Genomic DNA, 72,089 nt, shown 5'->3' with positions numbered 1-72,089 from the left:
TAACAAATCCCTGGCTTTGAAGGAATTTATATATTAAGGAAAGATAGCCATATAATCAAACAATTTCAACATAGAGCAATAAGGCAAGTACTGGTGTTTTGGGAACATGGAAAAGGTCACCAGCCATCCTGGAGGAGTCAGGAAGCTTTTCAAGAATGTGTGATTCCTGAGTTGAAAATTAAAATTCCATATTAATGACCAGCTGGATGTTCCAGGCAAAGAATGGAGGGGAGAACACTCCAAACAGAAAAGCCCAAGTGAGAAAGTCTGGGTATAAGATGGCAGAAGCAAGATATGAGAGGAGGATGAGGAGGTAGGTAGGAAATAGTTCATAAAGAGCGTTTTACATAATCCAAAAAGTTTAAATCTTACCCTATAGACACTAAAAGAGTCATTGGAAGGTCACAAGGAAGTGAACACTCAGTTTTCTGCTTTAAAAAACTGTTTAGAAAATAGTATGGAAATGGATCAAAGAGAATGAAGACATAAAAATCTGGCTAGAAGTCTTTTGTAGGAACCCAGGTGAGAAGTGATAAGCTTGACCCCAGGAGGCAGAAATAGGTAGAGAAAGAGTCAGATAGGAGATATAAGAGTAGCAAAGAAGCAAAACTTAGAAACCATGTTGGCTGTGGGGGAGAGAGTGTGGAAGGTGTTGAGGATGATTCTGTCTTGGGTAATTGGAGATGCCACTGACTGAATCAAAAGGAGCATCAGATCCAGGAGAGAGGGAGTATTAACAGTGAGTTTGATTTGCACGTGTTGGGCTTGAGGTGTCTGCAACACACCCAGGTAAAGCTGTGCCATAGGTCCAGGAGAGAGACCTGGGCCCAAGGCACACATCTGAGAGTCACTGATGTGCAGGTGGTAGTTAAAGATATGTGAGTGACTCCTGGTGAATCCAAACTGTCCTTTGTATAGGCAATCTTGGACCACATGATGAGCAGTATTGCCAAAAAATTATTTCACAGATGATATAAAATCATTGATTGCTCTTGTATTCCTAGATTTACCTTTCTTTTCTTTTAAATTTAGTTTTATTGTATTTTTTCCTTTACCATTTATCCTCCTTACACCTCTCTCCCCCCTTGTACCTCTTTCCCCTCAGCAATCACCACACTGTTGTTTATGTCCATGAGTCCTTTTTCCTTTTTGTTTAATCTCTCCACCCCAACCCCCTTGCCCTGGAGCTGTCAGCCTGCTCTCTATCTACGAGTCTGTCTCTATTTTGCTTGTTAGTTTGGTTTGTTCATTTTAATAAAAGGTGACAGCAAAATGTTTAATCATAGTTATGTGGAGATATTTCTTTTTAGAACTAAAATAATCTACTTTAGATATGTAGTTTTCTAGTCATCTAAAAGTATGAATCATTAGTACCCCCTCAAATGCCTCCAAAAAATTCCAAGATGTTCTAATTCAGTTAGCCTGGAGGAAGGACCCAAGCTTATTATATATCTATATATCTATTTGTAATCTAAATAGACATATAGATTATATATAGATATAGACATTTTCCACCAAATGTAACATTACCATGCAGCTAGAAATAAACAATTGGCATGATGTCTCTAGATAATTCCTCCTGAATACCAGTTGCCTCAGATAGCTTTAGGAGAAAAGTTCTAAAGCAAACTACTCAAGACTAGGTGAGTCATACATTTTAGGATCTAAGCATCTTGTTAGTAAAGATGATGTTTTTGTATAAAAATTAAATTTAGCCAGATAAGAAGTGTCCTTCATCTGCATAGAAGTTATGGAGTGAAGAGAGAAGGACCAAGACATTTCTTAAGAAGCAGCTTTAGACATACTGAAATGCTCATATAGTGGAACTGATACTTCAGAGCTGTGACACAAAAACAAATGAGAGAAGACTTTGACAGGAATGTTTTGAAGGCAAATTCTAACATATACTATTTATAGATTACCTGTGAAATGAATTAAACATCATTAAATATATTAAACACTAAAATTATCCTGATTTTAATTTAATCTCTGATGATTCAGAAGACACACTGGGATCAGGATGTCACAAGATTGATATTACAAACATCAGTAATTAATTAAAACTGCATGAGAATGCTAGTTAAAAATATCTATTGACAAAGTTTGCCATATAAAATACCAAAGAAACTTTTCCTTCTAGCAATAAGGAACTGACTTGCAGGAGATCAACAGTTCCACCAAGAAGAAGTAAAAATCTGGACAAAATACAAACAACAACAACAAAAACACTACAGCAAAAAAACAAAAACAAAACAAAACAAAAAAAACCAAAACACCAAAAAGGAAAAACTATTTGAAAGTCATCAGAAAGGTACCAAGGTAACCGGAACTTAAGGTTCAAGACTGGAGAAAAGGGAAACTCAAAGTGAATTCAACATTCTACATTGTTTTCCCCTTCAGGAATTTACTGACTCTTAAGTGGCATTGGTAGAGAGAATGAAAGGATAAACAGAAAGTAGCTGCTTGGGGAACAATAATATGAGAGCTGTCAGCAGTTTTATAGGACGAAGAAGATAAAGATTAGAGTTCAAGACTAGACAGGGAAAAGAAGCCCTGGAAAACAGTTGATGCTGAAGGAGAACAACATATGAGTGTGATCAAACTAGAAATAGACTGAGTCTTATCAAAAGTAAAACCTAGTCTCAATTAGCTTTGTCTCTCATTGCATTAAGGTGGTTTTCTCCTACTCTGACTACCAGAAGCTAAGAGAAAATTCTCTGCAGATGTAAGTAACATCATTTAGGTTTTCAATGTCAACATAAGGTAAATACAAAGAAAACCACACTTAAGCACATAACAATAAAATTGCTGAAAATCAAAGATGGAGACAATATTAAAAACAACTAGATAAAAAAAAGACTGATTGCCTTGAAAACAAAAAATATATAACTTACTGTTAACTCTCCAACAGGAAGGATGAAAACTAGAAGGTAATGCAAAGATATCGGTTAAGTGAAGGAAGAAAATAACCGCCAACCAGAATTTCTTAAGCCATAGGTGAGTTCAGTGGAGGAAAGAATGGTCTTTTCAATAAATGGCACTGGGCCAACTGGACGTCTAAATAGAAACAAATTCTGAGCCCTTCCTCATACCATGCATAAAATTTCCCTTCAAGTAGGTCATCGATCTAAATAGGAATGAGAAATAGTTTCATAACTCTTGAATATGTGAGTGTTTTTGAAACAAGACACAAAACGTACCTACCATAAGGGAAATTATTGGTTAATTTTACTAAACTAAAATTGACTTTTGTTCATCAAAACCACCATTAAGAAAGTGAAAAGATAAGTCACAAAGTACGTAAAGATATTTGTGATCACATGAAGTCCCTAAAAGGGACTTATATCCAGAAAATACATAACATTTTTTCAAATCCACGTGAACAGCCTGATACAAAAATAAGCAAATGATTTGAATTTTACTTCACAATAGTGTATATCCAATGGCTAATACTCATATGAAAAGGTTCTCTACTTCCTTAGCCATTAGGGAAATACAAAATAAAGGCTCAGTAACGTATCAACAACCACTAAGTAGAATAAAGTGAAGGAAGTGGGAGACATGGAACACTTTGTGTAAATTATTTGGTAGCATAGAATACACTGCTGGTACCCTGCCTGTATCTTTTTAGCATTCTCTATTCCCACGCACACTAACCTGATAGCAAATACTTGCAGACTTCAGGTCAAAAAGCTGGGGAGTAAAAATCCCCTGGAGGAAAACAGAAAATAATGCCTGGTCGAGGAGGCATTGGTAAACACAGCTCACCTCCTCGCGCAACCACATCAAAAGTACAGCTAAACCACAGAACAAACATCACGCAGAGCTGTCTGAAATGGAGTGGAATGGAGACCTAGCTATGGAATGAAAGAAACTACATCAATCCAGACTGGAAGGAGACATGGAGGCAGGGAACAGGCAGGTCCATACTAATGTTGTGTGGTGGATAAAAATTTGGGAGGAATATTTTGGGAGTGAGGGGTCCCAGCCCCACATGAGGCCCCTCAACCCAGGGTATCAGAGCCAGAAAGAGAAGCACCCATTACTTCTGCCTGCAAAAAACAGCAGGATTGGAGTTGGTGAAAAAAAATACTGAATTCCCTGGCAGTTCCTCCCTGGCAATTCCCCAAAAGGGCCCATGCCAAGCTTGTACAGACTCACTCCCTTTGAGCACCAGCATCACCAGGGTAGCAGCCTGAAAGGCACCAGTGGCTTATAGGGAGGAACTACAGTACCTGGCATTAGGGCAAGAGCTGGGGGACAGCTCTCTCCCAGGTGGAAAGCAGGCAGAGACCATTGTGCCCTTTTTGCGCCCTCCCTCCCCTGGACCACAGAACCCACAGGCTGCAGCCATAAGTGAGACTCCATCAGTCTGGCTTACACTGTTTGCCCTGCTCTGGCATTTACCTGAGGCTCTGCCCCACCCAGCTTACCAGCTGCCCTCAGCCTCCTACATCTGGCTAAATGGCCCCAGGCTTGGCACAAGGAGAAGCCAGCTTTGGATCACAGTTTGGCTCCACCTGGAAACTTCCAAGCCCAGCACAAGTAGCAGCCATCTCAGATTGCTTTGCAGCTCATGCTGGGTGGCCTCGGATGGAACACAGGTGATGACTGACCCTGACCCACACCACCGGGGAGGACAGAGCCTGCATACCCAGTGGACAGTTACAGACCACATCAGAATACCATGATCCTGCCCCTGCACAGCTGATCTTCATGGAAGACAAAGGTTTGTGGTCAGCAGTCATAGCCACTTCTTGCCTGGGTAAATCCACACCATTAATCTTCCAACAGCAAAATACCCTCAACTACAACAAGAGAGTGCACTCAGCCCACACAGAGGGCACACCTTGAATATCCAGCTTAGGTCATGAGGAAGGCTGTGCCACTGGACCCTACAGGGCAACTACTTGGAGGACACCTCCTGACCTATTATATTAGGCCATGCTACCAAAACAGGGAATCATAACAGCTCTACCTAATACATAGAAACAGACGCAAAGAGGATGCCAAAATGAGGAGACCAAGAAACATGACTCAAATGAAACAACAGATCAAAATTCCAGAAAAAGAACTAAGGGATGAGGAGATAGACAACCTACCTGATGCAGAATTCAAATTACTGGGAATTAGGATGCTCACAGAATTGATTGAGCTTGGCTGCAAAATGAAGGAATAAATGAAAGCTACACAAAGTGAATTAAAGGAAAATATATAGGAAACCAATGGTGAAGGGAAAGAAACCAGGACTTAAATCAGCAATATGGAACAAAAGGAAAAAATAAATATCCAACAGGAATAGAATAAAGAAACAAGAATTCAAAAAAAAAAAAAGAGGAAAGGCTTTGGAACTTCTGGGATAACTTTAAGCACTCCAACATTCAAATCATAAAGGTGCCAGAAGGATAAGAGGAAGAGCAAGAAATTGCAAACTTATTTGAAAAAATAATGAAGGAAAACTTCCTCAATTTGGCGAAGGAAATAGTCTTCCAAGATGTCCAGGAAGCCCAGAGACTCCCAAAGACATTGGACCCAAGGAGGAACACACCAGGGCACAACATAATTAAGTTACCCAAGATTAAAGGTAAGGAGAAAATTTTTAAAATAACAGGAGAGAGAGAGAGAGAGTTACCTACAAAGGAGCTCCAATAAAACTATCAGCTGATTTCCCCAAAAAAACCTTACAGGCAAGAAGAGGCTGGAAAGAAATATTTGAAGTCACGAAAGGCAAGGACCTACATTCAAGATTACTCTATTCAACAAAGCTGTCATTTAGAATAGAAGGGCAGATAAAGTGCATCCCAGATAAGGTCAAGTTTGTGATCACCAAGCCCTTATTATATGCAATGTTAAAGAGATTTAACGAGATAGAAGATCAAAAACTATGAAAAGTGAAATGACAACAAACTTATAACTATCAACAACTGAACTAAAAAACAAAAACAAAGGAAATGATTAGAACAGGAACAGAATCACAGAAATGAAGATCACATGGAGGGTTATTAATGGGGAGGGGGAGGAGGAGAATGGGGGAGGGAAGTGCAGGGAATAAGAAGCATAATTGGTAGGCATAAAATAGGTAAGGGTAGGTTAAGAATAGTATAGGAAATAGAGAAGCCAAACAACTTATATGTATGACCCAGGGACATGAACTAAGGCTGGAGAGAATACTGGAGGGTGGGGTCGTGCCAGGCTGAGGAGGGGGCTAAAGGGGAGAAAAAAATTGGGACAACTGTAATAGAATAATTAATAAAATATACTTTAAAAAATAAATAAAGTACCAAAGATTAAAAATAAAGAAAGAATCTTAAAAGAAACAAGAGAAGAGCATTTAGTTACCTATAGGGGAGTTCTCAAAAGGCTGTCAGATGATTTCTCGAAAGAAACTTTGCAGGCTAGAAGGGATTGGCAAGGAATATTCTAAATCATGAAAAGCAGNTTAATAAAATATACTTTAAAAATAAATAAAGTACCAAAGATTAAAAATAAAGAAAGAATCTTAAAAGAAACAAGAGAAGAGCATTTAGTTACCTATAGGGGAGTTCTCAAAAGGCTGTCAGATGATTTCTCGAAAGAAACTTTGCAGGCTAGAAGGGATTGGCAAGGAATATTCTAAATCATGAAAAGCAGGAACCTATAGTCAAGATTGCTCTATCTAGCAAACATATCACTTAGAATGGAAGGACAGATAAGCTAAAGGAGTTCGTCCCCAAACCATTACTATATGGAAAGTTAAAAGGTATTATTTAAGAAAAAGAAGAAGATTAAAACTTTGAATAATAAAATGGCAATAAACATATACCTATCAACAAATGAATCTAAGAAACAAACTAAGCAAACAAGAAGATCAGAGGCTGAATCATGAACATGGAGAGCGTTTTGATGGTTGCCAGATGGGAGGGTAGTGTAGGGGAATGGGTGAAGAAGTAAAGAGATTGAGAAGTATAAATTGGTAGTCCCAGAACAGCCATGGAGATGAAAAGTACTACATAGAAATGGAGTAGCTGAAGAACTTATATGAATGACACATGGACATCAACTAAGATGGGGGGAGGGGTTGTCTGAGGGGAGCTGAGGGTGCTGGGTGGGGGGAGCAAAGGGAAAAAGTTAGAATGCCTGTAATAACACAATCAACAAAATAGTTTAAAAAAACAGAGAAAAAATAAAATCAAATCTTCTGGAGATGACCTCAATAAATGACTGATGAAAGTTGACATACAAGTATCCCTACCCCTCACCCCTCAGTTGAGATAATTAAGGTTTGTCCTGCATTGCCTTCCAGAGTTTCACAGTGGGATTGAGCCTCTGTTGTCTGCAGCAGGAATCAGCTTGGCATTTCTAATGTAATTGAAACTCATTTATGCCAGGGGCAGAAGAAGTTTCACTGATCCTGGACCAGTTTCTGATGTAAATTTTTGGCTTAATATTCCTGCACCATGGAGATAGTATTAATCCACACCTTACAACTACATGTGGCATGGTCCTAGGATTTTCATTTCTCATGGACAAGTTGTTTCCCTCCTCAGCTAAAGCCCTGAACAAATAGCAGGTTTCTTACTGTTGCTCTGTGCTAGTAGACACAGATTTTTAGAGCTTGTTTTATGAGCAAGGCAGTGTGCCAGGCTTAGAGCTCTGTGGAAGTTATTTCTTTCTAGCCTCATACAGGCCCACATTCACAGCTTTTGTACCCAGCCCCTAGACTTTAGAGCTCCTATCAGATCTGTAACTCATTTGGGTGGTGGTATCTACTTCTGATTACTGCTTTGGCTTTGACTTCTCTCTTTGTTTTGCCACATAGTGATTTTACTTTCTTTTTCTGAGCTCAGCTGTTACAGTAGATACTGTTGGCCCATATCTTTTTTAGCACTAGTTCAACACACATAAGGCTGCCCATTGCCTTCACCTCTGACTCTCTGCCTGGGAGCTTTATATTGACTGTGAGGACACTCAGCTTGCAGGCAGAGCAAGCTAAAAATGCCAGAGAATTAATGCTCTCTTATTGCACCTCTTGGCCACTGACAGATGGGGATTTGGTAGATAAATACCCTTATTTTGTCACTCCTCAGTTAGGCTAACTCAGATATGTTCTGCTAAGTTCCAGATGCTCACAGTGATAACTTGATTAAGAACACATTCTTCAAGTGTTTTATTTTATTTCTTATGTCTCTATTTTTACTACCAGAGCTTTCTAGAGTTACTGCTTAAATAAATTATTGGTATTCAAACCTTTATCTTGGAGACTGATTCTGAGGCATGGGCACCATCAACTAAAAGTAATTATATTTATGGATAACCTGTGATCCAACACTCCCCTTCTGAGTTTATATACAGGTGGGGCAAAAGTAGGTTTACAGTTGTCTATATGGAAAAAAGTACAATAACTAGTACAGTAAAATAATGCAATCATTAACAATTTTAATCGTGTACTCACAACTGTAAACCTACTTTTGTCCTACCCTGTACAAGGAAAATGCATACAAACGTATGCCAAATAGTATGTACAATAACACCTCTAGATACAGATACAGATATAGATACCCAAGCTGAAAACAGCTGTCCTTCAACTGTAAGGTGGGTAAATAGATGGTAGTACATTCACAAAATGGAATACTACACATCGAAGTGAGTGAATGAATTGTCACTAAACATGACAACATGGGTGAATCTAGAAAACATAATATGAGGCTTAAGAACAGAGACATGACAATATACACTCTGTTTAATTCATTGGATCCTTACATCATAGTATTGGTGCTATAACATACAACTCAGCATATAAACTATATAATAAATTGAAAATGAAATATCTTGTACTATGCTTTGGAAAAATAAGGAACAAGTAATTAATTGAGTTTTTACCTCCTTAAAATGATCTAAATTGTTATCACATATATAAAGTTTAAAAATCCAAAAATGTTCCCTTATTTATTAATGTGCATTATAATGCTAATATCTTAATGGACTTCTTTGCCCTCAGCTTCTGATTAATTACATGCATTCAATGACATCCTGCTATGTATGTGATTCTCATTGTAATTGATGCAATTAAAAGTAATATGGCACCAATTTTTCAAGTTTAACAAGCAGAAATTAATAAATGAATGGTTCACATTTTAAGTCATCAACATATAAAAAAGCAACCAGAGCAACTGCAGGTAACTTTTGGTTGAGATAATTGGTTTGAGCTCCAAATCTAATCCTCTGGGGTCAACAATTTCTTCAGTAACCATATTAGCATATTTTAATACCTGTTGAATCTGGAGACTCACTAATATGCTTAGTAAATGGAACAGCTATTTATAGTTATTAGCATATTCAATCTTCATTCTGGCTATAAGATTTTGAAGGCATTATAAAATCCCATTGCAGTAACAGGATCTCCGGGAGTGCTTAAAAAAATCATTCTGCTTTAGAGCAAGGAAGAAAATATGATACCTCCTTTTAGAGAGAACCTTTTCTATTTTGTCCTGGGCTCATATGTGGACTTCTTGAGAGGCAGTTCAGTGTGGACTCTAGAATCACACTGATTGGCTTTGAATTCTGATTCCATTACTTAGTAATAAGGTGACTTTGGGTTAATTACTAACCTCCTTGTGCCTCAGTTTCCTCATCTGTAAACTCAGAATAATAACAAGTTATAATAATAATAATAATATCATTATTATTATATTATATTATTATTAATATAATAATAATAATAATAAGTTATTAAGAGATATAAATAAATGCAATGCTCCTTAAATTGTACCTAGCATAAAGTTATATACTTTAATTTATTCAACAAATATTTATTGAGCACCCAGTATGTGCCAAGCAATATGTAGGCACTTGGCTACATCAGTAATTAAAATGAAGATTCCCACTGTAATGAAGTTTTTTTATATTCTAGCCAAGATGACAAACAGTAAACATAATAAATAAATTATGTATATAGTGCGTTCGAAGATAACAGGAACTATAGAAAAAGCACATAAAGAGGAAGTAGATAAGGGAGATCAGGCAGGTTGCAACAAAGGAAGTGGTCACAGTGGGTCCACTGAGAAGGTGAAATATAAAGCACGGGCGTTTAACTAGTGGTTATCTGGGGGAAGAGAGCTTTAGGAAGGGGAAACAACTGGGCCAAATGTGCGTGGTGTAGTCAAAGAACAGCAAGGAGGCCAGTGTGGCTGGCCATGGCTCCTTTCAAGGTTTCAGGACTCGCCAAAATTGCCAAGGATAAAAGTCATGAGTTGTTTGCCCAATCCAGGTAGTGTTAGATCCATCCTGTGTGTATGTCCCGCAGAATGATCAGCAGTGGTACTGAAGAGTAGAGGTAGTGGTGGCAGATGTTGGCTGAATTTTTCTCTGCTCAGAATCGTTTCTCTATTGGTGTGAGTAGGCATCACCAGCCCTGTGGCTAGCAATCATTCAAGGAGGAAAGTCCTCTAGACGCGTCCACACTTCACCAGAACACTTCCTTAAGCCATATTACAGTCAGGATAGGAAGGCCTCTTTAATTCGGAAGAAGAAATATAGTGTGAGAAAAAGGAAGAAAATTCTTTGTTCTGTTTTCTGTCTGTGTTCCAAATCCCTGCTGCATTTTTCCAATGCATATTTCTAGCATACAGATGGTATGCCGGGATTGCATATGGTGCGCAGTTTGGTGTATGTCTGTGTACCTGTGTGAGTTTTAAGCAATGCCCACTGTTGGGGCTATGATGTCTTTTGTCAGTTAATAAGTGAAATAATTAACAGTGGTTTCAGCAAATTACAAGCATAAGTTACCCAAAAAGTTCACAGGACACTCTGGAGGCCATAGAAAAATGCAATTGCCTCTCCTTGCCTGTGCCTGATTTCTGGAGAATAACCTCAGTTGCTTTCCAAAGCATGCCTCACTTTATGATTCTCCAGGTCAGCAGCCAGTTTCCACTGCTGAACAGATTTTCTTTCTGATTTTCTGTGCATATGAAGCAGGATGTGATGACTCATTGTCTCCCAAGTTCTTTGAGGTTCATAACCACGATAGATTCTTTAGCTTGAATCAATTTCACTCCACTCCCTGTCTCTCCATGCTCATGGCTATATTGTCTTTCTGGGCATTGGGGGACATACATCTGGAAAATTGTAACCTTCCTCTCAGAACTGCCCTACCTGCATCTTATCCTCCATCAGGAGGTCGTGGAAAGTTTGGAAAATGTGTATAAACAAAAGCACCACAACGTTTTTGTTGTTTCAACATTTACGAATAATTTAATAGCTCCAAATTATTTAAAAGCAATCTCACCAGAATTCTCAGAAACTCCAATCACACTTTAGTACTTGCTGCCATGACTGTCTTTGGGAATATTTTTCCATTCTTCTGGGCTTGCCATTGGCTTTTTCCTGTTATCTCTTACATCCAATTTTTGTTTGCCCACTCTCACTTTCGTGGAAAACATGATCTTTGTTTTCTTCTGGCTTTCTTGTTCCAGCCAGCAGAATTTCACTAAAGAACTGAAGAAATTTTTCTTTTGCAGGTCCTTTGTCTTTCTTTTTTTGGTTCCCTGCTCCCCCTCCCCAGTAGTTACTGAGCATCCACTACATGCCAGGTGTTCTTCCTTACAACCCTCAGAACAACATATCAAGGAGATTAAACATTATTAAGCCTTTGTCACAAATAAGGAAACTGAAGTGTGAAGCAGGCAAGTTATTGGCTCAAAGCCACTCAACTACCAAGTCAAAGAGCTAGGATTTAAATCTATTCTTCTGCTCCATAACTCTATTCCTTTTCTTGTCTTTTCCATCAGATGACTCCTTATTATCAGAACATTCTCTATCATGTATCCATTTGCGTTGTCTGGATCTCTGGACTTGATTCTTCCACAGGCTATTCTAGCCTGTCCCAATCATATTTGGGAGTGGAATAAAGGAAAAGAGTGCTGAGGGGAGGGAATTTCAGGGGAAATAGGGGAGGGATTTAGAGGAACATATATAAAGGATACATGGACAACAACTGAGAAGGGTGGAAATGGGACGGAGGGGGAGCACGGGGGTGGGATAGAATGGAAGTAATAGACAGAAAACTGTACTTGAAAAATAATTAAATAAAAAAATTGAAAAAGAGGAAAAGAGTGCTTAGACAGTCTTACAGATGCAAAACATATCAACTCCCCTCTAGTGAAAATTCTGATATATCGTGTGTAGCTACACAGTGTTTATTAGAGAAGGTACTTAGCCCATTCAGACCTCAGGGACTGGATCTTCTTCACATCAGAACAGAATTAGCTTCACACTCTCTGAAGTATAGGAGGGCAACAAATATTTCTTTATTTCTTAAGCCAAGGTCTCAGGACTTTAGCAGGGCTGAAGGACCAGAGAGAAAGAGGGTGGCATTTATACCAGATGGAGGCTGACAGCAGTGTCTTTAAATGGAGGACTCTCAGGGAGCCAGAAATCTAATTTCTCATCTTCTATACCAAGCTGTCAAAGCACTCCCCATTTTAGAATTACTTAGGTTTTAGTGGGAGCTGGACTCTTTGGGGGCATATATGTTTGTATATATATATGCATGTGTATGTAGTGGTAGCTCTCTCCCCAAGACAGTGAAATCTGCAATTTCAACAAAAACTGGGCAAACACACACCAGATTTGCAGTACTAATCTCTCCACCCATGTTCTTTATTGTCTGTTGACTCACAGAATTGAGATCTTTGTTTTCAAGGTACCCTCCTTTCCTCCATGCTCTGGGTGATCTTGCCTCATACTTGAATGACCCACCACCCTTTCAATCTCCAATAGGGAAGCACTGTCTTCCCTCTCCTTTGTATATGTTTTCCCTACCCCGAGCTTTCCCTGCCTTGAAAGTGCCTTTATTTGTGTATCTATCACACTCTCTCACCACAACATTTTCTCACACTATATTCATAGCTAAACTTAAAAATAAAACTGTATACAACTCACAACACCCATCTTTTTTCTCTCCCCAGATCAATTGAAATTATTCTCTTAAAGATTATCATAATCTCTTTGTCACCCTCCTGATGGTTTCTGTTTATTCTTCTTGGACTTTCCATCAGTTTCACTACACTGATAATTGTTTTTCATTATTCTTGCCCTTGTCTTGAGTGTGTCTTCCTTCTCACCTTCTAACTCCCCTTCCCCATCTCAGATCCATCCATCTCCGTCTCCCATTCTCTGAAACTCTGGCTCTGTGTGAATCTCTCTGAGAGAATCATCCCTCTACAAGAACTCAGATAGGATTACTAGGCAAAGGGCTCTGAGATTTACATGCCCAGTTTTATCCTTTCTCTTGACTCCAGCCCTGCAATGTATAACTATTAAATATTTCCACCTAGATGTCCCATGATCACCCTAAAGATGAAATGTCATAACAAAGACATCATTTTCTTCAGAGTAAGTCCCTCCTGGTGTCCTCATATTTGGTAATAGCACCATAACCTGTAAGTCACTGTAGTGTGAAACCCAGTCCTCTGGTATTTTTCCTTGTTCTATTGATGATGTATGTTTTCTGTGACATCTTTTCTACAAATATTTTTCTGTCTCTTCTCACTCATGTCTCTTAGTTCTTCTTTGATTTGTTGCTAATCTATTTTACTTTTAGGGCTATATTCCCTGCATTCTGGGTACAATTTCTATCCACTTTGTTTGCACGTTGCTATCAGACTGATGTCCCTGAAAAACTTCCACTCACCTCATGTAAACCTTTTCTGGCTCCTCATTGCCAGCATAGCACAGCCTTCACCACTTAGCCTTGCATCCAGAGTGTCCTCACCATGTGGACTTCCTCCCTCACCTTTCCAGCCTTATCTTCTACATCTTTCCCTCAGAAACCTATGCACCTAAGGTTTCTATGGTTTTCACTTTCCAAAATTTCCTTGCATCTTCCTTGCCTGTCTTCTTTTCTTCTTGAAGTGCCTTCTCTTCATCTTTATTTTTTCCTTTAGAAATACTACCACCCTTTTTCATCTTACTTCCTCCAGGAAACATTCTGATTTCCCAACTGTGGCCTCAGCTCCCATGGATACTCTAGGGTATTTGGTGTCTCTAACTCTTATGTGTTATTACACCCATGCCTTAATACTTCCCTACACAATTATGTAGTTCTGTACATTGGTTATTTCTTTCCAACTATGTTTACATTTTCTGTGACACTTATGATAGAACCCCTCACTTATTAATTGAACAAGACCAGTCTTCTCCATGTGTGTGTAAATTTGGATGGAGAGGTTATGCAGACAATTCCTTGAGATATGGGAAGAAAACATTAACTTCAATCTGTAGACATTTTTTATATCTATATTAAATTTCTATTTTGCAGATGTTTTATAGTGAAATATTTGAATAAAATATGTATATATTCAACATTTATATGCAGTATGCATTATAACAATATATCCAAGGCTCATCTTAGATTAGATTCACTTGAAACAGACTCTGAGGTGAAGAGTTGTATTTATAAGTTTGAATGAGATGGTTCTTGGGAGACAGACCTGCCAGGAAGAGAGGGAGGGGGCAGGACAAGGCAGAAGGACAAGGTGACCTGTGATATGTTTGTGGCTGAGGCCTCGGTAGATCCTATTGCCAACTCTGGGGCTAGCAATACCCCTTGAAGTTATCCTGAATTAAGGTAAGGACACTGGCCAGTCATTAGCCATGGGCCACCCCCTGGGAGGAACATACCTTGAATGAGTTGGTTCCCTCTAGCTGAAAGCAATTTCCAGTGAAGGATGCAACCGTTACATCAGCAACCCATATTTCCAACAGCAGGGCATTATGTGCATAGCCCTGAGGAGGGAATTTGAGGGGTGCACCACAGTATCCAGTAGCCACTCCAACGGCCAATGGCACATTCCCAAATTTTTCATTCTCTCTCTTTCACTCTATCAAAAAAATCTTTGGAGACTCCTGGATCAGAAGACTTATGAGAAAAAGCAAGGTAGGAAGGCTAACATCACTTAAGGCCTCTCTTTCAGGCACTTTCCAAATACTTAACATACTCTTCTGCTCCACTTCAAAGCATAAAGGGCAAAGAATAAAAAGTGATTAACATCCTTCATGCATGTTTCATGCTGCCAGGAAAGTGAACTATGCATTGAATTTAGTTTCTAAAGATGGAGCTATATGATTCACATGGGGATGACTCAAGAAAGAATCGTGTTTAAAGAAAGATGCTCCCTATTTCTATCAATGGCCACCACCCAATTTGTGAGGAGACAGTTCTACTCAACTATATTCCCTCTTACGTTAAGTAAAGGTGTTTCATTCAACAAGGCTTTTTATTTCCACAACGTGGAGGAATAAATGTTGAACTGGAAGTTAGTTTCTCTATGAGTTTGCTTTGAACAATTTTGGGACCCTTTGTTATTGATGAATAATACCTCACTTTATCTGCAATCTCTTCTAAAACTCTTAAAGACAAGACATTTACCTTCTAATACATTTCCCTCTGGTCCCTTTTAACTATGTAGCTCTTCAATCCCTTCTCCATTCTATTTGGAGGAGATAGTGCGGCCTCATGGTGGGAGTGGACTCCAGTGTTAGATTCAGGTTTGTTTGTCTAGCTGTACATCCTGGGGCAAGTGACTGACTTTCTTTCAGCATCAGCTTCCTAATCAGCAAAAAGGACAGGAGATCAGTACCTGTCTTCCAGGTACTTCATTATTAAAGATCTACTCTCATGAGGCTGTGATGAGAAATCAAGAATAAAATTCATATGAAGTTCTTAGCCAAGTGTCTGGCTTATAGAATGTACAAGTTAAATATTATTTTCAAACTTATGACTTTTATTTTTTTGCTTTTCTCATACTTTTAAATATTTTTTCTCCTTATTCCCCAGGAGATTGAAATATTATCAAATTTCAGTCCGATAAGAATGAGAGGGTTACCAAGTTGTATGGCTCATCTCCGTCTTTAATTGCCTTTCAATATCCTTTATACTTTGCTCTCTGACTCCCCTTCCCAACTCCATTCTTAATAGCCTCCTCCTGCACATTTTCAGTTTGAGCATCAGATGGTACTAGGGATACATTTCTGTTTTTGATGCCCAGGTGACACCCAAAGGCCAGCCCACTGTGCAGTGCCATGCCCTGGGCATAGCTGCCTGTGAAAGTCCAGCCTGCTCACTCTGCTGGCTGGTGTGGATTAAAGCCCACTGGTGTCTGACTGCTGTGCCTGGAACGAGGCCAAGTGTTAATCCAAAATGAAGCAATTCATGATAATTGTGAGTGCATTTTCTAATGCAAAAATAGCACAGGCTCAGGCCAGCCAAAAGGGAGTCGTTTTACACAAATGCAAAGAGAAAGGGTTAGGGGACAGTCACATGACCAATAAGTTCATGTTGCCTTGTGACCCTGAAGCTATCAGTATGAAATTATTTAGCCTTTTAAAAATCTTGGTTATCGATTCCTTGTCTTGGTTGCTGACAACTGCTGAACTCATGGCTCTACAAATACCCTGACTGGCTCTCCCTCAACATTCAACTTTATGCTTTACTTTCTTGGTTTCCATTTTATTTTCTTAGAGAAATGAATAAGTCAAATATCCTCTCATGTTGTCCTTAGGCCAAATTTCCAAGGAGGCAAGTTCCTGCCAAAACCCCACAGCTCACACACACACATACTCACACACACACACACACAGAACAATCCCCAACTCATACCTTTTTTCAAGTGCAAAAAGCCTTTCTGTCTACTTGCTCCGGGAAACTCTCTACCAGCCTGTGTTTATATTCTGCACCCCATTCACCTAGCTCCTCTTGCTGCCTTATTTTTGGAGTATACTCTTAGAGCCCGTCCCAGGAGGTCTTGGTGTCTTTCCAAGTCCAGATTCTTTGCAAGGTCGTTCAAGGCTCAGGTTCTAGGAGTCTATAGGAGTTTCCCTTTTGAGTCTCCCCAAGTGACCAGCAGCCCAGTGAACACAGCCCAATTCAGAAGACACTGGAAGGATTTCCTGTCCTCCTGGTACATTTATCAGAATCCCTGTCAGTTTTATTCCGGTACTGTGCAGGAGGCAGAAAAATTCCACTGTGAAGAACAGCTGTTAACCAGTTCTCTCTGACCTCTTCTGGCCCTAAGTGACCCCAGAACACAGTCCATAGAGATTCGTTGTGCATGTGCATTTGTCATTCTTCCAGAGATTTCCAGACCCTTTGGACAAAGAAGCAACCATCTGTATTCTTTTTTTTTCTTTATATGGTAGCTTTCTCGTACATGCATTCCTGCAAAGCATGGGTATGTTTTTTTCATTTGTGGTCATTTTAGCCATAATCAGAACTATAATAATGTGTAATCTCACAGCACCCTTCATCCAGGAGTCTCACTGCACTTTATAAACAGTAACTAATTGGAGAGGGACTGCTGTGTATTTATTTAATAATACAGTTGTAGCTTCTGTTTTAACAAAATGTTCGGTTCTCTAATGTTTATTGTCAGTGTAATTTCCCTCACATAATACAAATTAATGAGGAGAGAAAAAAGCAAATTTGTTTTTCATTAGTCACTAATTTAAGTATTTCCAAGCTGATTAATCAGAGTTCTTGCCTTGCTCCCATGCACTCAACTGATCAACCACTTTTCTTCCTAAGAATATAAAGTTTTCAGTTAAACATTTGTTTTGATTCTTTAACCTGTAGTAATTTTCCATTATAAATCTACATTTTTCACAGTACTCCTTTTCTTTTCCTCCCTCTCCCACAAAACCCTTGTGCTCATGATACAAACAGGTTGCCCCCTTTCTTTCTCATTTCTCCAGCAACTTCCGCTTCCTTTTGATCTAGTCTTTCAAAATTATGCCTTTCTCTCTCTCTCTCTCTCTTTCTCTCTCTCTCTCTCTCTTTCTCTCTTTCTCTCTTTCTTTCTTTCCTTCTTTCTTTCTTTCTTTCCTTTCCATTCTCTCTTTTACTACTTTTGAACTTAACTCAGTGACCTCAAGGCTGATATCTTCCAATTCGGCGTTATCTCCAAATACACACAGGGCAAAGATAGACGATAGCTTTCTGCTGCTGGGGAGATTATTAACTGCTCATATGATTTTATCACAGGCTTTTTTGTGTCTGACAATTGCTTTTAAAATTTATATTTTTTCCTTTAGTTCTCCAACATCTTTTCCATCATTATCACGTCTTCTATACTGGGCCCACAGGGAAAACCCAATTAATAACTGTGAAATAAACAGCTCTCCAGCAAGAGAGACCTTTTCTCTTTTCATAGCAACTTCCTAGCAGAGCTGTTTCCATGGACACATGACCTGTGAAGTTGTACAGGGTCCCATGCTTAGAAGGGCCCCATTCTTGGTATAATGCTTTGTTGTCATGGCTTTAAAATTGTTCATAACATTTTATCAAGGGGAATTGCATCTTCATTTTGTGCAAGGCACTGCAGTTAAGTAGTCAATCCTGCTTCCTTAGTAGTATCTGCTTCTTTCTTCTATTTAGAGGTACTGGGACCCCAAGTAAAGTAAAAGGGGTCAGACTGGCCCCTTGGTATGCATTATTATCATGGAAGGGGACACAGTAGGCCTCTTTCACTCGTAGGAACTTTCCATCATCCTGTTTACCTTCACTGAGAGATTCTCTCCTAGATTATCTGGTTATTTTTACTCCAATACATTCTTTTCTCTGGTCTTAGATCTCAGTTTTCCTCCTCCTAGGGCTCTTCATCTGAACTCCACTTTCAGGTCACTCATCTTGATTAGGTGATTGCAGGTGGTGACACAACTTGGTGATTCAATGGCAGAGTGACTGATTCTGATGTTCAAGATCTTCTGGATCCAAAGTCTGAGCTCAAATATTCAGCATAGCCTGAAAACAACTTTCCTGATAGTGACTAAAGTGATGTCTAGAAGCAACAACTAAGGGGTGTGCTGAGGGGAAAAGAAGGAAACAAACACTTGGAAAGAAATGGATTAAAGAATGGTAAGAGAATCTATAGGAATTAAAAAATAACAGGTCTAAGGAAGAGCAACACATCCATCTCTTATGAAGATATATGCAAACAAGTATGCAATATTATGAGAAAGGAGGCAAGGAAGGTTTCTCTGTGAGTATAAAGCTGATTGCAATGTCAACTACCATTTGTTACTTCAGATATCATCATGAAATAAAAGCTGAGGCTACTGGGAAACAAACCTGAGAAGAACTGGACCATGTCTTTCTGTTTTAAATGTGCAAACACACACATACATTACATTCATACAGACAATGGCAGTCATGACAATATTCTATTCTACCCAAATTATGTTGTTAGCTGCTTTTAGGGATAAGGGTCTTCATCTTTTTTTCTTAACACTGCCATTTGTCACAGTATCTAGGACTTGGTGTGTATTTTCAAAATACTAGCTCCTTCTTTTTAGTACCTATATGTTCTGCATGACATTGACATCCGATGCAGATTTAGTAAGAGTAGAAGAGTAATGAGCATGGGGTATACTGATTGGCCTCAAATTCCTATTTTGCTGTTGCCAGTTCTGCAGCCTTGGACACATGTCAAATTTCTCCATGCATCAGTTCCTTTATCTGTAGACAGGTTGTTGTGAGGATTTGATGAGTTAATATACTTAAAGCACTTACGATGCTTGGTTCTACACTCAATAAGTGTCAGCTGTTTTTATTTTTGTTAATTTTCCTCTCCACCTTGTGAGAAAACAGAGGTGGACTCTGCAAAGTCCATAGAGAGGCCCTGCTTTGGGGGTTTTCAGAGGCACATTTCTTGCTTTGGGGAAGGGCTATAATTTTTTCAGGGTTTCATGGCATCCTTACCTCTTACAGAAGGAGCAAGGCTTGATATGAATGTACAATTCAGGGCATTTTTCCTTTGTTTCTATTCCAGGTAAAACTGCTTATTTCCTGAGGAGAAGAATGTTTCTGACCATTCACACCTAGAGCAGACTACAGAAATATGAATGTACTCTGTGGGTAGTGTTATTTCCAGATACTGATAGAGCTGGTGCAGTGGTGAATGGGACAGGTAGATGAGGATGGTATACCCAATGCATAAATAAGGATAAAGCATAGTACACTTGGGGAAAATCTCTCTGGGAAATCAGTGCAACTGAGTAGTGAAAACACTGGCATTACTGGTAGGGCTACAGCTTCTGAAGAAAGTTAGGTGCCTTTCTCTCCACATCTCTGCAGCCCCTAAAAAGCAATAAAATCAAACCAATTATACAATAAATATTTAGAACACATTATTTAGTTTAACCTGCAGCTAACACAATGATGGACCTTGGCATTTTCCATTGCTTATAGTTTCTTTGTGGAAAGAGTTCACCCCATTAAGTGAGAGCTGTCCTTGATACTAAAATAACATTAAATCTCTCTTCTTGTTTTCAGGTGCAAAATGGGGCATTTGTGACTTGCTTTTATAGTACCAAAAGCACTTAGGTTTTTAATTGATTATTTTTTTAGAACAGCTAAGCTTGCCATTGGAGAATTGTTTGGATTTTCAAACAAAGCTCAATGCCACAGGAACCCTGCAGAGTCCCAGAATAAAGCAACATTATATCTCGAAGAAAGCATTTGATTTCAGCAACAGCCGTGCTAACATTCATCAACAATATCCTTCACTGCCCCCGGTGGATGCACATAAGTGGACTCCTGCTGGATGAGATTGTCATGTTCTGTGACCTTCCAGATTGTCATGTTCTGTGACATTTTCTCTCCACACAAGTATTAGGTCCTCAGACTGCACTTACTGACCAGACTCAGAGAGTCCCCAAAGAAGTCAAATTATAGAAGACAAGAGCTCTCTATAGAAGCTGAGGAGAAGAAAAATAACCTCCGTGTTTCAAGCTGACTTCCTTAACCCTTTCTATATGAAGGAGATATGTGAGAACATTTGTGAAATTATGACAGCAGAATCATCGAAGTCATATTTGCTCCCTGAACATTGCATTGTCAACAGTTACATTGCCAATTGCTTAATTTAATTGTTTTGAATGTTTTTCACTAGTAAAATAATAATAATAGTAGTAGTAGTAGTAGTAGTAGTAGTAGTAATAATAATAATAATAATAATAATGGGCTAAAAGAATAGCTTCCTATCCTAACATTTCTTCAGATCACAGCTGAGTGACTTAGGTTTTTTCTTTCTTTCTTTCTTTTTTTTTTGCAGCCCATCAGCAGGAAGAGACAATAGAGCTATAACATGCTACAAATATTTAACCCACTTGTTTGTTTTGTTGATTAGGTTTTATTTATAGGACCAGAGATATGGAAATAAAGAACAAATTGATGGTAACTAGAGGAGGGGGGAGGGGTATAACGGGGCACAGAAGGGGAAGGGTCATCAAGGAACATGTATGGAGGACCCACGGACAAAGACAACATGGTCGGGGGAGCATTGACTGTGGTAGGTGGTGGAAGGTGGCAGGAGAGAGTAATGGGGGGAAATGGGGAAAACTATAAACGAACAACAATTAAAAAGCTACCAGAAATATTTAATCCAATGTACTGTGACACTAATGTAATGCATCTGAGACATGATAATATGAAACTATTTGCTTTAACTCTCCTGGATTGCTGGCAACCACACTGTGACAAGTGCCATCTTTAACAAGAAGATAACCTTTAACATTTAATTTTAGCACAAACATCTTTTACTAACATAAGAAATCCCAGAAAAAACAAGTGTTTCGAAATAGATTTTCCTTGTGTACACTGACCTAAGGTAAGGAGATGACAAAGGCTGACTAATTAACAAGATGCTTTGAAGCTAATGCACAGGAGTACCTATTCTGATTTCTATTTGTAAATACTTTCTTTTTTCTCTGCTTGTAATAAAATTTGAAGCTAGTAAGACTTTTGATTGTCTTTAGGAGTTGTTTCTGGTGAATGAAGGTGGGCACAGAATATCCCTCAATCTAGTGTGTCGATATGCCATTTGCTCTTAGTGTGTTCAGAATGTGTAATAAAATGTTTGGTATAGGATTTATGTCTACTCTTGCACTATCCTATTAGTATTTCATTGGTGTTCAAAAGTTAAGAAGATTCATCTTCCTCACTGTATAGAAGATGGGAGTGGGGCCCTTTGAGTTTCAGCTCACAGAGTGCTTCTTGTACTCTCTTGAGGTTTTCAAGGTCACAGACATTTCCAGAACATGTTTCCAAAGAAATTGTAGTCAGTATCAAGGAGAATGGGTGGAGGCAACTCACTAAATCCAAACAAGTTCTAAAAAAAGCCCAAGATGCAAAGTCAAATACGTCAGGAACCAAGAGGATTCAGTGAGAGAAAAGACTTGAAGTAGAGGGAGGTAGGTGAGCTAAGTGAATGCTCTGATTTAGGATTCTGAGCCTCACTCTGGCTTTTTAAGTGTACCTATGGCCCCTGGACTGGGTGTGTTGAAAGGGGCCAATTCCAAGTGACTAGCATGACTGTCTTCCATATGTAGGGTTGTTATTTTTACATGGAACTCAGACATTTCAGAACACACTGTGTTTAGAGATAGTTTTCATGCAACAGAGAGCCCAGAATATAATAGTATGGGACAAAACGACAAAAAATGTACACAATTTCTGTGGTGAGCTTGTAATTTTTCAGTAGAACCACAGGCCTTTAAATCATTCTCTTGCAGTTTAAATTTGACCTGTATTCCTGATTATCTCTATTCATTGGGTTGATAAATGATGTGTAAGTGAAAAAGATGAAGTCAAAGCAGAATGTATAGGACATGCAGGGTGAGGATGAACATCTTCACTGTAATTAGACGAAGGAAAATGATTCCAAGTGGAAAAATGTGGCTTTGGGTAATTTCATGGGGTTTGGAAGACGGGTTAAAAAATACCTGGGTGGAATAGATTGCTTAATGCATTTGAGAATACTAGATGTTAAAAAAAGAGATGGAGATGTAAGAGAGAGAGGAGGGGAGCAAGGTAAGATCCAAGGGAATAAACCTAGGTTTGGACACCACAAAAGGGTAAGTTGATGGTACTTTTTATGACTACCTGCCAAAAAGCCACCTTTACTTTCCCGAGGTATTGATTGAGTCCTTGGGCCTCAGTCTGCACAACATTAGGCTAAAACTAGAAACCCCAAGTTTTTCAAACTAGTGAAGCAACTTATTATCCATGAACACTGAGGCAAGTGTCTCGAATTATTTTAATCTACAGAAGTTACCTAGTGTAAGAGGACCTGACTAATGTTTCTTGAGAATTATTAGGTAGATCATTTAAGAAACCATGTGAAAATATTCTTAAAATCTAAAATGGGACTTTCAGCAACATGGAATACTAAGAATACAAGGGTGCAAATTCAGGTGCTGAAAAAACATTTCTCCACCAATCATTTAGTACATAGCTTAGCCAAAAAATGAAAAGGAAATCCTTAAGTGACAGAAATTAAGAGGGAAACCAAAACTAGAGTAGTGAGTAGGAGCTGATACCACTTTTCTAAGTGGGTTTCAGATCCGGTATGTACCTCGAGTCCAGACGTTGAGTACCAGAGACATGGCCTCAGATCTGTGTGAGGTTGGGGGGCTAAAGAACTCTGAGCACAAATTATGGCATTTTAAAAAGCTATACCATTTGTCTAAAGAGATCTACAAAACCTGTTCCTACCAGCTCAGAAAAATAAATAAAGCTCACTATTTGCCCAAGGCCTTGGGGGAAGGGGAGAGATTTGCTGAAGAGAAATTTAAAGCCACATCTGGTTGTGCCAAATGTAGGTATAGAGCCTGAATTTATTCTACTGGAGTGGTATGGAAAACTTAAACCGTGAAATTAGCACTAGAAGCTGACCTGGGACTATTGAATGACTTCCAATCGCTAGTGAAAACACATCTGAAAGGACTCAAAAGTATTTTATTTTTTCTCCACATTTAGAGCAATCAGGATCTCCAGGGAAAAGTAAGATTTGCAGACGATGAGTTTACAAATTAAAAAATTACAAACCACATGAGGAAATGAATCACCATGAAGGAGAGTCGAGACATAAAAACAAATGAAAACTAGCTACTGAAGTATTCAACATAATAAATTTGAGACCACATAGATTTTGAAAGAATTAAAAAGAACTCCTGGAAATAAAAACAATAGAGATTGAACTTTTAAATGCTATAAAAAGTATTTGTATGATGAGAGGTTATATACCAGAAAGAGATGTTCTTATTTTACACAGTAATGGGAAGTATGAGAAGGGAATTTTATGTAATATTTATTAATTTACACTATCAAAATCTATATTAAGTTCTGAAGACACCAAAGCCAGTTAAGGTGCAGTCTATGACCTCGTAGAGCTCATATTCCAGAGCACACCACGATAGTGCAGTAAAAGCAATAAAATGTTACAGATGAACAGAGTACAATGAGGGTATAATGGGGTGACTAGTCAAGTCTATTTACTGGGGTTAGGTGGAGAGCAGTCAAAAAGCTTTTCAGGGTTGGAGATGTGTGAGTTGAATCTTGAAAGATGGGTGGATGTTTTCCAGACCCATTAACAGAGAAAGCATTCTAAGTAAAAAGGGCATGATAAAACCACATGGGCAGTTCTATGTCACAGCTTGTTGAGAGACAGACAGGGGGGTGTGCTCTTGGTCCATATCTAGGACTGCCAACCTCAAAGGAAAATCAAGCTGTTCACCTCACTGGAAGTTTAAGCAATAAACACAGCATCTTTAAGGTTGAATATAGTCTAAAGGCAATTTTCATGCCTTGAAATTTTTTTGTAAGTTGATTGTTTAGCATGTGGAGAAAGTTTTCCTACCCATATCTTGTTACCTACAGTCATTAGGTAACCATGCCATGCCTGTAGAATAGCATTAATAGTGTGGCTTTTAACTAGACATAATCACTATTTATAAAGGACAAGGAGAAATGTGGTTGGAATATAGCCCTCCTTAATGATAGGGTCATTAAAAGCAACATTTGGCAACTCAATGCTGGGCTGAGGGAAGGGTAGAGAACATACATTTCTTCAATAAGGGTGTAGTGTTTTTTTATACTTCTGCACATCTATAATGGAAGAAAATAGTTGTGAGCAAATATAAGAAGACTTCTCAGTGTTCTGCACTGAGCACCACAGACATTTTTTTGAGTGGGCAAAGGTGGTGGGGGAATTAGGCTCCTGGTCATCTTAAAGCCAAGAAATAGGGGTAAGACTGGCCTTTTGGCGACATTTAAATGTGTTCCTAAGAGTCAATTCCCAGTTGGAGATACTGACCTTTTTCTGAGATAAAAACCAAGAAAGTGACTCACATTTGGAAAAATTTTGTGTGTGTGACCAAAGTATTAGAGCCAATATAGGATCCCTAATATTCTAATACAAGTGCAGTAGAATACCTGGAAATTTTCTTTTAGAACCAAAACCATGATACAAGTGCTACCGATGATATTTTGCCATGAGCAGTGGAGGATTCCAAAGTTCCAAGTTTCTCTTTGGTATTTACTCAAGGTCAGACAGTGGTGGAAACAACAAACGTAGGGGTTGGTGGTCACAGAAACCCCCCCTGACACAGGTGGAAGATATCCAGGTAGAAGGCAACTTTGCCAACAGATTTTTCAGGGTAGGAAACAGATTATTTCAGGAACTGCTATTGAAGACAATATGGAAAGCTGGGAAGGATTAGTTTCTAAGTTTTTAATGGTTGACCCACTGCCCTCTATGCATAGTTTCTTATGAACTCTCAGAATGGTACAAACGGAGAAGCCTGGAGTAAAAAGAGGCTAAGTGCTTACACAGGGTGACAAAGTGGGAAACTGGGGTTTGAGCCCAGACACTCTAACGCCATAACTTATACTCTTTTAAGAATTAATTAATGAGTTCTTTTTCAAGTATAGTTAATATATAATATTGCATTAGTTTCAGGTGTCCAATGTAGTGATTAGACAGTTATATAACTTACAAAGTGATCACCCCAACAACTATGTATGGTGTCAGTACCCATCTGACACCATACATAATTATTACAATATTGTTGACTATATTCCCTATGTTGTACTTTATAACCCTGTTTTTACTATTTTTATAACTGACAATTTGTACATCTTAATTCCTCCTTTTCACACATCACCCAACTTCCTCCCATCCAGCAACTGTGTATGCTCTCTGTATCCATCAGTTTGTTTCTGTTTTGTTTGTTCATTTATTATGTGTGTTAGATTTGACATATAAGTGAAATCATATGGGATTTGTTTTTCTCTATCTAACTTATTTCACTTAGCATAATGCCTACTAGGTCCATCCATTTTGTTGCAAATGGCAAGATTTCATTTTTATGGCTGAGTAATATTCCATTGTAGGATGTACCACAACTTCTTTATCCATTTATCTATTGATGAGCACTTAAAGGAGCTTTACTCTTAATCAGCTAAATGTCCAATCTCTGGATACATGGACAATAGGATGTGCCAGACTTTTGTAGTCTAACCTGCTAAAAGCGGAACATCCTCTATATTCCAAATTCTGCACTTAACCTCAGTTATTCTGCAAGTTCAGATATACGTTCAGTGAGATTGAGGGCATTTTCAATGCATTGGTTTAGTTTGAAAGAATTCGGGGGACTGCTGGAAGATGGCGGCGGAGTAGGNCAATAACAAAGGGTGGGGGGTGGGAAGGGGAGGGAGGCGGGGAGCATGGGGTGGGGGCGGGCAGGGTTGGGATTATAAGACAGAAACCTGTACTTGAACAAGAATTAAATAAAAATTATATTAGAAATGAAAAAAAAAAAGAATTCCATTGGACTATTTCTCTTCCCTCTAGTCTTCACTTACTTTTCCCAACTATATGTATATCCTTTAAAGAGGATACCACAGTGGCTAAAAAACTTCATTTCCTAGATCTGTTATGTATTTGTATATGTCCTTAAAATTCTCAGGCAACTCTAATATCTGTATCTGTAAATGGCAGTATTTACATCTGTAAATAGTAGGTAATGGCAATTGCCTGATGGGTTTTTAAAAAGTAATTTGTTTGTAAATGATTTCTGGCTTCTTGGGTCAAAGAATTAAATCAATTAAAACAGAAATGAAAGATTATAACATAACAACAATTATTGCTTGAAAATAGAAGAATGTACCTAAAATTAGAACCATGGAGATCGAAGGGCAAACGCATTCAATTGAGTGAAACTAATAAATTATTAGAAAACACTTTTCAAGTACAATAAAATGTCATATATATAGACAACAGCATTACTAACTTTAAAAGAATACAGACCTTCTCACATTGCATCCCATCAACATCACCTTTCAGCCATTTTTATTCAGAAATAATGACCTACTACAATTTTTATTCATAAACTGAAATTCCCAGTACAAAATAAGCACTTATTTCATTGATGAAACTCTGGAAGTTTAAGAGACTTTAGACTGAACTGATGAAAGCAGCCAATAGGAGATCAAGACATCCCAGGAGAATTACCAGAAGAGTCGGTGGTTGATCTTAAGGAGAAGTTGACAATAGATCAAAACTACATAGTAGACATGTATTTAAAAGGCAGGCTTTATATAGTATCATAAATGGTAGATTCTTCTCCCTAAGTACCAGAACCATATGGTTTTTAAATTTGATGAGTAACACCCTAACAATAGATGAAGAAAAGTCCTCTAGTTTCATATTCAGTTCATATTCAGGCAGATTAAAAGGATCCAAGACTTCTTGCTACCCCCTGGTTGTTCAAAGCCTTCCAACTCTCCAGCCTTCTGGAGATTCTGTGCCACACTGGAGGAAGAAGAATTGTCTTGGGCAACACATTAAATATGTTGCAAAATGTCACCACAAAAATCTCATAATCTTTTAAGCAAATTTACAATTTTGTGTTGGGTCCCATTTACAGCCACCCTGGGCTGCATATGGCCTCTGGGTTGTAGGTTGGACACCCTTGCAATACTTCATGCTCCAACATTCCTTATCTTATAGAATCACCAAATTAATCCTCAGCTTCTTAAGTCAGACCCTGCAACCGATGTGCCAGAAATAGGTTACAGGTGTTTGGAGTAGTTTCTTTTTTTCAGTCCTTTGGGTGGCTGGGTGGGGTCCAAGGGCAGTGGTTTCCAGCCATGAAAAGTCTCAGAAGTTTATTCTAATATTATGTTCTACAAAATGTGTGCTGTGACATTTTTTTAAAAGTTGAGGGAAAATTCTCCTGAGTACTGCAGCTGCATACTCTTATTATGAGATCAGCTAAATGCCAACCCAGGAAGCACTTATAATAGTGCCAAGCACATAGTAAGTGAAGTAAAAGTGCTTACTGAAAAATATACATTATTGCCTTGGGTGGTATGGCTCAGTGGACTCAGTGCCAGCCTGTGAACCAAAGGGTTGCTGGTTCAATTCCTAGTCAGGGCACATGCCTGGTTTCCCAGGTTTCCTACGAACCAGGTTTCCCAGTTGGGGGAATGTGAGAGGCATCCACGCACTGATATTTTTCTCCCTTTTCTCTCCCCCTCCTTTCCCCTCTCTCTAAATGTAAATAAATGAAATCTTTAAAAAATACACATAATTGAAGCTATTATTTTAAAACTTTTATGTTAAGATATAAATGATTGGTAAGTTCAATATGTCATTAATATGAAATGATTTCTAATTGAGGAAATCTATGTTTCTCTTCCCCTGCCTTGCAAACTAGTCCCACATGGTATAAAATGCACAGTATCAATACTGTTCTTTATGAGGAAGACTCATGTCATTTATACTTCTCTATCCTAACACCATTACAAGCGAATTCATATCTCATGGGACTTGGTAAAAATAGTCATTTTTGGAGGGAGAAGTGGATGTTGGCAAGAATATAGAAAATATTCAAAACCAAAGAATTATAGAGCCATGATTGCAGAGGATCACTTACAATATGAAGGGGCACCTAAAAACACAGAATCTATTTTTAAAATTGTATATTTATTCTACATGTTTAAACTTCAGTCACCCTCAAAGTGCTTTCCATTTGATGCAACACACCTACTGAGATGTTTCTTCCACTGCTCAAAAGATTTTTGAACTTGTCGATTTTGATGCCTTCTAGTGCTTCTGCCGATTTTTCCGCCTCATCCACATAGGCAAAATGTTTCCTTTTGAGGACGTTTTTCATCTGGAAAACAACAAGAAATGTTTCCTGGGGGGAAATTCAGTGACTAGGGAGGGTGGGGCACAGGGGTCATGCCATTTTTGCTCAAAAACTGCTGAACACTCAGCATGGTATGGGCAGGTGCACTCAAAATGGGCAAAACACATTGAAGGAGTCTTCAAAAAATTCACTGAAGCCAAATGCAGCCTCTCACAATGACGCCAGATGATACACTGGTGCAGAAGGGTTCATAGAACACTCACCTAGTGGGGGAAGCCCGTACTGAGAAGAGCCTGCCTTCCAGAAGATAATTTCTGTTTAGGGAATCCTCCCTTGTATTCTGTGGATCATCCCAGAATCATATAACTGCCAAAGGGTTTCTCAGGACAGGCCATACATTAGCACAGGAGTTTGTTGATTGAGTAACATATTAATCAACAAATAAATCAAATTCTGGTTGATTCATGCCAACTCTCATCAAGGAAGGAACAGAGTAAAATAATTTTGTATTTGTATAGTGCTTTTAGTCTGGCTAAAAAGCCAAGGACAATATAGCCCTAGGCAATTTTATCAAAACATCATAATGCAAAATTTGAGAGCTGGGAATCACAGTACAATCCTGTTTTTGAAAGTCAAATGTACAAGTTAAATTTTCAATCTATATTCCCAAAATTGATGCCCAAAATTAGGTCTCAAATTGCTACTGAAACAGTGATACCAGTTACATGGAGCAGTTTTAAGTATACTTCAAAATCCACTACTTTTTTATTTTCAGTACCCTCAATTTTAGCATATATATGACCTTTGGAAAAGAATAATATCTATTGCAGAATTTGACTTTATATACGAATTCTGTGCACAGAGATTGACTGCTACTGAGTCACCCAGGAGGCTCTGGGAAGAGCTAGGTTGCACTGAATTTGATCATAGAAGACAGGATCATATTTTTAAAAGAATTCTCCCAGCAATTCAGCCATATAGCAAAGGTCTGCCACTTTTTTTTTCAGTGTTCGTTGCAAACACCACACTCCCCTTCAGGCTGTCAGAGCTCTTGGAGGAAGGTAGGGAAGGTGGAAGGGGTGAGCCCTCTTGAAAGTTCATGAGAAGACACAGTCCATCTGACATCACTTGAACAGTTATCTAATTTTCTAAACCCTCCTGAAAAAAAACCCTACATTAATATAAAGCTGTGCAGACTTAAGGTGTGGCCACAGAAGTGGTCCCATTTAATTACAATTCTAGACTGTTAGCACTGCAAAGCAGCCAGAAGAAGGGGTGTTGGGGCCTCACATGTGGGGCAGGGGAGAAGTACAGTCAAGATCAAACTCAGCTCTGAGTCTGGCCTTGACCTGGGTCTGGCATCCTTTCCGTGGCCGCGCAGCAGCCTCACAGAGTCTCCGTGGCTTCAGCAGGGAGCCACTGTGAGAGACAGCCTGATGCTGAGGGCTGTTCTCATGAGCTTGGGGAGAGAATCCAGGGAACCATGCAGGCCGAGGTGCTTTGTCTTGTCGACACCCAGTAGACATGGTGAAATCATCGCTAAACGGAAGTAAAGTCCCCTCTGGCTTGCTGCTGTCTTGTTTATAGTCTTCTCCTTGTTATTTAGGAGCTAATTATGCAGTCTGCTGAGTGTCTATTCCCAAGCCTTGTACTGCCTGCTCTCTTACCGTTTGCCTGCCTGTTGTCTCTGTCAGCAGAGAGAGGTCTGTGAGAAAAGGCATCAGATGTTAATCAGCTGTCTCCTCCACTTGTTCACATTAGTGAAAAAACCTTTACAGAGTGTTTCATATTCAGCTATCAAGGATTTGGACATCTGGGGATTTTTTTTATGGATTTCACTACTCACACTATTCCATTCACTATTCCTGTGAATAGCTTAGGTTTGCCTACATCCCTAACACAATTTCAAATTTGCAGAGGGGTCCTTTGCCCTGAAAAACTGAACGTGTTAGTTCGTCGCATCTATCCATAGCAAACAATGCCAGGTTACAGAATACCCGTGGACGTGAGAAACACTTGTACATAATTAAAGGGTAAAATGGGTAGGAAAGTTTTAAACTATAGGAACATCTCACTTTGAACAATAGAGCTATTCCTGAAAAGTTTTTATAAATTGGACTTATGAACATTTAGTTACATTTGAAATCCACCAAAGGAGCTGACAACTCAAGGCTCACCCTATGATGAACTCTTGCAGGTGCAAAATACCACTGTGAGGAAATAATACCTTCCTAATTTGTCTTTTTTATGAATTTGGTTTGGTTTTGAATATATCTAGTTGTCTTAAAACACCCATAGAGCTAACTCTGCCAAGATGCTCTTCATTGACTACTTGGTAGATGAGCAGACTCATTCTCCCATGGGAACATTAGAAGCTGTTGGGCTGTTTCTACTTTCAAAACTGAGTAGTGCTTATCATAAATTGGACATAAGGTTTATAATGAGCCACACCTGATTAGATTCCTACAATATTTTTAAGGTTCATTCTCTGTGTGTAGGAGAAAAGCAAATGAATCCGTTCACATGGCCAGGTTTGGAAGCGTCTGCATTATGTAATGCTAAATCTATTGCTTATTGTGTTAGGTATATTTGGGTAAGAAAGAACTGTTTGTTTTTATTTTAAATTTCTAAATGTAGTATCTTTGCTAATACTTTAAGCTTCTGCCAACAGAATTTTCATTTGGACCAAAAAAAGTTGGGATAAACTCATTTTCATTTACAAATTTCATACTCTTTTTTGCTGTTTATGCCTCATCGTTGCTCTTCTACCCCTAGACGAAAGCTAGTGTTTTCAGCTCTCATTTTTCAGATGATTGCTCTGTCTTTGCTGTCATTTGTGCAGATGGCTCCAGAACTCCAGTACAAACATATAGTGCCATGAACAAAGAGCCAAAAATATTTTAAGTCTTTAAAGCACAGTAAAGCTGATTTTGCCTACAGCGTTAGCTTCTTCTGGGCCACTGTCTGACATCCATTAGCTGTACTCTGAATACCGTGGCCCCTGACACAAAAGAAAGAGCTTGCTTTTAGACTGGTTTGTACTATTTACTGTCAGAGACGATAGCAGTGAGAAGAACAGCACTAAGCCTTGTTGCCAAATCCCTTGGTTCACAACTATTTCCTGGATTTGATTTTCATTCTCATCTTTGCATCTAAGATGAGATGTCATATCTTGTTTACATGCTAATTATTTTTAAAAGCAGATCTGGAAGAGCTTTCAGTTGTCCTTCAACCTTAAGGAAGTCTAGGTATGTCCGTTTTAGAAAAGGAGAGCCTTGGAAGCTGCTTCCATTGGTGGGCACTGCATTTTCACCATGGTGGTGTTGATCTCTAGCTTCAGAACTACTAAGGTGGTCTGTTAATATGCACACAAAGCCTTGAGAAGCTTCCTGTTCTACTGCAGGCATCTCCTGAGGTCACCTTGTTAAAAATTTATTTTCATAATCAATTTCTAAGAATCAATAATTCTTTTTCTATTTCCCTTGGCTTGGATGTAATATGATTAGCACAAAGAGCTCTCAGGCTTTGGGACTATCAGAATTGTTGCTAAAGAAAACACTGTCCAGCCATGCTCCATCACATAGCAGCTCTCCTTTCTTCTTCCACTTGGACATCATAAAGACTGTGAGAGCAGGGAGCTCAACCAAGCAGGCTTGTAACTGGGGCACTGGGGGAAACTAATGTGCCCCAGAAACAAATGTACCCACATCACCTTGGAAAGGCCCCAAGAAAGGGCAGCTTGTGCCAAGATCTTTGATACTTTTAACAGCCATGGGCACTATCACACTTGCCTCTCCCTGAAGGCTGTCCCCAGGAAATAGTAGCAATTTTGCAGTAAGTATGACCTATTCTGGGTAATTCAAAGGGCTATTTGGATTTATATAATTTTGGGAATAATGGTGAAATATGTAGGGTTTTCCTTCTTTTAGGAAATGGACGGCATTGTCTAAGGCTTCCCATCTCTAATTCCTCAATCAGTGGGAAGAGATTAATACTTGAAAATGTTTGCACTGAATGACCAAGTAAGAAGACAAATTGTTCACAGACAGCCAGGTTAGAAAGACTAGGATTTAACAAGCAAGCAATCAGAGGCTGAATTGAATAGCTAAAGGGTTTCTGTCCTTTTCTAGAATAATCACAGATTTGATTTAGGCACAAAGCAGAAAAAAACATTGTTCAGTTTATAAATGCAAGTAATAAAATCTGTAAGAAAAATGTACAGCCAAGCTCCTCTTCCTTTAAAAAGACACAAAACTTGTTTGCATATATTTTGTGAATATATGTATGGTAAAGTCTTTACAACAATATGAATATGCAATTAATTTGGGAAAAGATTAATGCCAGAATATTTTAAGGCTTTACTCACCCCTACCTACAGGGTAACTCAAAGATGCTTTTGGTGTTTTTCCTTCCCTTAAAAAACTCAAACTCCTAAATGAAAAACAATCTGTGTTATTCAATATGGATGAAATAATTACATTTGGGTTAGGTATAGGGTTGGGTTTCTTTGGACAGTTTTTAAAGAATCTTTTCCTTAGCTCTCATCTTTCTGTTCCCTGAAGAATTTCTAGGTCTCTTCAGGCAAACCAGGCAGTCGTAGCAGCAATAACCTTATTTACAAAGAGGGCAGGAGGGCAGAGGGCTGAAGCCCTAAGGACTGGCATTCAATACTGTCCCTGTCATCCTGAGATCAGAGGGTTTGCCCTAGCCCAGGTGAATAATGACCAGGAACACTTTGTGACCGATGACTGCTCTGTTTGGGGAGCTAATTGAAGTCCCTCAGTTCCTAGTGAATAATGCTCTTTCTAGCTGTGACAGTAATGTTATCATGAGGGAAAACATGTGGCCAGCTAATGAGGCAACAGAACACGGAGCCCCCACCCCCAACCCTGGGTGCTCTACTGAGCCAAGCAGGAAGTAATACTTTTACATATACATATGATACTCTGTAAAAATTTGATTGAATTAGCAGAACTAGGGGAAAGGCTATATAAACTTTTATCTTTTTGACTAATATTATGAATCTGCTCAGGCCTCTGCAGATCAGTGAGGTGCACCAAGAACAATCAACCTTCTGAGCATCTATGGCCTGTGGTGATCAGGGTCCTTGCCTTCATCCTCATTACTCTCCTGTAGGCACCATGTCTCAGCTACATGAGAATTTGTGTCATTTTATGGACACATCATGCTCTCTTCAGTCTTTCACCTATATCCCCACCCCTTCAGTATTTCCCTCCCCATACAGCTCTTTATCTCCATTTCCCCCTTCTCTCTTTTCCTTGCTGGCTCCTACTTGGTCTTCAATACTCAGCTCAGTAGCCCCTTTTCTTCCTAAGTCAGCTACTCGTGCCCTCTTGGTTTCCCCTAGCCTCATCTATTTTAGCATTAATTTCATTGCATTGAAATGATCTGTTTAAATATTCATCTTCTTTCGCTAGATCTTAAGTTGATGACGCATGGTGGAGGCTCCATAAATGTTGCTTGAATTGAACAGAATAAATTCACTGTACAGTTTTCTAAATAGAAATTGGATCATGTCTATCCAGTCAATAATGTAGTGGTTAAGAGCAAATCTCGACTCTACCACTTACTAGTTGTATGACCTTGGGTGGGCTACTGTCTGTCAAATGGCAATAATACTACTTCACAGGCTGGCTAAGAAATTTAAATGAGATGATGAATTCATAGAAATGAGATAAATGTTAACTATTATCATCAGTGCCAAGTACAAGGTAGGTTCTCAGTAAATACTTGCTTAATTGTATTTTATAATTTTAACAAGTTATATCTCATTGACTAGTATTGTTTCCTAGATGCCTTGTTCTCCATGCAAGTTAAAAATAAAAAGCAGGCTTTTTTCTAATTAAAAGAGTTAAAATGAAAACTCTGCTGTAGAAAGTGTCCAAACAGCTAGAAAAATAGATACTGTAGGTGGAATCGGGAATATATTTGTAGCACTCAGCTCTGGGGGTAAAACACATCAAACTTCCCCCCAACCACTGTTTTAGCCACCCAAGGTGGGTGATGAGTCACACTAAACAAGTAATAAAGAACACAATTTTAATTTATTTTGACATCAGAATAGATTTGATAAAGTTTTCAAATTGCCATCTCCCGGGGAGTGAAGGAAGTAAAATGCAAGTACGTGTTAGAGCCTGGCACTTCATCACACCCTCTGCTCCCTTGTCCTGTGGTGTGATAGAAAGACCCAGAGTTCAGAGCCAAAAACCCACACTTAAGCTTTAGAGATTCAATTGAGCAAGATACCTGACCTCTTGGGCCTACATATGTGGAAATGTATGGAAAAATACTACAACTTTGGGCATTATTTTTACTAGGCATCCTGGTAAATAAAATTCTTCATCTTTGCATTTTCTAGCACAAGGGAACTTTTTGATGAATACCTGTGGAATATATGGCTTTAAATGAATCATGAATGGATAACTAGAGGCACTGTGATATAACATAAACAACATGAGCTTTGAATCAAGAAGGCCTGAATTCTAACCTTAGCTACGTGGTCTTTACCTCACTGAGCTTTTGTTTTGCTTATATGAAATTAATAATAAACATACATCATGAGATTGCTCAAGGATTAAATAATATACACAAATATAGAGTGCCAATATAAAGTACTGGTACAATGCCTGCCACTCAGTAGACACAACAAAATATATCTTCTCTGTTTTTGATTATTAGCTAAAGGCTTGGTGGAGACATTAACTGAATAACTAAGATAAAATGAATTATTTTAACATGAGTTAATTCTAATTTACTTTGGAATATCCCTTTACAGTGTTCAGAGCTCTTCAAAACACTTTATATTCTCTGATACTACTGATATTTGGGAAGCTAGCATTTTTACTGATGAGAAAACCAAACCCAATATTGTAGCTTGTCCAAGGTCAAACTGCTAGAAAGTGACTAATCCAGAACTGTATTCTTGGCCTGATAAGTTCTTCTCCAGTGTCCCTGCTGCCTCTGTCAGTCAAAGCTGGGTATCATTGACATTTGTCATTATTTTGATGTTAGCCAAAAGACTGTGCAGTGGATAAAGGACATTGGAACATTTTCAAATAGATCACACTTAAAAAGATGGTTGAATTCTATTACAATTGTTATTGTTATTATTATTATTAACTGAAGTGCTGCATTAATCATATGTTTTAGCATTAAGAAAAATTATTAATTTGCTTTACAGATATTTTGGCACCTGTGATCAAAGCAATGAACATGCTGTAATTAACACTGGAGTCCCAGAATCTCATTTTTCTCTTAATCCAAGACTGTATAACTATATATTTTAATTGCTCATCCCATTTGTCACTCCTTCCTACCATTTTTCTTCTCCTTTGGGTATGTCACAGGGAACTACATATGCTATAATCCTGTATATTCATTACTTACCGATACCCAGAAACTTCTGAAGTGGTTAAGATGGTAGTAGACCAATGACTTGCACTTCTGAGATGTTTAGAAACATACCCATTCCATATTTCATTACCCCTAACCTAATTAGATATGTACACTCCAAATTTTCCTTACCAGAATTCCAGGGACAGGAAAGTTGGTAATGACGCTGATGTGTGTTATTTACTTTCTACATTCTGGTATGGAGCCAAGAACTTCACATGTTATCACCTCCGATCCAGAAGAAACTGGCCATAGTATAGTCCAGAGGTGAGGGCAGAATTTTTCTCATTTAAACAATCCATGGACAGACTGTGGAGATTCTCCCATACCTTAACTGGTTTTCTATTTCTACATCATTCTACGTGTGTATTTTGTTACAGATGGCAACATACATTATCGACTGGGGATCGGTTTTTGAGTTTCAAGATGCTATGTGAAGATACTAAAATAAATATCTTATTCTCATCTAGTCTCAGCATAAAATTTAGAAACTAAGAGCATGTCATTTCTTTTTCACCAGACACCACATAGTTAACCATGGTGTCTGCCTTAAAAGAGAGAAAATTATAATTATAAAAATAATCTGTTTTTCAATGTTTGCCACGTCATTATTTGAAAATTTAAAGCATTCTTCTAAAGTTAACTGCAAACATACTTTATTTCATATAGTAATATTATATAAACTTTAAAAAAATATTTTAGTTTTAGAGAGAGGTAAAAAGGAGTGAAACATCAATGTGTGGTTGCCCTAGCACATACCCGACTGGGGACATGACCTGCAACCCAGGCATATGCCCTGACTGGGAATCAAACTCACAATGTTTTGCTTGCAGGCCTGCACTCCATCCATTGAGCTACACCAGCCAGGGCCTATATAAACTTCATTGTAATACTTACTTACTTCATTAGAAAGTTTCTAAACTATTTTCTATTATTGTTCAAATAAAAATTATGTGAGTTTTGATGAGCTACATTGAAAAGTAATCTCTTACACGTGGTTCAGAATATATGATGTTTATAAATTCTTCAGATGTACACATTTTATTAAATCTGCTAAATTCTAATTTAATTTGCACATCATGAACAGTACATTTGTTTAGTTTAATTTACTGCAAAATTATTAAACTCTTTGATGAAAAAGTGCTTTAAAAAGGCATTGCAGACTTTGTTCCTTTATTATGCAAATGATGGTCCTTGCATCTTTTCCCCATGATAAACATGAATATATTAATCCAATCTGTCCCCATTTTCCAATAAAGTTGTGCTTTTGGGGAAATGATAATCAGTTGTTTAACAATCTTTTAGGACTTAAATCCCAAATGTCTTAACATCAGACTGTGAAAGAAGGCAGAATTCAAAGGTATTTTATGTTCTTCATGATAATCTAGAATTTTTATTTGATTCCAGGTAACTTTGGACAATAGACACAATGGGATGTTTTCTCTTTTGTAATTAATTTGTAACAATTAATTTTGTAAATAACACTTTAATTACATCAATGAAATAAAATATAGTGAGGGCTGAATACATTGTAAGTATTACAGAAGTACTACTTTGCTATAGTAATTTAATGACTGAAGCTACAGTGAATAACAATCTTACTGGTACTTGTATACAAAATATTATACAGATTACTAACAAAGAAATTACAGCGGTTGCAAGGATGTTACCAGCTCAACAAACATCTAACAATACAATATTCTTCTAAGAGGAAAAGTAATAATGTTAGATTTACAGACAATAAAGAATTGTTTTCCACTTGAAACATTGGAAGTAAGAACCTAGATGATCTAGTATCTTCATTTATATTATTACAAGAAAAGGCTTCCTCTCTTGGGGACTCCAGTCCCCAGCAGGCCTAGTGCGCTAAATTTGCATGAAGATAGCTTTTAGGATGCCACAGCAACGTAAAGAAACTTTTCTACCCCAAAATTACTGATTTGTAGGCTACTGCTTAAACACCTGACATTTTCAAAAACCTATTTACATACATTCAGCCCCAATCAGTAGATAAGATGTTTTGTCTATATTACAATAGGCATTGTTAACATTTCATCAGAAGGCCAGTGCAAGACAATTTTTAAGAGCCGTTGCCCAGCATTTAGGAGATTTTAAAATATCTTACAAATATACAGTTAGAGCATGAGAAATCTAATTTTGCGCATGATATCAATGGTCTCCTTTACAAACATGGAATGGCAGGAATTGATCATTAGGACGGTAAAGAGAATGCTACTCATCCAGGGCCTAATTCTCACGTGGTGTCAGGGCCTATTTTCTGCAGGGCGAGTTTACATGGCCAAAATGCCCTGACCCTCAGTGCCAGATAGACTTTACTCAAAGTGATTGGGGGGGGGTGGGCTTCTTCCAGGTCCTTGTTTCTTTTACTTATATTTCAGATGGAATGAAAACTAGAGGTTCTTGGAGGCAGCCCTTCTTATCTAAATAAAACTATTGGCCTAGGACTGAGAGATGCATCATTGCTCTGAGGAAATTGAGCGGGTTGGAAATTTGGCCCTTTCTGAAGACATGTGATGATAGATAGAGTGCAAGGTCAGGACAAATATGTTAACCTCAGAGGAAAGGAGATCAATCTGAAACTGAACTTTCTAAAACTTATTAGAATCTAAATTATGTTTAAATTAATAGGTCTAATTGAGAGGCTAATTAATGAATGATACCAATAAATGGTCACTGTAACGAGCATATTCATGGGGAGAACATTTGAATGGCCTGGGTTAGGAAATGATATTACAAGCGTCAAAGTAAATCAAACTAATTCAAATGCTTTCAGATGAAGGTGGCATAACACACACATGATATTTCACAGATATTTCTTAGAATGTCAGCAAGCACCAAGTGCAGTGCTGTCAGCCCCATGGTCCCTTATTTGAGTACATGTGATTTAGATCTTGAACGGACAACACACAGTCGAGTCTACATTGCATATACACAAATGCAGTTTCAAAAATGAATCCTGGAGTTGTTTTTTTCTACCCAATAACTAGAATTTCATTTTCGCCAGGTTTTCACCGCTGTGAGAAGAAAGTAGGTACTGCCTGGTGAGCTCTGAGACATGCAGATTAATATTCAGGGGTAATGTGGGACAAAAGAGTGACATTTCTAAAATGAAAATGAGGCCCTGGTGAGTTTTTTCATAAAGAATCTTTTCTCCTTCTAATGAGATCTTGTTAATCCTCTAGCAACTGAGCTCTCGTGTGCATATCACTGAGAGGTAAAGTAAGGGAACCAGCAGGTGGATTTGAGTTTTACAGACAGATGATTATAAATATCTCAGCTTGGTCTACAGGCCACATTTGGCCTTAGACCATACACTGCAAGAAGACTCCACCGGGCTAAGCCGGTATCCAAGTACCTAAAAAAGTCACCAAAAATGCTAGCTCTCCACTTTACTTTATGCTATGCAGGCCTCTGGATCCTGCAGGAGCCATGCTGTATCTGTGTAAGGAGATTATAGGTAAATTTAATCAGAGTCCAGTGGTTTCTTAAGCCATATCAGTGGTTACTGGGAAAAGGGCCTAATTCTTAGCACCCATGGAGCCATTAAAGAATAACAGACTAGGGCATAAGAGGCAAGAGAGCCATGCTCATCTTTATGCTTTAGCAGGTCTTGGTAACCAAGACCAAACAAGAAGTCTATTCCTCAGCTCAAACCTACACAGACAAAGCTGGGTGCTGGGTTGTCCCCAACCAAGGGCATCTGGGTGAAGCTCAGAAGCAGCCCTATGTCATCCAGGCCTCAACCACGAGTGTGTTAGCCCCTCATTGCCCTCTTCTGTCTCACCCATTCATGGTCTGATCGTCCTCTGTAGCCACATGGACTAGACCTGTATGTCTAGCTTCCAGCAAACCATATCTAGTGTTAATGAAACTGGGATCACATTGCTTACAAACACAATGGAACAATGTTATCACTGAAGATTTTTTAGGATCAATTCGCATATAATGACTTACATCTCCATGGACCATATTAGGTGCTCAGAAACCAAAACACTCTCATTTCCTGACATTAACAATGTAAATACAGACCTTCACTCGCATGTTCATTACTGATTACTCCTTGCTAAATACTGGTCTTATGGAATACCTAAAGGTCGATTTAGTAATACTTAACCCAACCTCTTAAAGACAGCGGTTGGGGGGAGGGTTCTGAATGCTCATCGTCAGTACGTTATCAACAAGATTTCTGAATGAGCTCAATTTTAGAACCTGAATTCATGTACAAGAGTGCAGCAATGGTACAGTTTACACTTGGTCACAGTTTTCTCACTTTATGACATTACTGTAACAGTTACAGCATAGAAACACACACACACACACACATTTATATTCACACTTACACAGTATAATTTTACTGATCCAGACAATACTTCTTTTGAATTAAGAAAAAATGAAAACTGCTGTTTGGCCATCCAGGCATGAAATCTACTTAAACCTGGAATATAAGAATACAATACTTTTCAAGTAAACAGCAATTGCACAGTGATAACAATATACATTGAGATTGACACATGCTGTCTTAAGAGGTCCAGTAATAGCTGGAGACTAAAGAAAGTCAGCCAGAAAAAGTCAATATGCCTTCTCTCTTCCGTTCTAACTGTAATCCACCACCCAAGAGAACAGCATTAGCACAGAAGGGAATAAATGTCCTTATATGAAAACGCAGAGCCCATAAATGTTTAAGTGTCAATGAATTCTGCTCAATACTTTGGAGAGTCTTCAAATTCTTCTTGTTGTATTAACAGAAAAAATAAACCTTTATGGTTATTTCCAATGTCAAATTTAAATAGAGATGTTTGAAAAAATATTAAAGTTTCTAAAGTTATATCGTGAGCAATACTCTTTTAAAAAGTGGTCTCGTTGGCATATATCCACTGCTTATGTCCATTGTTTTCACAAAATTCTTTTCAGTTTTTCTGAACTAAACAAATATAAACAACACATAGTAAACATTGATACACATCTCACAGGACACAGTACACTTTACAAAACAGCTCTACTTTAGTTCTATAACTGTTATCAATATGGGCAGCTCTGACACTGGTAGACAAATACATTTCACATTACAACGAAAGTGTGGTTACAAAGGCATTACTCATTTGATGGCATTTTTCTTTTGGTACTTAGACTTCAAATTGTGTGGCAGAAGGTTTCCCTCCTACTTCATTGAGACTTTGAAGGACTTTCCAGTCACTTCAGCAACGGGCTTTCTTCACTGTAAATCCCTGCAGAATGGAGTTTTAGAATCTGCACTACCAAAACATTAGGGAACGGACAACTGATCATAGTGAAAATCACCTTTTCAGTGAGCATGATGACGTTAGAAACTATAACCAATGGAGACAGACTCTTCTAGATTTTGAGCTTAAAAAAAAAAAAAAATTTCTTTTCCTGTGCTACCCAGGAGGCATCAGGCTCACACAGCCTCAGCAGATGTGTCTGTAGACACAGACATGGTCACCTTGGCGATCTTGACCGTGCTCTTGATGCAGCTCTCTGTGGCCCTGTGAACACTGGTTGTGTTGTTCGCGTGTTTGTGCAGGCAGTCCGACTCTCCCATGCTGTTATCGAGAGGCTGTGCAGTGCCTTCACAGGAGGGGAACATGCTCCGGAAAGCATGCCTCAGGTCCTTGCTCCTGAGAGCATAGATGATGGGGTTCACGGTGGAGTTCAGCAGGCAGAGCATACTGCAGAAGGCAAACACCGTCTTAATGAGCTTGTTCATCTTCCCAAAGACATCATACACCATGATGGCAAGCAGAGGACCCCAGCAGATGATCAAAACCACCAGGATCAGGACCAGGGTCTTGGCCAGCCTAATGTCCATGCGGGCTTGGTCCGGCCGAGTCACCTGCACCTTGCCGTCCTCCGATGTGTGGATGATGATGCTTTTCTGGGTGCCGCGTTGAATCATGCGGACTGCATGGCTGTGAGCCTTCCAGAGAATGTACATGTATGCATACACGATGAACAGCAGCAGCACACTGGTGACCCCGATCCAGAACATCAGGTAGGTTTCGTCAATGAGCGGGAAAATGTCTGAGCAAACAGACTGCAGCTTCTTGCAGTTCCAGCCCAGGAGAGGCAGCACAGCGATCACAATGGCTATGGTCCACATCAGGCAAAATGCCACCACAGCCTTGGGCCTGGTGACGATTCTCTTATAGGCCAAGGGCCTGTGAATAGATATATATCTGTCGATGGCTGTGAGGAACAGGCTGCCCACCGAGGCGGTGAAGGAGGCTGTGACACCGCCCAGTTTGAACAGAAACACATTCGGGCTGTCTTTGCGGTGGAACACGTGGAAATCAACGAAGCTGTAGACAAAGATGACACTCCCCAGGAGGTCTGCCACGGCCAGGCTGCCGATGAAATGGTACGAAGGCCTGCAGCGGAGGCTGCGGGAGTGGAGGATGACGCACAGCACAAGCAGGTTCTCCAGGACCGTGAAGGTGCCCAGTGTGAGGGACAGCACGGCGATAGCCAGCTGCTGGCTGGGGTTCAGGATCATGAAACACTCCATGTCCATGAAGTTCTCCCCACACTGAATGTTCTCATTTTCCTTGTACGATGAAAGAGACTTGTTGTAAAACTCAGTGATGTTCACCTGGTCTGCTGGGACCAACTGGGGGTTGTCTCCTGCAGTCATCTTTTCTTGAAAGGGACTTCCCCTAAAAGAAGTTAGAGGAAATTTCTGCGGGAAGTACCCTAATTTGGATGCCATGTCGCCTTTGATATCTTCGTACTGAATGTCATTCGAGCCCACATAGAGGAGGTCTGTGGTGATGGTGCGGAAGGTGGTGTCTGCAAGGCCATCCAGGATCGACTTCATAACCTCCGTCTTCAATTAGGCCACACTCAAAATGACTGAGAAAGACACTGGCAGCAGAGAGTCCTAACAGAGGGAAAACAGATTCACTGAGTGGTGAGAAAACCAGGAGAATTAAAACAAACAAAAACTTCAATGAAAACCATCATGCTATTTCACTTCTGTCTCTGAATACAGGTAAAATCCTTGCCAGATTCAGTCAATAAAATGACTCAGTCACTTAGTTAAAAGCCACCCAAACGTTGCTGATCTGGCATGCACCAGAAACACATTTCTTTCGTTAAGTTCTCTGGATGTAAGTCACTGTGAGAGTCCTGTGGGGACTGCCAGAGTTTGATGTCGAGTGAAGAAGGTGTGTGTTGGGTGTGGTGTGCCTTCCACATTCATGTTAGGATGTGTTTACTACCTGGCTTCGACAGTCACACATGCAGTATCCTAATGCTGTTGGGGATAAGGGAGAACAAGGTGTCACACAGTCTGCTCTGGAAAACTCCAATCACCCTGCCCCACACGTGAGACTGAACGTGCAAGACCACCGAAGAACAAGACAGTGTGGAATCAGAGACTGTGCTGTGCGGCCTGTGTGCCGAGTGTGAAGGGGGATGGAGAAACGGCTGAGACCCAAAGGAAACATATGCAGAAAAATCTGGGATCCAGTCCTGGCTTCATGAAGTAAGTTTCTTCACCCAGAGGTGACGTTTAGACTGAGCCATGGCTGAGAAATACTTCTACAACATGTACACTAACCAATGTTGTGTACACCAAAAATGTCATGAAGGGCAAATCAAGATCTTTACCACTGGAGCAGAGAGACGGGGGACAGTGCTTCCTGGTGGTGCGCCCCAGGAGTGGTGCTGAAGGCAGCCGACAGACCTCATCACACAAGGCTTTCCATGTGGATGGCACTGGAAGTAAGGATGGCTGAGAGGACAGCCCAAATTGTAAGGGCTCTTCAATTCTAAGCAATTTGGTTTTGTTTCAAAATAAACAGCCAGAGAATTTATTTTAGTATTTGTAAACACTTGTTTAAAATGTGGCTATTAGAAGTTGGCTTATAAAAAATTAGAAGTACTGAGTGATATCTGTAATAGTTAAAATAATCATAAAAATCAGTATTTACTTACTGTCTTTTTGTTGTTACTAAAAATATGACACTGTACTGGAGGGAAAAAAGATAGTCATTATCTTGGAACAAATTTTAAAATTCTGAGTTCTCCTGCTAAAATACAGAGACCCTATCCATCTGAATTAATAATTCATGTATTCATCTATTCAACAAATTATGTAGCACCCACCACAGCCAGGCACTGCATCAACGAAGAGTCCCTGAGCTCATGAAGTACAGCGTAGCAGGAGACTGGCAGCTGACCCCATAAACACGAGAAAGTGCAGTGACAGTACAACTGGGTACGTACAGGACGCTATGGGAGCAGCCAGTCTACGGGTCAAAGGACGCTTCCCCAAAGAAAGGGTGATAAGGCCAAGTGTGGGTGGAGACAGGACATCGTACCATTTAATCCTGAGGCTATACATTTATTTCCGTAACTAGCGTGTGGAATGTTATCTGTTTTCTTCTGTCATTGACCAGCCTTATATGATAACAGATGAGAAAGAGAGGGCTGGGCTCCCACAGAGGTGTTCGCGTGAACCTAATGGGTGACTACTGAATTTTATTAACATTATAGCAGTAACTTAGTAATATTTATTTGCCTTTTGTTCAAATTAGAGGAAAGAAAGGCAACTAATCTGATGGATATATGACTCCAAAACCAAAGCTTGAAACCATTTCCAAACAGCTTTGGGAGCCAGTCCATCCCATAGGTCATCTTCTCTCAAGTAGATAACTCTCCTCTCACACTTTCCAATAAAAGACTGATTTATTTGAAATTTTCATTATTTACATTATACATTCAAATTTCAAAAGGTACAGAAGGATAGATACAGCATCAATCTCTCTTGTCCAGATGTTCCAGCCAACCAGTTTTCCTCCTCAGAGGCAAGAAGTTTCTTGTTGCTCCTTCCAGAGATAGTCCATGCATATTCAAACAGATATGTCTAGCCATTCCCCCTTTACTTACTTTTTAACAAACTCTAATATACCATACATAGTATTCTGTACTTTACTTTTTTACCTACAAGAAGACAATTCCACAAAACCTCCCTGTGTTTTGTAGCTGGCTTAAGTATCCAGTAGATAAATGCAGGTTTAGTTTGTTTATCATCTCTTGCTGGTGCAAATGATGCTGCTGTAAATCACCTTTGGTCATGTCATTTTTCACATTTCTCACAGCATTGTGAATGGTCTTTGTAGTTGTCTGAGCTCATACCTTGGACTTACCCCTGACTCCTCCTCCTTCTTTGCCTCTGTAATCAGGGAGACTACCAAGCATTGCTGATTTTTCCCTTTTGAAGCACTCATGGAGAGCTGATTATGTGCAAGTGGCATTCTGAGCCTCTTAAATGTACCAAATTACTTATTTTCACAATGGCCCTATGAGGCAAGTGCTGCTATTGTCCCCATTTTATAGGAGAAAGGCACAGAGAGGGTAATTTGCCATTCAGGTGGCTAGTAGGTGACAGAGCCGGAGTGAACCCAGATGTTCTAGTTCTAGGGTAGTGCTACCCAATAGAAATGTAATGTGATCCTTCTTGGTCCATCTTCTCTGGGACTCTCTGAGCTTCCTGGACTTCCTGGAAGTCCATTGCCTCCGCCAGATTGGGGAAGTTCTCCTTTATTATTTGTTCAAATAAGTTTTCCACTGTTGCTCTTCCTCTTCCCCTTCTGGTACCCCTATAATTCAGATGTTGGAACATTTAAAGATGTCCTGGAGGTTCCTAAGCCTCTCCTCATTTTTTGAAATTCTTGTTTCTTCATTCTTTGCTGTTTGATCTTTTTTTTTTCTTCCTTCTAGTTCACTCCCTTGATTTGAGTCTCAGTTTCCTTTCTATCACTGTTGGTTTCCTGTGCATTTTGCTTCATTTCACTTAGTTTAGCCTTCATCTTTTCTTCTAATTTGTGACTAAAATCAACCAGTTCTGTGAGCATCCTGATCACATCATAATTAGCCAAGATTAAAATGAAGGAGAGAATCCTAGAAGCAGCAAGAGATAAGGGGACAGTCACCTACAAAGGAGTTCCCATCAGACTGTCAGCGGATTTCTCAAAAGAGACCTTACAGACAAGAAGCAGCTGGAAAGAAATATTCAAAGTCATGAAATGCAAAGGCCTACATCCAAGATTGCTCTATCCAGCAAAGCTTTCATTTAGAATGGAAAGGCAGATAAAGTGCTTCTCAGATAAGGTCAAGTTCAAGGAGTTGATCATCACTAAGCCCTTATTATATGAAATGTTAAAGGGACTTATCTAAGAAAAAGAAGATAAAAAATAGGAACAGTGAAAGGACAGCAAACTCATAGTTATTAACAACCACACCTAAAACAAAAGCAAACTAAGAGGACAGCTAGATCAGGAGCGAAACCATAGAAATGGAGATCACATGGAGGGTTAGCAACAGGGGAGTGGGAGGAGGAGAAGGGGAGAAGGTACAGAGAATAAGTAGCATAGACAGTAGGTAGAAAATAGACAGGGGGAAGGCAAGAATAGTATGGGAAATATAGAATCTAAAGAACTTGTGACTCATGGAAATGAATTAAAAGGGGGAGGATAGTGGGGAAGGGGGTGTGCAGGGTGGAGGGGAATGAAGGGGGGAAATGGGACAACTGTAATGGCATAATCAATAAAATATATTTTAAAAATAATTTAAAAAGAAAAATATAACATGAGCTACATGTACAATTTTAGTTTCCAGTACCTAGGTAAAAAGAAACATGCAAATGAGAAAATTAATTTAATAATGCTGTTTACTTAACCCAATGTATCCAAAATATTATCACTCATGTTGAATATGTAGGTTCAACATGTGGACCTAGCCACATTTTAAGTGCTTCACAGCAGTATGTGGCCAGGGAGCACCATATTGGGCAGGCAGTACAGGTCTAGAGCTTCCTTTAACCTTTATGAGATACCATCTCTCTAAGCTGAGACAGGGGTGCTACTATCTTCCTTTTTTTACCCCAATGATTCTAACCAGTGGAGGGAACACTGAGTTAGGAGTCAGCAGTCCAAGGTCAGTGTCAGACCCGTGTCAGTCTTTCACACCTCAGCATTCATCTGTAAAACAGGGAGGAGGTAGAGACCTAAATCATAAAATTGTGTTGAAAATATTTTTCATAAAGCACTTAATATGGTGCCTGGCACAAAATTTAACCCTTCAATAAATGTTATTAACATTTCTTAGTACTGTGGCTCTCAGCCTTATATTATTAATTATATATCAAGATAATTCATTGTCCTAATTAGATCATAGGCTGCTCACTCAATTTTTATTTCTGTCTCAGTATTGGATCACAAGGAAAATAGAGGATGTACACATGGGTAAAGGAAGGGGTATGTCTACATGTATGTTCCAGGTATTTGAGACTACACATATTCTATCATGACAGCTCTATCAGGTGCTGATTTGTAATTCCCATTTTCACAGACAAGGAAATGGAGGCCATTCGCTGTTAAGTACACTGTCCAGAATATGAAAAGTATGTAGCTGAATCCATGTTGCTCAGACGCCAGAATTTCTGCTTTTGGCAGCTTTAAGGGTTAATAGTAATTAGGAAAAGCCATTTTGAATCTTATATTCAAGTCTTCTAGCTTCCTACAAACACAAATTGAGGTTCATGATCAATCGTAGTCATCAAGACTACCCTCTACTAAATCACTATTTCCTATCCCAGCCTGTCTTGGTGCATCTGCCTACTGGCACGGCCTCAAGGACTAAAACTAGCATTTGGAAGAGCAATAAGTGAAGGAAAAGGATCACAGGCCTTATTTCCACAATGTAAAACATGTGTGCCTGTGATTTGCTCTACACCCAAATCACCACATATGTGATCACAATTTCTCATTTTATTGCAACGAAGAATGGTTACGAGATACATAGTAATTTCTGTTCAATATAAGCCAAATATAATTAAAGAATACAGTTAAAAGTATATATGGATTTCACACAGTTCAAGGATCTCAGTAATGTCCAAATACCACTGTGTACAGCCGATTTTAAGTTAATGGGATCATGGCAGGAAAACTATTCTCTGCATTTCAGTAATTCTTGCTTTTATTTCTACATCTGAGTTATTACAGTAATTTCCACCTGCTTATTTTTTGCACCGAGAGCTTTCTTTGAGAGTTGATTAGTAATGTAGTTTAGGCTTTGGGGGATGCAGCTGCCATTAATTTTGTTTGTGTTTGCTACTGGGAAGAATCATAATTGGAAATTTCTAGCAAGATGCATAGATGTACTTATTAAAGAAGCAGTTGGTTTTTATTACAGTTATAGTAAATGAATGATTGAATGACATTTAAGGGGATTTTCCTTGAATTCTGCTTGAATAAAATCAACACATTCTGATAATTTAAGTTATCAATCATGCCTTTATAACAATAATAAACATATTTTAATGTGTTGTATCTATTATTTTTGAAAACTTCGGTTTATTAGAATACCAACCCTTGTTTTTTTATTCCTCTCTATATGCACATCTGCCTCTCCATCCAACCCCCACCCCAAATTTATATACATCAATCAGCCAGCTATGGTTATCATCAAAGAAATGTTATGCATATGGTAGCAACATGGAGTTTTCAAAAAATCTACCCAGAGTCTAGATATTTGTTTCCATAACCATTAAAGTTATAAGATGTCCATGCTCTGACTAGGATGAGCATTGAGAACTTCAAATAGCATCTTTTCTATACCAGTATAATTTAATAGCTGGTTATATTATTCTTCACTGACCAGCTGGAGACCTTCTTTGTTTCAGAGAGACGTTTCAATAATCTAGATGTTTATCACTTTTAAGTCAAAATCCGTGCCATTTTGGCCTGTACAGTATCTCTGGGGGAACAGACACCAGGCAGCATTTGCTTCCTGCAGGTTGTCCTGTCCAGAAAGGCAGAAACCCCCCTGGACACCTCAGGAGGACTGGTGCTCCCGATGCAGTTACAGACTGTTATCAGCCCACCACAGCTCCTTCTCTGAAATTCTAAGTTTATAAATGCTTTAAGGAGACAATGCCAAGCCCGTAGTATCAAAACTGACAGGAGTCCCGGATATCAAATGCAGGAGTCCCAGGCCCTGGCTTAACCCCGTTCTTTCCCTTTCTTTGTTGTTCTGCTTGGCTGGCCTCACAGAGGAGCATTGCAAAGGGTCCAAGAGAACAATGGTGCCAGTGGATATACTTGTTTTACTTTCCATTCACTTCTGGGAACAAGTCTGGTTTCTACTAATTTGATCAAGAAAAATAACTTGCTAATTTATTTCTCTATAGTAGGAAAAATTTTAATTGCTTCATAATTGCATTATGTCTAAGTCAAGTCCTCAGTATACATGGCAGATCTCACAGGAACACATCATAACTCAATAATATTTCTGCTACGGCTGACTGGACAACTGAGCCTTTCCTAACTCTTACCTAACAATTAGAGTTTGGGAATTATTAAAGTAGTTTTGTAACTTTTTGCGTCATCTTCTATAGCAAAGAGAAATAAAGGATTGACTTAATTATCCTGATAATTCAGGCAAAAATACATAATCATTCTTCCTAGTATTAATGTCAGCTCTTTTTCCCATATATTAAAGAAATTCCATTATGCTTGTCACGCTCAGTTGGTTCTCAAAGCTTTAGCTTTTCCCCTTTTTTCTAGTGTAGAATAGAAGTTATTAAACACACTACTTTCTCTGGTCTATTCTTGCTAACAAAATGAGCGTTAGACTTTTCATAAAAATATATCAATTTATATACAGACATTAAGATACTTATAAGACTATATTTCTTTTCAAATTTAACCTGAGCAATGCTTAATTACTTAACATTTAAAGGCTTGTTAAAACAAAGAATTTCAGGGCTCAACAAATTAAACCACACTGAACAGGCACGCACTTGTAGGAGATGATGCCACGCGAAGAGCCTACCCCACATGCAAATTAATGCTTCGCATGATTCACTGACTTTCATAATTAATTCCATCTACCATTTAATTTGGCTCTGTTTTGATGTATCCTACTAATAAGTGCCTTGGCCTTTTTTTACAGATACTTTTTCTACATAATCTGTAAAGAAAGAAATCATGTATAATTGAAGCAGCCTTTCCTTGAAATAGAACGTACAAAGTGTTTAATTCAGTAGAAGCCTGGTCCATGTATAAAATACTCCGTAAGATTGTCTTTATTGTCCATATGAAGTCTGGTCATCAAAAGTCAAAAGCAGTATATTATTCTGATCTGTAATATATGTAGAACCTATTAGATAGGTCATCTTTACAATTCATTACCAAGGACAGCAATAGTTTCAAGTACGCTACATGTTGTGCAATGGTGCAGCATACTTTCCAGTTTAAGGAAACTGAAATTCATGCTTCAGTAAGGGGTATTTTCTCTTTAAATCCATGAGCATACAAATTAAGCCCAACTAAAACAAGTCTTGATTCTTCAGGTTCCAATCTCAAAGAATCTGAGTGTTTTAAATGCACAATAGAGAAAATCCCAATTTCCAAATATTTCAATAAGAAACATTTAAATATTTATGTGCCAGGCATTGTACTAAGCACATGTTACTTTTGTTTAATACTCACACTAAATAGGTACTGTGACAATCCCCCTTCTACATATGAGGAAACTGAGAGGTAAAATGCTTTGTCCAAAGTCTCCAACTAGAGAGGCAGAGCTAAAACTTGAACAGGTCTACATAACTCAAAGTCCCTGCTCAACTTTGAGATCCAAGAGCCACTGAAGAAGACACTTCTCTTTCCATTTCTAAGGAAGGGGCAAGAGTTGATTGAGGTAATAAATAGTACATGATAAGTTTATACAGTGAACAGCTAAAATCTGGAGGAATGATCTGCTGACTGCAAAAAGGATATCTATGGCACGTGCAAATCATCCTTACTCTATGGTCTGTCTTACAATTAACTGTACGCTATAAATCCCAACCCTGGGTTAGCACTTTATTTGCAGTGACAGTTGGCAAATAAGAAACGAAGCCTAACTCGTCATGGCCACTATTGTTTTTTAATTAGATAGGTTTATGTTTTCTTCATAAGTAAATTGTAAGGATTGTGAATGGTAATGACAGCCTCCATACCACCAGTGAGGAATGAAGAGGGCACCTCCTTGAGATCTGAATGAGATGCGACTGTTGTTAGTAAACAAGCTTTAAATGCTCAGTCTTTACATGGAGAAATTCATTGAAATCACTCAACTTCCCACCGAGAGCAGTGTAGTTTTCTTAGACCCAGAAGGAAGAAGACTCTCAGAGGCTAGTTCCTGAAATCTTGGCTGGAATCAGGCAGAAGAAATTCTGTAGGGCTCCAACAAGAGAGTGTCTGTGATGCCTCTTGGTGCCCCAAGGGCACAGAGATGGATGTAAAGTTAGAGCCCCTTAGATGCTTCATTTAACACATTTTATTGTGTGTTTACTCTATGCTTAGTACTGTAGACATTATACATCCACGAATCATAACTGTGTAATGAATATGGGTCAAGGAAGCAATGGAAATGATTGTCCATTCTACCTTACCCAGTCAAATAAAGCCCACCCATCTGCCCTTCCGCTTCCACAGATGGTAGAATTCGATAAGAATGCATGTAATAGGCACATTATACTTCATCATCAAATAGTACTGTGTTGTATAAATCCCCTTCCTATATACGCTCTGAGGTTTTCTCCCAAGGAGAGATAATGGGCACTGCTGAGACAGCCTACAGCAGTCTTTCTTGTTTCTGATCCCCTCAGATCATGAACCTTGATGGCAGGGCCCTGTCTTACATGGCCTTGCATGTCCTATGCCCGGCACAGGGCAGGTACTCAACACCTGTTCACTAAATGAATATTGGTGTGCACTGCCAACATGGCAGACCTGTCTTAGCAGAATGACTTTTAACCGTGGGTAGTTTTCCTTGGCACAAAGTCGATCATTAGAGAATTAAACCTAAATCTTGGTCTCATAAAAACTTCCATCTGAAAAAAAATTGCTCTACATAACAGGCATGAACAATGATTTGTCCCAGGATCTTTTAGTTCAGTATCAAGTAGCAGTGATATTGGCAGCAAGTGGAGGTTATGGTCAAAGATACTGCTTTTTGTTGTCATTATTTTTTTCTTAAAGATTTTCTTTATTTTTAGAGAGACGGGAAGGGAGGGACAGAGGGAAAGAAACATTAATGTGTGGTTGCCTCTTGTGCGCCCCCTACTGGGGACCTGGCCTACAACCCAGGTTTGTGCCCTGACTGGGAATCAAACTGGCGACCCTTTGATTCACAGGCCAGTGCTCAATCTCCTGAGCCACACCAGCCAGGGCTGTCATTCTTATTTAGCCCTGCTGTACATTATGAATGGCAATGTGTAGCCATGTAACAATGATATACAAAAAAATCTTTGTGACATGTACAACCCTCAACGAATCCTATACATTGTTGATATAGACCTTTAAAGATGATACACAAAATTTTGATTTTAATGGCCTTTGTCCTTCCCTGAAATGCATGCTATTATGCATTGCTCTTTCCCAAAGAATCCCATTAATGGGTTTCTCCAGGTGGAAGTGTTTTTTCAAGAGAAGTTATGTGAAAATTCAACCAGTAGATGGAGTGGCTTTTATAAGCCCTCAGGAACCAATTTGTTATTCTATTTACAAAATACTTCTTGCTTTGGCTGAGCAACTTCTCCTCCTGCTACAACATGTTATGCATTGTACAAGTGAATTAATTAAGACCTAAATAAGACAATATGCTATGGAGGGTTCCAATGGGTTATTACTACTACCTACACAACTAAATTTCAAATTGCTTTTCTGGGGCAAAAGGACATTAAGAAAATTTAATACATTAATAAAAATTAATTGTGAATATTTGGAATTCTGCCTCAAGAATGTAATTAAGAATGAGTAAAAGAAAGTGGTTCTACTGAAAACAAATGGTATGTTTATGCCAAGATACGGGTAAAAGTAAGAAGGGAATGTCTCAGGAGCCCAGAGTCAATTCTAATAACAAACTCAACTCATTTCTATTTTATGAAACATTTAGCTTTCCAATTTTCAAATATGAAATCACCAACACAGGTCATAACTCTGTGATGAAAAAGAATGGAAAATTATCTTCCACTATTATAAAGGCTAAAGTGTTCAAATACACAAACTGAGGATTTAGTAGCTTTCTAAACTATTCAATTTCCTTCCTATTATTTTCTTGCTGGAATAATTCTAATTGTTTTTGTCATCTTGTAAATTCAGGGTTCCATTCAGACATCATTTTCAAAACTAGGTACTTATGTATCACCTACTTAAATTCAAACATTAAATAAAAATTTTTCACTGCGTGCTAACAATAAAAGATATAAACAGAAATATACTTTCAAGATGCAAATAATTATATACAAACAGAACCTGAAGAACTAGGTTTCAGTAAAGATGCAAAATATGCTTTGTAAATATGATTATGATTAAGGAGAAGTATGCAAATTGGATGCAAGTACAGAATTTTTATGCCATTGAAATCATGAGATAGTTCTATTGTACTTATACAAGGTCAAATCCTTCCTAGGGCTTGCGTAATGCAATTATGTAATTTTGTATGGAGCTGAGTAACTGAAAGTATTCAGAAAAATAACATGAAGATAAAGAATTAGGAAATAAGAAAGGTGAGAACAGGTTCAGAAATTCCAGTGTACAAAAATAGTTAGAGAAGTCCCACAACAGTTATTAAATGCATTCGGAGTTATTTTACAGTCAGCAACTCAGTCAAGTTGTCTCCAGGAGCTTCAGCATCACTTGAGAAATGCAAATTCTCGGTTGCAACGCAGACCTACAGAAACAGAAACTCTAGGGCTGGGGTGCATATGTGTTTTACCAAGGCCTCCAGGAGATTTTAACATTCTGAAGTTTAGGAACCATTGTTAAAGATTATGGCTATGAAAAATGCTAGGGGAGAGGGTCAGGGAGGGAATAGAATTAACCTTTAAGAAGAATTGAGTTTGGATAGCAAGAAAGACTATTCTATGAGTATAGGTTTTTAGGTCATTGAAATGGATCGCTAAGGGGGCCTGCTTATGATAAAGCAGTCTCTCACAGATCTTTCTAAAAATTTATTGGGGTGACATTAGTTAATAAAATTATATAGCTTTCAGGTGCACAATTCCACAATACATCATCAATATCTTATATTGTGTTCACAACCCTAAGTCAAGTCTCCTTGCATCACCATTTATTTTCTCCCTTTACCCTCTTCTACCTCCCCCCACCTCCTTCCCCTCTGGTAGGGGAAGACACCACACTGTTGTCTGTGTCTATGTGAGTTTTTTTTAATCCCTTCACCTTTTCACCCAGCCTCCTAATCCCCTCCCCTCTGACAGCTTTCAGCCTGTTCTCTGTATCTATGAGTCTTACTGTTTTCTTAGTTTAATTTGCTCATTAGATTCTACATATAAGTGAAATCCCATGGTACTTGTCTTTCTCTGACTGGCTTATTTCACTTAGCATAATACCCTCTAGGTCCATCCATCCATGCTATGAAGAGTAAGATTTCCTTCTTTTTTTTTTTTTAACAACATAGTAGTTTACATTGTGTAAACGAACCACAGCTTTTTTATCCACTTACCTACTGAAGGGCGCTTCCATAATTTGGGCTACTTCCAAATTTTGGCTATAGTACAATAAATAATGCTGCAATGAACATGGGGTGCTTATAATATTTAGAATAAGTGTTTCAGGCTTCTTTAGATATATTCTCAGAAGTGGAGTTGCTGAATCATAAGGCAGTTTATCTTCAACTTTTTGAAGTATCTCCATACTGCTTTCCACAGTGGCTGAACCAATCTGCATTCCTACTAACAGTGTATGAGTGTTCCCTTTTCTCCACATCATTGCCAACACTTGTGTGTTGATTTATTGAGGATAGCCATTCTGACAGGTGTGAGGTGATATCTCAGTGTGGTTTTCATTTGCATCTCTCTGATGATTAGTGACATTGAGCATCTTTTCACGTGTCTATTGGCCATCTTATGTCCTCTTAAGAAAACTGTCTATTCAGGTCCTTTGCCTGTTTTTTAATTGGATAAAACTAATTGGTTAGTTTTTTGGCAGGGTTTTTTGGTGTTGAGTTTTATAAGTTCTTTAAGATTTTGGATATTAACCCCTGATCAGATGTATCTTGATGAATATGTTCTCTCATTCAGTGGATTGTCTTTTAATTTTGTTGATGGTTTCCTTTGCTGTGCAAAAGTTGTTTAGTTTAATGTAGTTTTATTTACTTATTTTTTAAATTTCCCTCAGCTGAGGAGTTACAGCAGAAAAATAGTTATAAGAAATGTCCAATATTTTACTGACTATGCTTTTGTCTAGGATTTTTATGGTTTCAAATCTAAGATTTAAGTCTATATTTCATTTTTGAGTTTATTCTTATGTATGGTGTAAGAAGGTGGAGTTTCTTTTTTTTGCACATATCTATCCAATTTTTCCAACACTATTTATTGAATTGATTACCTTTACCCCATTGTATGTTTTTGCCTCATTTCTCAAATATTAATTGACCATAGGTGTGAATTTACTTCTATTTACTTCTAAGTTCTCTATTATGTCCCACTGATCTATATGTCTGCTTTTATGCCAGTACCACGCTGTTTTGATTACTGTGGCCTTGTAGTATAAGAACTGCAAAAGACCCAGAATAGCTACAGCAATCTTGAGTCAGAATAACAAAGTTGGAGGAATCACACTCTCTGATATCACTCTACTACAAAACCACAATAATCTCACAGATCTTTAAATCCATGGCATTTTTACTCAACTGGAATAAAATAATGTAGTGTATCCTGAAAAATAGACAGAAGTAGGGAACCTCTTGGCCTACAATCCAGGGCTTCTCTGCACTGTTTCAGGAAGCTTCTTGTACATCTTACCCAGCAAAGAGAAGGGGCTTCTAGATCTAATGTGTAAGTACCCAGTATGCAGACGTAAGTTAAGAATTCTACACCATTTTCCCCTAATTCTATTGGCAAAGTTTACGTAAAGTTTCATAGGACTGCCAGCAATTTCTTTCAAAACCATTGTGAGGCAACCCATAGTTACTGCACATAAAAGAACAGGAAAAAAGTAAAAGTAGTTAGCATCACAGCAGTTATGTTTAAAGATGGAAATGTTTCTGTTTCCGTTCTTCTTTTCCCAGAACTATAAAATAATGTATCACAGGAGATGAACCCAGAAAACCACAAACTAAAATAGAAAGTTTGCAGCAGGCTCAAGTAATGCAGATCCACTGTAAATTATCTTACAGAACTACCTTGATAATTATACAATTTACACTGCTTATGGATGGCAAGTACCTTATATCTAAAATATTTAAGTATATGGAAATGTGTGCCAAACCACTAAGACATAAAACTTGGGCAGGCTGTTCCCTCTCTGATTATTTTATCAATAAAAATGGATCATAGATTACTCATAATTAGTTTCCTGAATGAGGAGTGAAATCATTCAAAGACTTTTTTTATTTGCAAGAACTTAGATATGGTTTCCAATAGTAGCTGTACATTTTCCACAGCTAAATTCCCACATATGCAAAGATACAGTATTCTTTAGACGATCTTCTGCTTACTTTGGTTATATGTCAAGTTCAGCTTTCCTTTTTCTCCACACACATATTGCTTGCTCACCATAACTTACATAAAAGCTGGAGAAAACATTTACAAATTCTGGTAGCAATGCACCAAAATTAGTTGAAAATCTGGTCCACTCAACAATCTACATGGGAATAAACCAAAATATATAGATCATAATGACATTGAATTGAGTCTTTCTTGTAAAAATAAGTCAAATTGATTTATTTTTAAACATAGCTGAGTCAAAAGCAAGCAAGAGTGACAAAGGCCTATGACCTATGATGTTAGTTCACTTGCTGTATTAAAAAACACAATTTTTAGCCTCCTGACTAGCAGAAAACAGTATTAGAAAACTTCCTAGTGTGAATGTTCATATGTGAAAGTAGAAATTTTAAGAAATTTTTAAGAAGCATAACGGAATTTATCACCAATTTAAATGTGAAACTCCTTGTAACAATTCATAGAACTCATATTGATTCCAATTCTCTTCTCTAAATATATGGCCTAAAATAATGGATGAAGAAATGATGAAGAACAGAGGGGAACCCTCCCATCTAAACATAAAGTTTGACAAATATAATTTTCTAATTGCATGTTATTTTAATTATATTTAAGTATACTACTGGCATACACAGTTTGTGAAGGCATTTGCCAGTATGTCCAACTACCACAGCAGATTGCCTGGCACCTCTTTGAAAAATGCCTCTGCTTTTTTAAAAAAAAGCAATAGCATGGAATTTGCTAATAGGAATTAAAAAGTAGATATTGCACTGCCAAATTTAGGTAACTATACTGCATTTTATTGCCTGAAGTTAAAAACTACTAAAAATGCTATTCAGAGTTGATGTTGGTGGTAAGGAGTCAAGCCAAAAGATATCAAATTTCTAGTCAACAAATACAAACTCTAAATAATTATGAATCTAAATTAGAGTAGAAAGATAAGACATTAGATAAAATATTATATGCTTAAGGGGAAATGGCTTGCTTTCTATGTTTAGGAAAAAAGGGAACTTACATCCCTCGTTGCATTCAAAAAATACAAAATCTACTTTGGGAATCTTACTCAAAAATATAGAATATAATGCTATGGCACAGTGGATTAAAAGAGAATTAGCTAAAAAAACCAGTTAGCTAAAAAATATTGATTCCTACCATTCCTACCTAACCAGTCTCAACATACATACTCAAAAACAAGAGAAAACAAAACAAACAAAAGAGGAAAAGCTTCAAAAGCGTTCCTAAAGTGCAGGTGTGAAAATTCCACCAGCTGGGATAAAACAGAACTCACAGCATCTGGAGCAACTGTGCTGACTGCCAGGCCCATTCTCCAGGGCTGGTGAGTCAACAGTCCTTTCCTCAAACACCTACATAAACACAACTATAAACTTCGAGAATCCCATGGTCACTAGGTTATGACATTAATCTGTCCAAATGAAACTTTTAAATTAGAGGATATCCCCAAATTATATATTTATAATCTGTATGGAAAATACCAATGAAAACTAGATAAAAATGTCCTAGAAAAAGCAATTATACTAAAGTGCAATGCTTTATTTTTTTTATGAGGTGTCCTATTCATTGAAGAAACATGACCCAGGAAAACTTCTGGCAAATGTTTTATGGTATGAACTAGAAGTTCATATTGATTACTTCAATGATGGCTTTGACCTCTTATTGTTGATATGTCCTAACTTCCGTATTATCCATGCAGCCCTGTTTGAGACAGAAGTTTACCTAACATCAAACCATTTGAATAGTACCAAGAGAGAGGCACGAAAACCGCTGAACGTAAGCCTCCCCTTTTCAGGCCTCACAAATTTCCTATAGCTGTAACTTACTTGTGATAGCATTACAATTTGTTATATGTAACAAATACTACTATGTTAATATGCATTTTGTGATGCAGTCATAACTTTGTATATTTTCTTTCAACTTTCTTCCCCCAAATAATATACAATTAGCAAGATTGGTGAAAACTGTGTTAAACCCATCAATTAGTGTTTATGATAAAACCATGATCAAATGAGGTTACGCCCGTGCTGGCTTCTCCCGAGATTCTTAGAACACCTGGGCCTTAGACACTGCCCCACTGCGGTGGAGCATGAGAACAGCTTTGTTTTCGTTCAAGGTGGATGCATCCCTTTGCCTTGAGTCTTTAGTGTCCATCTACACAGCTTCCCTGAATTTGGACACTTCCCCAAATCTAAATAATATTTTAAATAATACATATTTAAAACCTAAATTATATGTTCAAATATGTCCAAATATATAAAGGCAAGATATCTATTTTTTTGGTCATGATATACATCTATGACAAAGTTTGTTCATACCTATGTATAAAAGTGTGTTTATATATTCAGTCACCTAAAATTATGCAGCACATAATTTGGTATCATATATTCCAAATGACATTTATTGTTTCTTTTAGTCCAGAATACATCTGAGAGAAACCTAAATTGATCTATACAATATGTTATAAAGTTAATCTGATCTAATTAAGCGGTTATCAAAACAGTTGATAGCAGTTCAGTGGCAAAGTTAAATTCCTCTACCCCTCAAAAACAGCATATGTGAGTTATAAAGTTAACATTACTATAGATCAGGATTAGGAAAGAGCTGGAGATACAGGGGAGGGGGGATATGAAGTTAAAATTATGCCAATATAAAGTACATCAGTTAGTTTTGATTTCTTCTTATTCTTTAACTTCTTTACCAATTTTCAGTCAAGAAAACAAATCAGCAGAGCTTGTGGTCCCTCAAAATTTAGACGTGCAAAACATTAAGTCTGATCCCAGTACAGTCTTCCAAACACGGCTGGGTCAGGTTGTTGCAGAGTCAAAAACAGAATTATAAATAATTTAAACCAAAGTGCTGGTTTCATCTAATTTGTTGGTTCAATTAGAAAGTGATGAATACAAAAATAGAAGAGACAGACTTACACTGGTGGAGACACCGCATCCTTTTTTGCAGGAATGAAAGCTCTCATCTGTGTTCTTCATGCAACTGAGCTAACATAATTACCCCCTAGAAGAACATTACAGGCAGCAACCTAAAGGACAGGTTCCAGCTTACTGGCCAAATTCAGGACGCTATCACCAAATCTCATTTTATTCATCATGTGTTGTTAGGGATTTCCAAATTCAATTTATTACTTTTTTTTGCAGCATTCCTGGAGAGCTAATTATAAGAAATAATCCCCTTCCTTATTAGGCCAACTGTTTTCTGGGAAGAAACATTTGGTAAGCGTGGTGAACTGTAAACTGCTGTTAGGAGTTCCATTTCATAACAGTTTATTCTTATCCGGCAAAGTATTTCAATTCTAATCTCTAACACTGATATGCAAGACAACCAGGGAGTCTGCCTAAATTTCCTGGTGGTTAATGTTAATCCTGGGTCAAAGCAGAGAAAGATGTCACAGATTGTTTTGAAAGAGTTTTTCAGGCTTTGCCTTAGTAATTAATAAGCTGACACCGCATACTAAACACTTATCAGCACTAATCAAGGGGGCTGCTTCTTTCTTGTGAAAAATAGGTAAACCTGTTCAAGAGGTTTTCTTTTGGAATACACTGAAATATGCCACAAATATAGTGGTTCTTCTGGAGAATTTCATTCCCAGCAGTTTCATCTTGGTAACATTTAACAATTTCACTATTTTAACATTTTGAAATGCCAAAAAGAACACACTGATCCTGCAGCTAGGCTTATTAGAGAAGAACAACCTCACAGGCGAGACAGGGAGGCACGCAGTCCACTGGGAAAAGGGTAACAGAAAAAGACGGAAAACAGTGGATAACAAACAAAGCCGAGCACTACTCCAACGTGAGATCACATTTTCACCAGGAGGGAAAACTTCACATTGCAAATCAGATACTATCACCTATGGTTTATTGAAAGGACTAGGCATAACATTCTTTTTGTATGCATGCATGTTTACTGATGTTGTCTATTAAAACTGGAGGGCATGAGAGATCTGATTGGCCTTCCTAACAGCAAGCATAGTCATTTCATTTCTGAAGGGTCAGGGCTGAGCATTTCCCCCTGTGGCATCATTTTACCCCCATGGAGACTTAGGAACACAATGAGACGTCTTCCTATCAGACACTTGATACATACCTCAGCCAAGACTGCTCCTCGCCTGGAGTGAAGACATCTTTGGAACAAAAAGAGTCCTTTTATAATAAGTTCTTTTGATAACCTAAAATGAATTAGTTTTTTAAAAAACCATATCCATCCTCAAGCCTTCTGCCCAACTACAGTACCTACTGTTGTATGTACCTACAAACAACTGTCAGCAATATATTATGTTTACAATTCTGGAGGTTTGTGGGTGTTCAGAATGGCTGTAATCAGAAAATAATGTGTCTTACTTAAGAAACTATGCATGGCCTTTCATTTTGATAAAATTGTTCTAAACTGAGTTAGAAGAGTGGGGGAGGGGAAAGGAATACCAGGGAAAAAAAGGACCAAGAAAAATCAATCAGTCTATCTTCCCTTGCAAATTGTCAGCAGGATGGGATTAGAAAAGCAACACTTTAAATCAGATAAAGCCCTGTGGGAACCTTAAAGGTTGGTTGCTCTGAGCTTCTCAATATTCTGCAAAATAGATTGATGGCAGTAGCCGTCCCACTGATAGTCAATGTCCACTCAGTTTCCGGTAAGAAATTGCATATTCCCCCGTTGTTCGATGGATATTAACTTGGTAATAAAAATGACAAGTTATGGGACTCACAGAAATATCTTTCAACACCTTTAAAACCAATAAATCTATTCTAATCTCTTATTGGATTAAATGCCAGAGGATGCCTAATATGTCAAGAAAGCAACCACAAAGGCAAGAATAACACTCTTTTAAGAAAAAAAAAAGATGAGAGACAAAATGATTAATTGGTTGACTAATTTTTTCTCATCTGTTCAAGTTAAAACTCAAATTAGAAACATGCATGTTGCTTTTAAACTTTCAAATGACCAAATGACAGCTTCTCACAGCAAACGCATTTGCATTCAGGAGGTGATCCATTTATGGTTGTGAGCCTTAGCAAGAAATGTGTTTTTAAAACACATCAACTTTTCTCAGCTAATGGCCACTTCCCAGTTAAATGGTTCTATCACCATTCAAATTAGGTATTAGTTACATGCTCACTTATTTTTCCTCAAAGGAGAGTGCTGCCTGTAGCTATATTTTTCTATATCAAAAGTTTATTATTTGACACACATTTCTTTATAGGACCTTTGACCATTGAGTTTAGACAGTTCCAGGTTTGGTGCCGAGGTCGGTGTATTTCTTTAGGAAGACAGCTGCTGACACGGTTTACAGACATTAAGCACTTACTGTTTCTGAAACAGGCACGATTACACATTTTCCACAAACAGACAACAGGGAGTGCACACAGAGAGCCAGGTGCACACACATTCAGTAACTAGTAAGCGGTAGAAACCTCCAGAAGTAGCACAGACCACAGTTAACAGGCTGGGGCTACACAGCTAAGTAAACACCAACGCACGATTCGCTCACAGAATAACAACTCCGCGATGGACACTTGGGGACCACACTGGTCAGCACCCAAGCAGGAGAGAGGCGGAAAAAGTATTTTCAAACGCAAGTCTGCCACGTCTTACCCTTCGCATGCCCTGGTCCTTGGACGGGAAGCTCCCTGGGCACCTCTCGCCCGGCACAGAGGCTGCCGCTCTGCTAGAACGGAACGTCCCCCTTGGCTCTACGGAGAGATCTGCAGGGAGCGGAGGCGCCCCGCCCGGGCCAGGGGGAGGCACCGGCGCCGAGGGAGCCTACAAGAGGCGGAGGCGGAAAAGAAGTGGAGAAGGAAGGGGTGGCCGCGAGAGTAACGAGAGGGAAGCGGCGCCGGCGCTGGGATGTGGACGGGGTGGGGTGGCGCGGGATGTGCCTCAGTCCGTCGGTCAGTAAGTCAGTCGGTCTGCGCTAACCGCGCGCCGGCGTTCCCTGCCTGCAGCGCCCGCCAGCGACAAGTGTCGGGACTGGCGCCCCCTCCGCCCGCGAGCCTCGCCCCTTCCCTGGGCTCCTCACTGATTCCGCCCGCTCGCCCCGCCCGGCCCGGCGTGGGGCCGCCCGTCTCCGCCAGTCCCGGTGCCCGTCGCCTCGCCCAGCTCGCGCGGTCCCTGTCTCTCCCTCCGCTCGCGCTCTGTCTCTGGCTCCCTCGCTCTCCAGTCCCATTTATGAGGCGCGGTCCCATCACGTGTTAATGAGCCTTTGTCCTGCCCCGGCAGCGACGGCGGCACGGACCCCGCCGAGGGAACTGCGTGGGGAGGGACCCGCGCGGCGCGGCGCCAGTGGCTCCAAACTTTGCTGACGCGGGGACTAGCCGCGGAGCCTGCCCCGGGGCTGGAGGGAAGACGCCTCTCCGACCCGCATCTCCCACTTCTCTTCCCCTTCCGCGGCCGGGGGCCCGGGGCCCCCACTGCCGCGACCTGCCTTTCCTCCCGGATACCCTCACACCCTGGCCGAGGCAAGGACGGACTGGAGCCCGCGCCGCCCCCGACCTTGGGGCCATTAATCACGCGCGCCCCGGCTGCGCGCAGCACCAACACCTAGCGCGGGGGTCAGGTCTGGGGCAGCGGGCTGAGCCGGGAAGAAAAGGGGAGCGCAATGGGAGAGGCCAAGGTGCCCCACTCCACCCTCGCCAGGCCGCCCCCGCAGCGGGCAGAAGCTAGCCGGGCCCGGGGCTGGCGAAACCGTGGGACGGCGCCGCTCAGCTCCCGAGTGGTTGGCTACCTGGCGGCGGCCTTGCCGATACCTGTCCTCTGCCCTCGGGGCAACGCCTGGCTTTGCGCTGGGCGCCTTCCAGTCGCTGTCCCCGCCCCGCGCGGACCCCTCAGGCGCTCTCCCACCCGCCCAGCCCGGGCAGCAAACAGTTGGGCTCCGTAGGCAGCTGGCTCAAAGCCTCCTGGCCCGGCGCGGCCCTCCCCAGCCGCCCCGCGGTCCGGCTCCTCGCACCTTCTCGCAGGAGGAGGACACCTGCCTCCAGGGAGGTCACCTGCCTCCAGGGCGCGCTAGGGGCGCCGAGCTCGCCCGCAGCCGCCGCAGGCCCCTGGGCATCCACAGTGCGCCCGGCGGCCGCGGTGGGAATTAGGGGACATGCTCGTTAATTGGTTCCACTATCAGCCTCCGTATGCCTCCCGCGTGCACGGATCAAACCTTAATTGGTCTTTACATTTATCACAATTGCGAACCTACAAACAAGCCCCAGACGCGGTTGCAGCAGACAAGGCGCCCCCTCACCACACCTTAGGCCTGGGCAGGGGTGTGATGGCGACGATCGTGGTTATTGAGACTTCTCTCCCGAACCGGGTCGGGGGAGGACTGAGTGGTCTCCACCTGAGGAGGCCACGTGGCTCTGGCCCCAAGAGCCCCGCGGAAGGCACTTGGTTCGGTTCCCCAATCTCCTCTCTGTGGCAGCCTCTGCGTTCGTTTTATGACGCCTCGCCACGAAACTGGCAAACTCTGCCCCAGTCCTCATCCCGCACCCCGTCTAGTTCCCGCCTACACTCTCCTCTGGCCCAAGCCCAGGGCCCAACGGCAAGAGTAACAGATCTGGTCCCCATGGACCACACACTGAGAATCTAGAAAAGTGAACCTCTCGTGGAAGGGAGGAGAATCGAGGGGAAGAAGCCCAGGGATGGTGGTACGGAGGCCTGAAGGAGGGAAGACTGTAAGTGCTTTTTGGAATCATTGGGCCAGACCTAGAAAGGCTTCCAGCAGAGTGCCATTCAGTCCTTGAAGATCCTCCTAGATTGTTTTAGGTTAGAACAGGTATTACTTCCCATTTCCCCAACAGGAAAATGGCTGTTTGAGATAGAGCTGACATGATCTCTTTCTACTAGGTAGGCAGATGAAAGAGATTATAAGTAAAGATCTGATGTACCAGCAATAGATGGAGGAATGACTACTAGATAGGTGGGTAGACGGGGCATGAGAGCTGGCATTAAAACTGAGGCGTCAGCCTCAGGCAGATTCAGCCCACCTCCACTGTCAAGACCACTGCGTCTGGAGAGGTTGATAAGGGTCAGCTGGCCGAGGGTATAGGAGAGGCTACAGCATCTGTTGCCTTTTTTTCTTGGGGTCATGTCATGGGTAGGTTTCACCTTCACCTCACCCTTGAGAGGAGGAAGTATTCCCAAAGTTGTGCCCTCCTTGCGACTTTCCAGACTCTCATTTCCCGACTGATCTGGTGACTTGACAAGAAATAACTTCAAGGTTTTGCAACTTCCTGATAGCACAGGTTCAAGTGATGGCTAGTAATTGAAAGCAAGGATCTGGGAGCTCCTCTGGCTGTGATGAGGACATCTTTTAGGCAACAGAAACAGCTGGGGAGTTGGGCTCACAGAGGGCTTTCAAGCAACAGGATTTCACATGGGTGCTGCCACCCTGTCCTACCACCAGGTGTCTGTGCGGTTGGGGTGGCCAACCGGTTTAGCACTGCTCAGATACACACCACTGACACATCCTCCGGGTGCCCCTTATAGGGCCTTCTCCCACTCATCAACTTACTCTTTGGTAGTCACCATCAAATCTAAAGGTGGGAACCATTTACAACCTTCGAAGGAACTCGATGGAAACCTTCTATGTCAACTCAGCCACCTCAACTTTTGCTTTTTCACAAAGAGGGGTACTCTAATTACCGTAAGCATCTCTAAGTCATCCCAAATCTCTTTTGATGGATGGTGGGTTTCTTCACTGAATTCTATGGAATTCCAAGCGGAAGCCTAGAATCCAAATTGTGTGAAGTCTATTTGTTGAATAACTGGCTGAAGTGACCTGTGGAGAGAGAGCCAAGTCATTAAGAATCGAATCAAGTAGTGATTACAGCAGCTATAACTGTTTAGCCTATTATTCTGTTGTCATTCAGGGTTAAGGCTGGAACCAGACAGCTTGTGAATTGTACTGCCTTTCCACTTAGATTTCAAAGATAATGCTCTGTGATGGAGTCAAAGTTTGACTTGTGACCTGGCATTTTATTACCACAAGTGAATGCTTTGTGGAAACTGAGAGAGTTATTATGTCATTTTGAAAACACTGTTCTTGTGGATGGCCATGCTCCTAGGTTTTTACAATATAAAGTCTGTCCTGAGCTTATTGGGGTGTTAGTCTGCCAGTCAAAGAGCAGCTATGCTTTTTTTCCTCAGAGATGGAAGAGGGGCAGACAATAGACAGTGTGAAAGCAAGATGTTCTCTGTACCCCAGAATTTACATTTTGTAAGGATCATCTTTATATGGCAGGGAATGATTTAGTTTCCACATGTGGTTAGCCTTCCACTGTACTCCTAAGAGAGTCAGCAAGAATGACAAATGCAAGCTGTCAGCATCCTTATTAGGAACATTATGTTGAAGGCACACATACATTTAACACAAGACATTAAATGGTCCTTAGTCACCTCAAACCTAGGTTGAATTTGAACCCATAACCTTCTGGAGACAGACTGTGGGAGCCCCTTAAGGGACTTCGCTAGTCCCTGAACTGCTGCATGTGAGGCTTTCTCATTTTTTAGTTCTTTATCCTTTTAAAATTAGAACAGGGCTATCTATGATGAGCCAATTTACTGCCATTCCGTGTAATTTAGGTTATTCACTCAGTGTAATGTAGAGGATGAGAACACAGTGCAGGCTGCATATTTCAACTTCAAAGAAAGGTCTTTATTCCTGCCAAAGTGTTAACAGTTACACTGGACATAGACATTAGAGAAGCATGTCCTGCCTCCCTGAGATAGCTGTCCATTCAAAAGGAGCTGTACTTTAAGGTTTCTTTTTTCTTTTCTACTTGTTATGGTCGGTCATGCCTCTCTCCCACTCCCCAAAGGAGTGGCCTTTTGAGAATGATGAGAAATGATTTCCTGGTTTGGGAACTGGCGGACCAAAAACACCACTCTCAGAGCTTTGAAAGTCTTTCTGAGTTTGTTTCTCATGTTTTATTTGGCATTTTAGGTGTGATGCTCACACCACAGGTCTGGAACGCTCACTGATGAAAGACATTTTTGGAATGATAATATGACTACACAATTTCATTCTAATTCAGAGCATTGCTTTAGAGTTTTGACAGCTATTATCGACTCTCCTTTGAAGCATTGAAGCATTTTGTTTTCCAGTGGCTCTGTATTGCTAGATGGGAATTTTCTTCTTCATTCCTGGTCTAAAGGGTAAGTGTCAGCAAGCCTGCGGTCCGGGCTGGGGCTCTGTCATCCTGAGCTGTAGACCTGAAACGCCTGCTCATGAGATGCTTTACCAGCGATGCAAGCAACTGAAAGGACCTCCTGCAACATGTCTGCATGTGTCTCAAGAGCTATAAGCTACTGATGGGAAATGACATTGTTTCTCACTCCACCATCAGAAATTAAACTTCACAAAATCTGCTCTAGATGGAGAAGCTGTTTGCCAGGGTAGGGGAAGGATGGGTGCGGAAGAAGGGACGATGTGCTTCTTTGACCTAAGGGACACTGCTATGTTAGGCACAAAGAAAATGACAGCCGCTTCTCAGTGATCTTTCCATATAACAAAACACATGCTCATTAGGGCTCTTTTTCACCTTCTCACCTTCTTTCATTAAACCCCACTCTTTAGCATCCCAGCTGAGCAGCAGCAAGGAAGGCTGAGAAATGACAGGAACGCATTTTTCCTTTGTTCCTATGTTTTGTTTTGTTTCTCATCACCAAGCAGAGGATTGGTAATGAGGAGATGGATCATCCTTTCATTTCAAACCATATGAGGAGTATGCTCTCACAGATAATAAACAAGCGTGTAGTGCAAATAAGGAGAGCGAGAAAACAGGTTAGTACAGCTTTTGTTCCTTCTTGATTAAACTCTTGGAAAATAGTCATCAAAACTCTGTAATTAAAAAGGCCACAGAACTGTATCTCTAACGATTACATTTAGAAAAAATAGGACAAGCAGCAGCAATATTAGGATGTGAAAATATGGCAAGTCATAGAAAAATAGCACTAAGAGGTGTGTACCTCTTCAATGGTTACTTGGCTGGCCTTCTGAGTAAACTCTCTTCCTAGTGTTCTTCAAGGTTTTTTTTCAACTTCAGAGAGGAACTTAAAAAGGCAAAAAGAATGACCATCTATCTTGGGTTATGAGGATGAAATGAAATGATAAACAAAGCTCCCAGCCTGGCACCTGGAACGCAGGCCCTCAATGAATGATAACTGCTGCCACGCTGTAGCTGCATTTGTGTTCCTCGTCTGGAGAGGACCACAGTGTGACTGGAGGCTCTTTCATTCTCAAACCAGAGGGTGGGCAGCTGATTCATAAATAAAGTGCTCACATTCTGAGGGTTTCTTGGGGCTCAGCTGTGACTTTTTTGCTGTCGCTCCCATTCTGAACAGATGCCGTCGATTATCTGCTTTAGACAGTGGTCTGGATGTTCTGATTCCTTGAGAAGTGAAGTCCCCATTATCTACTCCCTGCAGTTCACTAGCTTTTCCTTGAAATGCAGCTGCCAGTAAAAATGAGAATCGACAAAAGCCTATGGGGTGTATGATTAGTTTATGCATGTGTTGTCTTGTCTGTTTTATCCAAAACATGTTAAAGAAACCAAGTATAACTCAGACTTAATGTTTCCACAGCACTGCAGAATTGAATGTGTATTGTTTTCTCTAATTTTTGCTTAAAGCACTATTGATTTAGATAGGATTAGGCGAGGGTTGGAAGCAGAACATCTGGGGATATACATATTAAACCCCCAGCTATGGTACCAACGAGCAAAGTGATCACTGAGCATTTCTAGACCTCACTTTTCTATTCTGTGAGATGGTAATAACACTAATCTGTCTGACCTCTTTTACACAGCCTTCGAGAATGTCTAGTGAGATAATAAGGGTAGAAATGCATTGAAAAAAGCAAGAAAATTTCAATGAAAAATTTTATTACCATTTATAACCATTTATTACCATTTATCTGCTGTGATGGTCCATCGTATTCTCATATGCACAAATTTCATAGGCTATTTTAATTATTCTGCTCATTTCAAGGGAAAACAATAAACAAATTGTGACTCTGAGAGCTTTGAAGACATTGATTTTTGCCTAAGGGCCAGAGAAGGATGCAGCGTACTGATCACCAACTTGAAGACTCCTAAGTAAGAATACAGGATGCATGTAATGGATGATTACGTGTATTGAAAGGCATTTCAGTTGGTGGAATGATGGTATGTCTCTTTAAGCTGGTAAATTGTCTGATCCACCTATGATTATTGCTGCTGCATGCTACAGATTGTTGCTCGGTGGGGGTTACTTTTTTAACTCAAGGAGACATAGTATCCTCATACATAAAAATCAGAAAAATGGGTGATTCATTATTCCTCTTAAAATGTTTTCCTCAAAACAGGTCCATAAGTGTCAAGGCTGCACAACTTACATTCTCCCTGAAGTACGTACGTGCTGAGTGAAATAAGGGTGACATTCCTTCTATGTGTGTCTTCTGTGTGGTTCTCGGGTGTCAGAAAAACCCCTGTGAAGCTGGAAATCCCATGCAACAAATTCATTAAGAAGCTGTTAATAATTTGCCAGATATGATCTCATGTATCAGCTCAGTACAACAGTTCAGAAAAAGAAGTCATGTGACAATTTTATAGAATCAAAGTTACTAAAGAACACATGGGGAAAATAAACCATCAATACATGTCATTTTAAGAAAAACACTTTAATTTTAAAGTTTTCTATTATGATCTATTGTGAGGAGAAGCCTAATATCAAGACCAATGCTTCCAGTACTCTGAAATATTCTCCCCTCTGTCACCTTCTAGAAGAGCGGTTTCCAACTGGTGTGCCACAAGAATGTTTAAAACATGCAACACCTGACTATTTAGTCAGAGGCACCGACCTCTTTTCTCTTACATTGTCAGGTAACAAAAATGACCACAGCTAACACAACAATAGCTGTATGGTATAAATGAATCGAAATTATACCCATTTTTTGGTCAGGTTGACAATAAAAGAAAAACAATTTTTTTAATATTTATTTTTTGGGGTGCTGCAGGAGTTTAGTAGTCAGTGCATGTGTTCCCTGAGATGAAGAAGGTTGAACATTGCTGTGCTAGAGAAAAGCCTTCTCATCCCTTCCCTATGTCTTTCTCCTTTCAATAGGTGTTGCCGTTAATAAGGAGTCCATCGGGTGGGTGAGTGATGGGTGGGCAGCAGGTGTAGGAGAGGAAAAATCAACTGAAGGGAAAAAGAAACAGGAGGAAAATAGAAAATAAGAAACATTTCTCAAGAATATTTGTACATCTAAGAATCCATTAGATACTAAAATTGGGAAATTTGAGGTGGTAGGTGAGATTTAAGATCTGACACTAGGCCTAATACGAAGCAGTGATATTGGTTAGCTTTCTCAGGGAGGTCAGCTCCAAGGATCTGACTTGGGAGAATTCTGACCTCTTCTGCCAGGGCAACCTCTGACTCATTTCTGCTCTAAAAGACCTCAGAGGAACAAGCAGGTCTAGGAATGACCCTGAAAGTCAGAGCACATTGAGAGAAATTGTGGATATTTAGTTTTATTTGATTAAAAAAGGATTCAAAGGTAATGCAACATTGAGGCAACATCTTTTACTGAGATTACAATAATATGTTGGGGCTCATGTGCCCAATCGATTAGGCCAGTGAAGCAAACCATAGGTTCAATACTGAAATTGATCTCTGCATCCTCAGCCTGTAAAATTATTTTCAAGTAAAAATAGAATTTAAAAACTAATGTTTTCATAAAAAGTAAACATGCTTAATAGAATGAAAAACTATGTACTAGAAAGAAAAAAGTCAAACCCCATGTCATACCCTCATCTTCCAACTCTTTACTTAGAAGTATTTGCTGTTAGGTGTGATATTATCCGTTAACACATGTTTGCAAATATTTGAAAATATAATTGGCCTAATGAATTAAAGGAGACATTCCTAGAAATGAAATTTTGGAGTACAAAAATATTTGTGTATTTCAAATATTGAAAGAAAATGCCAATTGCATGCTGAGCCCTTTAAATGAACGTGATCAACCCATATGCACACATGGCTGGAGTGAAGTGAAAACCCAATCTGGCCCCATCTCTAAGACAGCACTGACTTAAAGATGATAGAACAGTCTGCCCCCAGGGACTTTGGGACTTTGTAGGAGGATGAGTATTCTGTTGTCCTCAGTATTGGGAGCGTGGACTAAGGGGCTGGGATGTTAAACAAGCTGCAATGCATGGGGCAGTCTCACACAATTAAAAATTGACCTGTGTCCCATACAATTTACAAATGTTTTGATGGGCATTCTTGTTGGTGAAGAATATTATTCTGAGCCCAAAGCCTAACTACATTTTACATATAAATTCAAAGTCTCTTTTATGTTTTTTTGTTTTGTCCATATTTTTAATATACATTAAATTTTCCAGGACTATAATCACTATGTACATTGACTGTGAAATACTTTGGAAAACAGCATCACTGTGGCATTTAAGCCCTAAACCAACATGTCTTTATTGGTCTCTATTTATAACTAGTGCATTTACAGTGATTCTATGTGTAATCTGTCTATGGGCATCACTATGCCCAAGCTTATACATAATGATATATATGGATATTATGTAAATTACTTTCTTTGGCTCTTTTTATATTTTACTTAAAGCAAGATGTTAATTTTTGAAAGCATGTGTGTAGTAACATATTACCTATGAATTTTATTTTACTTTAGTTAAGACTATGCAGTAGTCACCTGCTATCCTGGGTTTTCTTCCTATGGTTTTTGTTACCTGCAGTCTCCACTGCAGTTTGAAAATATTAAATGGAAAATTCCAAAAATAAACAATTCATTAGTTCTAAATTGCCCATTGTTCTGAGTAGCCTGATGAAATCACTAGAGGCGGGTTCTGCCCTGCCTGGGATGTGAATCATTCAGCATCTCCCCATTGTCTATATGGCCTGCTCCCACCCATTAGTCACTCAGGAGACATCTTGGTTATCAGTTGCAGTGTCCTAGTTCTCGTGTTCAAGTAACCCTTCTGGTAGCCTAATGTTAGGTCACAATGCCCAGGTCATTCATCTCACTTCAACTGGTCACATCAGCATCATCTCATCTCATCAGAAAAAGAAGGATAAGTACAGTACAAAAAGATATGTTGAGAGAGACCATATTCACATAATTTGTATTATAATTTTCATT

The 72,089-nt window shown here is 39.4% G+C and overlaps 1 protein-coding gene across 1 annotated transcript; it reads right to left on the bottom strand.

Moving 5' to 3' along the window:
* Nucleotides 1-37,749: 37,749 nt before the first annotated feature.
* Nucleotides 37,750-63,025, bottom strand: CNR1 (cannabinoid receptor 1). The gene is made up of 2 exons (XM_037039406.1): nt 62,549-63,025; nt 37,750-43,297 (listed from the first exon to the last, which is right to left on the bottom strand). The coding sequence occupies exon 2, from the start codon at nt 43,232-43,234 to the stop codon at nt 41,819-41,821; it is 1,416 nt and encodes a 471-aa protein (XP_036895301.1). The 5' UTR covers nt 43,235-43,297; nt 62,549-63,025; the 3' UTR covers nt 37,750-41,818.
* Nucleotides 63,026-72,089: the final 9,064 nt, after the last annotated feature.

This window comes from Sturnira hondurensis, unplaced genomic scaffold (genome assembly GCF_014824575.4).
Source record: "Sturnira hondurensis isolate 20B ecotype Veracruz unplaced genomic scaffold, ASM1482457v3 Scaffold0025370, whole genome shotgun sequence".
NCBI lineage: Eukaryota > Metazoa > Chordata > Mammalia > Chiroptera > Phyllostomidae > Sturnira > Sturnira hondurensis.
Note: the sequence above shows the minus strand (reverse complement) of the source record. Positions and strands in the feature narration are given on the sequence as shown.

Excerpts from the sequence above, each read along its gene's own strand:
- CNR1 (XM_037039406.1), bottom strand. The coding sequence starts at position 43,234 with ATGAAGTCGATCCTGGATGGCCTTGCAGACACCACCTTCCGCACCATC.